The sequence below is a fragment of the Chenopodium album genome, chromosome 23 (assembly GCF_948465745.1).
Source record: "Chenopodium album chromosome 23, dcCheAlbu1.1, whole genome shotgun sequence".
In the NCBI taxonomy this organism is placed as follows: Eukaryota; Viridiplantae; Streptophyta; class Magnoliopsida; order Caryophyllales; family Amaranthaceae; genus Chenopodium; species Chenopodium album.
Window position 1 is genome coordinate 10,469,766 of NC_137856.1, and position 72,089 is coordinate 10,541,854.

The 72,089-nt window shown below is 36.3% G+C and overlaps 2 protein-coding genes, 1 long non-coding RNA gene and 1 pseudogene across 3 annotated transcripts; 1 reads left to right on the forward strand and 3 right to left on the reverse strand.

Annotated features, from left to right (window-relative positions):
- Positions 1–8,635: 8,635 nt before the first annotated feature.
- On the reverse strand, positions 8,636–11,363 carry LOC145609222 (membrane protein PM19L-like). The gene is made up of 3 exons (XM_081664762.1): positions 11,232–11,363; positions 9,543–9,720; positions 8,636–8,977 (listed from the first exon to the last, which is right to left on the reverse strand). Exons 1-3 carry the CDS (start codon positions 11,356–11,358, stop codon positions 8,749–8,751), a joined length of 534 nt encoding a protein of 177 aa, XP_081520888.1. The 5' UTR covers positions 11,359–11,363; the 3' UTR covers positions 8,636–8,748.
- A 17,722-nt stretch (positions 11,364–29,085) lies between these two features.
- On the reverse strand, positions 29,086–34,404 carry LOC145609372 (uncharacterized). Its single transcript, XR_014106017.1, has 3 exons — positions 34,065–34,404; positions 30,022–30,622; positions 29,086–29,897 (listed from the first exon to the last, which is right to left on the reverse strand). It is a non-coding gene; the product is annotated as an uncharacterized LOC145609372 (long non-coding RNA).
- On the forward strand, positions 31,121–33,248 carry LOC145609480 (protein DETOXIFICATION 55 pseudogene; annotated as a pseudogene).
- Positions 34,405–35,317: 913 nt separating the features above from the next.
- On the reverse strand, positions 35,318–55,683 carry LOC145609726 (glutathione reductase, chloroplastic-like). The gene is made up of 16 exons (XM_081665191.1): positions 55,386–55,683; positions 55,072–55,136; positions 54,059–54,128; positions 53,527–53,598; positions 52,271–52,474; positions 50,477–50,550; positions 50,262–50,345; positions 47,761–47,848; positions 47,504–47,585; positions 42,982–43,055; positions 42,150–42,257; positions 41,965–42,029; positions 40,178–40,291; positions 38,465–38,564; positions 37,298–37,351; positions 35,318–35,718 (listed from the first exon to the last, which is right to left on the reverse strand). Exons 1-16 carry the CDS (start codon positions 55,530–55,532, stop codon positions 35,623–35,625), a joined length of 1,497 nt encoding a protein of 498 aa, XP_081521317.1. The 5' UTR covers positions 55,533–55,683; the 3' UTR covers positions 35,318–35,622.
- Between the last annotated feature and the right edge of the window lie 16,406 nt (positions 55,684–72,089).

The window sequence follows — 72,089 nt, forward strand, 5'->3', positions numbered from 1 at the left end:
GAAGCCGTTCTCAACTTTGGAGGCAAGTGGCCGCATGCTCAGGTGGGCCTTAGAGCTCAGAGGTTTTGACCTTGTATTTGAGCCAAGGAAGGCAATCAAGGGGCAAGCCTTTGTAGATTTTTTGGCTGAAATGACACGGCCTGATCTTCAGCCGGCCGGGGACCGAGTTTGGAAAGTGTTTGTGGATGGTAGTGCAACAGCGACCGGGTGTGGCGCTGGTATTATATGTGAATCTCCTGAGGGAGACAAGTATGAGTACGCGTTGAGGTTTCAGTTCCAAGCGTCAAACAATGAAGCTGAGTACGAAGCATTGTTGGCCGGCCTAAGGATGTGTAAAGCGGCCGGGGCAACCAAAATTGAAGTATGCTCGGACTCCCGGCTAATAGTCCATCAGGTCAATGGTGGCTTTGAGGCCAGGGAGCCGGCCATGATGAAGTACATGCAGCTAGTTAAAAATGAGGCCGAAGGCCTAGAGCTTTTTTCTCTCAAGCAAGTTCCCCGTTCAGAGAATCATCAGGCGGACGCCCTCTCCAAATTGGCTTCCTCGGCGTCATGTGATACTCCAAGATCAGTGTTTTGGGAAGTAAAGGAAAAAAGGAGCATTGATGCCGAGCCCGTTCAGGTAATAGATAGAAGTTCAACCTGGATGGACGGAATTACTTCCTACTTAAGGGATGGAATACTTCCGGACGATCCGAAAGAGAGTTGGCTATTGAAGAGGAAGGCGGCCTGGTTTGAGATGAAAGACGGAGAGCTATTCAAAAGAGCCTTTGTGAAGCCTTACCTTAAATGTATAACTCCTGAAAGAGGGCATGATGTGTTGGATGACCTTCATCAGGGGCATTGTGGTTCGCATATTGGAGGCCGAGCCTTAGCTGAAAAAGCGACACAGTTGGGATATTACTGGTCGAGCCTAAAATCGGACGCCATGAAAATGGTGAAAAAATGTGACAAGTGCCAGAGATTTTCAACCCTTATTCATCGTCCAGCAAATAGTCTATCAGCCATCAGTAGTCCACTTCCCTTTGCCAAATGGGGCATGGACATTTTGGGGCCGTATACTCCTGCATCCGGCCAGAGACGGTATGTATTGGTGGCAGTAGACTACTTCACCAAATGGGTTGAAGCTGAGGCCGTCCGGGGCATTAAATGGACGGATGTGTCAGCCTTCATTTGGAAAAGCATAATCACTCGGTATGGGGTGCCTCAGTCAATGGTGTTCGACAATGGACCCCAGTTTGAGACGCGTCAACTCAAAGAGTGGTTGGGAGACCAAGACATTACCCATTGCTTCGCCTCGGTCGGCCGACCACAAGCCAATGGTCAAGTTGAGGCCTATAACAAGTTGATTGCAAATGGGATCAAGCGCAAGCTTGAAAAGGCAGGCGGCCTATGGTCAGACGAGCTGGTCAATGTGCTATGTTCCATACGGACAACAGCAAAGAGTTCTACAGGGGAGACTCCATTCTTTTTGGTCTATGGAGCTGAGGCCGTACTCCCAATTGAAATGTACGAGCCCACTTTGCGGGTAATGCTTTATGATGAATCGGCCAATTGGGAGGCCATGAAGACCGCCCTAGATTTCCTTCCGGAAGCTAGGGGCAATGCGGCGCTTAGGCATGAAATTTATCGCTTAAGGATGACAAGGGCATATAACCGCCGAGTGACTAAGCGGCCGCTCAAGATGGGGGATCTAGTGTTGAGAAAAATGGAAGCTGTTGGCCGTGCCAATGAGGACGGCAAGTTGACTCCAAACTGGGAGGGACCGTACAGAATCAGGGAAGAAGTCCGAGACGGCACATATCGCCTTGAGGCAATTGATGGCCGTCAGATCCCACGGACATGGAACACTGATAACCTGAAGAAGTATCATGTTTGAGCTTAGTTTCTTTAAGTACTTAGCCAAAAAGCTGTTTATACAGCTAGGTCTACTGACCGAGCCTTGTAATTAAAGCCGTACGGCCACAACAATGTACTTTTGACAAAAATTAATGAAGTCAGGCATTGTTGAATTGTTTGTTGTTTTTATGATTAAAGGCCGAGTTAATAAGGAAGCAAGGTTGCTTCCAATATAGTAACACGGCCTACCATTCTTTTTAAAGGCCGAGTTAATAAGGAAGCAAGGTTGCTTCCAATATAGTAACACGGCCCACCATTCTTTTTGAATGGCCGAGTTAAAAAGGAAGCAAGGTTGCTCCCAATATAGCAACTCGGCCACACAAAAAAAAAAAAAAAAAAACGGATTTAATTCAGAGATCAATGCGTCCGCCCAAATCTAGGCGGACGATTGAGGCAAGGTATCCCGAACTTGTACAGAGAACAAGTGTCCTTTACAAATAGGGCAAGGGCATACCTAGGCATTTGGCCCGGCCAATCAAGGAATCGCTGAGTTGAGATAATACTTAGGATTTCTAGGGTACGTCCGAGCGATAGATTCAACGGAATACTCGTACAATGATAGCCGAACGACCAATTAAATTAATTCGGTGCTTCACCTAGCCCAAGGGCAATCATTACTATGATTTGATTAACTTGCTAGCCGTCATGCCCTTTTAAGGCATAAAAACTACCAAGTTAATCAAACCACTTAAAGAATGGACTAGGCGAACACCGAATAAAGGGGCATACCCCTAGGAACGTACGAAAAGGCATAATACTGAGACGTACGGAAAACTTGCAAAAAGCATAAAATTTGCAAAAAACCGCTAAGTATGAAACAGAAGTAAAAGCCGCCAAAAAGGCGGACAAAATTTCCATTAATAAGACCGCACAAAGGCGGCCGAAATGCTTACATAACCGCTCGAACAGGCGGCCTCAGAAGAAGAACAAAAAAAAAAAAAAAAAAGAAGTACAAAATAAACTAAGTACATAGCAAGCTGAAAAGAAAAGGAAAGCTGAGCAGACGGCTGATGGAGGACCTGAGCTCTACTTAGCCGTATTATCTGTGGCAGGCTCCTCCGCTGTCTTCGCGTCCTTGGCCGGGGCATCCTTGGCCGGGGCATCCTTTTCGTCCGCCTCCTCCTCCTCATCCACTTCCCCTCCAGACTCAGGGGAAGTAACTACTAGTTCTGGAGGAGGCATGCCGGCCTTCCTTGCCTCTTCTTTAAGGCAGACGTACTGAAGCCGCTTTTTGAAGCGTTCCTCGTAATAGGCGGCTTCACCCTCGTCCACCATCAAGTTGAAGGCATCAAAGAAGTATGCCTTAAGCCTGTCTTCAGCATTTTGCTCGATGCGGATGACTTCTTCAACGCTGATCGGCCGAGGAGTTTTGAGTTGCTCCGCATAATCCGCAAGGGACTTCTTTAGGGTTTCCACCTCGTCCTTCAGCGCGTCCGCCTCATCTAGTGCAGACTTAAGGTTGGCTTGTGCCATCTTCAGCTCACTCTTTAGGGCCTCGGACGCCTCGAAGCCCAACCGCCATTTTTCCTTTTCCAGGACGGCCTCGTCCCTTTCAACCCTCATGGCCTCCCTGGCCAAGGACTCCTGTTCGAGTGCCTTGCCAAGTTTGACCAGGTCCTCTGTTTGTCGCGCCGCTTTGTCGGACAGCGCGGTTATTTGGGTCTCAAAGTGTACCCTTTGGACGGCGGCCGTCCCAGTTACAGCATCCTCGGCTTTCCTGACTTCAACCCAGGCGTTCTTCAACCGTTCGTTCTCCTTGTCCTTCCAATCTAGGAAGGCGTTCAAACGGAGAAAGAGCTGCGGACGGAAGGAAGAAATTTAGTCAAAAATGTGGAAAAATTGGCTAAGTGTTGGAAAGCAAAAACATAAGGAGATAGAAGTATACCTCGGCGCTGCAGTTTAGCATGGGGCCGAGGAAGCCTTCGTTGATCCCCCACAGCTTATCACGCTGCGCTTGGGGGACCGCGCGAACCATGGCCTCGCGCATGGCCTTCCTGTCCGCGCCAGTCAGTGACTGGCCGGGTACCTTCAACTGCATCTCCTCTGATATATCTGCGGACGACCGTGTAAGAAAAGTTAGCTGAATTTTACAACAAAGACTTATAAAAAGTGAGAAAAGGATGGCTAACCAGTGGAGAAGGTTGGAGGAGAAAGATTGGCGGGAGGAGGCGGTAAAGGAGCTTCCTCCTCCTCCGGACGGCTCCCTTCAGCGTCGCTGGACGGCGGGTTGACCAGCACCGTCCCGATCCAGCGACCGGTCATTTGTTCTGGGGTTAACCTATCCCCACCGTCCGAAGGGACGGACTCCTCACGGACCTGACCAGCAACAGGTTCCATGGGCTTGGAGGCCCCGCTTTGTGTCAGCCGGGGTTGTTCTCCTTTAGACTGCGTTGTAGCAGTCTGCGACTTTGCCATTGCCGCTGCTTGAGAAGACGTCTTGGAAGCAACCGTCTTTCTCCTCTTGGATGCGTTCGCATCAGGAGTGGACGTGGCCGGCTGCTTCCGCCTGGCATTCGGGGTGGAAGAGGAGGTCTGCAAAAACACCAAGTTAGAAAAATTTGATGGCGTCCGTGCGATTTGGGAAAGGAGCTCCCTTCCAGCATGCGTGAACGGACATAAAGCGTCCGTGCCAACTCAGGAAGTAGGTTCCTTCCAATATAGCAGAACGGACGCATTAAGAAATGAGAAATTCAAAAAATAAGCTAAGTGTTTACCTCTTTGAGTTGCTCGTACATCTTGAAGCGAGCCTTGTATCTGGCCAAGTCCACCTCGGACATCTCAACCTCTGCTTTTTGGGCCGAGTCAAGCATAGCGTACGCTTCCGCTGCAAAAACAGAGAGCAAAAGTGTTAGAATATTTTTCTGAAGAATTCTATGTGCGTACAGAAAAGTTTATATATCTAGGTGTCCACCTTGGGGCATGTTCTGGTACAGGCCGTACGCAGACATGAAGATAGGGTCCCTAAGCCAATTGGCAAGTGGAACCCAATGGCTAGGGACCCGTTCAGTTTTGTTGCCCCGCCTGACTCGATTAACTTTGAAGTACTCGAGCTGGTGTTTGTGGCTTGGGTGGATGGGCGGCTTGTCAGGCTTGAGGTCTCCGCGTCCGAGTTGAATAGGCTCTGGACGGCACCTGTTCATGCGGAGGTTGAACTCCGCGTCCTGAGTCTTGATACGGTAGAAGCGGTGCTTCCAGTCCCTCCACTTACTGACACGGTCGACCACAACCATGTAATCCCTGGTTGCACTCAAGATAAGCCAACCATCCACCTCCTTTTCCAGCCGGGTGAGTGAGTGCATCTCACAAAAGACCGCAAAGTCTGGTGTAAATTTCTTAGCGATGCACGTCACTAAGTACCCAAAGATGTTCAACCAACTGTTTGGCGTCAGTTGGAAGAGGCCGATGTCGTACTCGTCCAGGACAGTCCGGACGAATGGGTGAAGAGGGAAGCGGAGCCCCACATCAAAGGCGGCCCGGTAAACGCAAAACGCTCGTTTGCGCGGCTTCTCCTCATCCCAGGTAGCCACAGCAATGGCCTTCCTGGGGACTTGAATTTCGAATCCCTCCCCCAAATGGAGGGACTCCTTATACTTCTCAAAATCCTTCTTTAAAAACTTTAGGGCTGTCTCCCCAACCGTACAGGCGTACGGGTCCCTAAAGTTATCAATGTTGGCGACGGTTTCTTCGGCCGCCTCCTCGCCCTCGGCCGTCTCACCCACGGCCTCTTTTTCAACTTCCTCCTCTTCCACTTGGTGGGAAGGGGCACTCCCAAACTCCGAAGACAGCACTCTGTCCAAATCTGCTGCCTCGGCCGAGCTTCGACCCCTTGAGCTTGGAATGCCCATTGAAGAAGGAACGTCCTCCTCGACCATTGGACGCTTGCCTTTATCCTTGGCAGCGTCCGCCCCATTTCCCGAAGGAGGGGCGTTGCGAATAGGCAGGGCGGACGGTTCGCGGATTGAGATTCCTGTTAAGGGTCTGTCCGCCCCACCCAGTTGAGGCCGAGGTTGAGAAGAAGAAGGGACGGACGAACCAGAAGCGTCCGCCCCAGGGTTGGAAGGGTTGTCCATACAGACTACCAGTTCAGCCCCATCCATGACTGAGTTGGCAAATTGAGGGAACCTAAGTTCCGGAGCAGGTGCGGACGAGGCGCCTTCAGCTCGTAGGCGTTCCTCGAAGGAAGAAGTGACCTCCACGGCCAAGTGATGAGAGCCAGTGGAGGCGGTCGTTGTCTGGGTGGTGGAGTCAGTCTCCACCATTGTACTTGGATCACTAGGGTCATAAGGGACCCTAGGATGAACCAGACTTCCGTCTGGGTTCCTGGCCGCGTGAAGCTCACGCGTACGCATGGTTCTCGCCATTGCCTGTTGGGACAGAGAAGAATAAGTGGGGGTGAGTATGTACGCATCAGACATAGACTCACTCCAAGGAGGAGACAACTCTTCTCCGTCCACTCTAGATTCCTCAGTCCCAAGCGAACGGCCGGCCTCATGAGAAGAGTCGGACGAAGCCGAGTATGGATCCGGAATTGAAGTAAAAGAAAAAGAAAACAAGTAAAAGAGAAAATGTAGACGGCCTACCTCTGTACGTTCTGAAAGTTCTGAAGGTGGTGGTGAAGTTCTTGAAGATTGACCGGAAAACTCAAAAATGCCCGGAAAACTCAAACTCACGGCGGCGCTCTTGAAGATTAAGGAAAAAATAACTTTCTCTCACTAGAACGCTCTGACTTCTCTCTAGAATTCACAATTGGGTAAAGTGTGAAAATGAGAATTCACCTCCCATATTTATAGAGTGAATTCATGAGGGCAAAATGGTAAAACCGTCTTTCCCGCCTAAACATTCAAACGGTAATTTCTTGAGAAATTACTCGAAGAAAGGGCCAGGACGACTTTAGGGTTCTGTTAACTTGTGAAAGAGACCAGACGAACAATTAACACCTTCAGCACTTAGTCTCCAAAAATTGAGAAAATCTAAGAGGAAAATCGTCCGCCCAGTCCTCAGACGCACAAAGCATGATTAGAAAGCCAGGAAGTATGTCTGAAATCATGGAAGCCCAGATTACCCCAAAGAAGATATGTGGCCGTTCTGGGTGGTTAGGAGATAAGCTCCTCCCAGAGTACCAGAACGTCCAGTCCCATTAAAGTGGCCGTTCTGGGCAGTTAGGAGATCAACTCCTCCCAGAGTACCAGAACGTCCAGTCCCATTAAAGTGGCCGTTCTGGTCAGTTAGGAGATCAACTCCTCCCAGAGTACCAGAACGTCCAGTCCCACTGAAGTGGCCGTTCTGGTCAGTTAGGAGATCAACTCCTCCTAGAGTACCAGAACGTCCAGTCCCACTGAAGTGGCCGTTCTGGTCAGTTAGGAGATAAGCTCCTCCCAGAGTACCAGAACGTCCAGTCCCATTAAAGTGGCCGTTCTGGGCAGTTAGGAGATCAACTCCTCCCAGAGTACCAGAACGTCCAGTCCCACTGAAGTGGCCGTTCTGGGCAGTTAGGAGATCAACTCCTCCCAGAGTACCAGAACGTCCAGTCCCACTGAAGTGGCCGTTCTGGTCAGTTAGGAGATAAGCTCCTCCCAGAGTACCAGAACGTCCAGTCCCATTAAAGTGGCCGTTCTGGGCAGTTAAGAGATAAGCTCCTCCCAGAGTACCGGAACGTCCAGTCCCATTAAAGTGGCCGCTCTGGTCAGTTAGGAGATCAACTCCTTCCAGAGTACGAGAACGTCCAGGGCAAAATATATGGACGTCCACGTAGCAAAAAGAGCCTTGAACCACAAGTATATGGACGTTTAGGGCAGATGGGAAGCGAACCCAACCCATGAGTACCAGGACGTCCAAAGTGCAAGATCAGAGGAGGCGGCCAGTAAGTGTACGAGCCACCCCCTCTGAGGGGCAAATGTTTAGGGTAAAAATACCCCAGGTACGTGGCCCAATCTCATAGTGACGCGTGGCCCAATAAACAGGCGACACGTGGCCCTATGAGAATGTGACACGTGTCCACTTGTCATGGTGACACATGTCAGCCATCTCTAAATGCCCCAATGCTGAAATCAGAAAGAGAAAAGGGCCCTGATGACCTCAGGCCCAAATCCCGAGAAAGCCTTGAAAGCCGTAAAACGGCGTCCCCCACGACACGTGGCGACCTCTGATTGCGCAGCCAATCATGTCACGAAATTCTAGGGCATAAACCCTAGAGGGGTACATGTTCCCACCCCTATAAATACCCCAATCATTTATGATGGGAAGGGGGATTGTGACATAACATAAATATAGAGCATTAAAGAGCTCCAACTTCTCTCTACTTTCTCTCTCTAGCCTTTTCCGTTTCCGTTCACTAACTTGAGCGTCGGAGGCGAATATTCCGTACACCGGAATATTCGTTATTTTGCAGGTGTCCGAGTCTTTGTCAGCAGAGCGTGACCAGTATCCGAGGGAATCACAAAAAACCCCGAAACAGCCTTTATAACATTAATATGAGTACAGATTAAAATCAGACATACGTGAATAAAACACACTAATAAAAATCCAACAAGCCTACAAATGACCTACATGGCTACGTACATTATTCTCATCAAATATTATAAAAACTATTTCGGATAAAACATTAAAAGGTCCTTACATGCAATATAATGCAATGAAACATCTTACAAACTACAAAGGTCTTAATAAGATACAAGATAACTTTTACACAAAACCTAGCCATATACACACATGAAAACATCATGCATGCTCCTTATCTGTTCAAAAGGGATATAAAAAAAAACCCTAGGACTATGAAAATCCAACATTCTTTTTAGCAACCATTAACTTCACATACATTATTCTACCCTACAGAATTATTAGATAATTATTTCAAACCCTAGTTGTGGTTTGTCCATGCTTTGGATCGACATTTGTCCCTGGAGCTCCCATGGCATACTCATGTTCTCGATACCCAGGGCCATATCGACTGCTAAATAGTCCGGCATGTATGGCTAGCACGTAGAACAGCTCGAAGAATGTGAGGATGATGATAAAAGCTTCCAACACTCTCAGCCTCCACCCTCTCCATCCTCCTATATTGATCTCTTTGCAAGCTAATCTGAAAAAACCGGAAGATTGATTGTTTGTTAGATAAATTGCACGATAATAAATCGGGAAAAAAAATGATTGGCAAAATTTCTTAATATATGATGACCACATTCGTCCATCTTAATTTCTAGCTAAAATTAAGCAAAATTTTCTTAAGAAAAAACATAGTCGGGTGGGTTCTTATAATAGATTCATATTATAGTAGGTCCTACATTAGTTTTTTCACGCTATTCTAATTGAATTAAAGGAAACATATCTTTCAAAATAAATAAATAAATAAAGGGTACATTTTGTAAATTGTAATTGATCAAATATTATTGATCAAATCATGATCAAAAATATTATTTCTCATGGTTTGACTTTATTTAATTTCAAGTTAACAACCAAATAGCATTACAGTCTCATGTTAGTCAAATTAATTGACATGATTCATGTTAAGTTTTTACATAGCGTTAAATTGTACATGGTACAAAAACAAAATATGGCTCAATTGCTCCAAACTAAACAGCTAGCAAATTAACATGCATATGTAGGAGAAAAGCCACATGACATATAAAACGATTAGACATTATTACCCCATGGCGAGAGCAGTGAGCGCCCACGCAACCAGCGACGACGAACCAGCAGCAGCTAGACTGTCATTTCTCCATGCCCTGATGTGGTTAGCACCGGCCAGCTTCGAAACAACTCCAACAACACCAGCCAATATCGCAACGATTAAGAAGAAAGATGTTGCCCCATTGCCTCCCAAACCTACAGTAAGCTCACCAATTATTTTCAAGAAAACAAATCACAAAAGAGAGCTACGTATACAATTCACCATGTCTTTTTTTTTTAGCATTTCTTCAGCACATTATTGTATAATTACTTCGCATATCTATTAACTATTATTAAAAAAGAAAATAATGACATCATCACTGCCCACGTGTCGTTCTCTTAATAAAAATTTTCCCGCCTAAATGCAATGATGATATCATTTTTTTTTTGATCTCCTACATTAAACTATGACTTAGATGACGTCGAACATATATTATATCATAGTTTTGATGAAAATAAAAGATTTTAAGTGACAAAATGTACGTAATTCTTAATTATATTTATGTATAATAGCGATTCATTATTATTAAAATGTACAAATTCAAAATAGTTTTATATAAACCGTGCATCGCACGGATTCTAACCTGGTTCCTATATATATATATATATATATATATATATTAAGACTATATAACTTGGTACTTATACACTTCAAGGGAAAAAAAATTAATATATATTTTTTTTTGAAAAAAAATATAATAATAATAATAATAATTTAAATTACATAAATTGTTGTTAAATGTTCTCAAGCGTATATTTGCAAAATAATTTTCTTTCAAATTTTTAATAGAACAAAATTAAAGATGACAATCTACATATGTTAAAATTATGCCTATATTTTAAGATTTATCATTTACCAGGGTTTACTTAGGAACGATTCCAAAATCAAGTCAGCAAGCTGGCCTGGCTTTAATATGTTTTTGCAAGCACACATAGTCTAGGGTGTTGACTTGTCTAGATTAACAGCCAAAAAGCACCAAAATTTTTCTAAAATTAAAAAATAAGTCACAAAAGAATCTTTTTAAATAAAAGGGTTATATCTAACTGTATATTTCATACTAAGCTTTTACTAACACAACCACCGAAAATCCTTGCATAAATTATACTTCCTCCGTTTTCTTTTACTTACAACACTTCCCGAAAAAGGAAATGTCACAATACTTGCAGCACACTATAAAAGAAAAGTTACTTTAAGAAAAAACTATACTATATCCCTTATTTAAAGCACATGGCCCACTAAATTACACTCCTAACAGCCACAGCCACTCATCCTATGTGAACCCCACCTTTCTTAATTACCGCGCTAAAGAGTGTGTTGCATCTAAAAGATTACGGAGGAAGTAACTTTTATTTACAAGGGGTAATGACAATACAAAACTAATTACACACCAAGAAATACGATCAACTCGAATTAGTAATACGTCATAACTTTTCTCTACAAGAGTTTGATCATGACAACATAAAAACTAATAACACACCAGAAAATGCGATCAACTCGACCTAGTATATGTCTTTAACTTTTATCTACAAGAGGTCGATCATGATAATACAAACTAATTCCACAGCAGGAGATAGATAAGATCAACTCTATCAAATATATTCACACATACAATTCAAAAAGTCATTGATACAATGATAAAATCAAACATAAAAGAGAGGAAACTAACCAGGGTGATGAGTAGAGAAGTTGATGTACTTGTTGAGAGACCAACTAGCAAAACCAAGAACAATAACATACATTATCAAGTTTATAAACAACAATGGACCAGCTATATTTCTTCCCACTGTTCCCATCTTCAATGATTATATTCAACAATCTAAAACAACACTTCTTTGAATTTGTAGGGTAGTACGTAATACTTGTAGTATACTTGTATTAACTTTGCTTAGAATTTTTTGATCTTTTTGTTTTCTGTCTTTCACTAAATTGAGTAATGTCACACATTATAAAAGCAGTACCAAATATAGAGTATAAACAATAAAGCAGCGTATCTAAGTAGCTTAACGATCTGTCCTTCGTAGGAAGATTGCAAAAATCGAGGTAATGTCGAGTTGACACGATGCCATGTTATTACACGTGTCCTTTCTGTTTCTCTTTTGCTACGACACTTATATTTTTAGGCATTTAGCTTTCTTCTCTTTTACACTTTCTTTTTTGTGTTTTTTTTAACGTTGATGGATATTATCTTAATCATTGATTTATGACCTTAGATTAATTATTGATTTAGGGCATGTTCACATTTACTGAATTGAGCTGAATTGAACTGAACTGAACTGATTGGAGCTGAACTGAAGTGAACTGAACTGATTGGAGCTGAACTGAACTGAATTAAGCTGAAATGAACATTTTATGAGAGAGGGAAATTAAAAGCTGAACTGAACCGAACTGATTGGAGCTGAACTGAACTGTACTGAACTAAACTGAACTGAATGGAGCTGAACTGAACTGAACTGAAATTAAGTAAATATGAACAGGCCCTTATTTGATCAATCGTTTCTTTTTATTGCATGGTAATAACAAAAGTGTCATGATTTATACGGTTCTTAAGCCATTATATGATTAGTTTTAAAGCAATTTTATTTGGTGATACATGCATTTTAAAACAATAATTTTTATATGTAGCTACTTTATGTTATAAAGGTTATTCGATTTGTGGTGTATGGGTTAGTTCGTAAGTAATATAGGGGTTACTTTGTCAATGATGTACTTTTGTAGAGGTTACTTTGTTTTTTTTTTTTTTTTTTTTTTTTTTTGAAATCAGGTTACTTTGTTATTTAGGGGTTACTCGACAAGTATAATAAGGGGTTGCAAGTTACTCTATTTTTTTATAAGCAATCACACGATATGACCAGCTGTACAGAAATGCAATTACTTTTAAAATCATTACTAATGTAGAGTTTAAATTATTGTAAATGTGTATTTGCATTGCAACCTAAATTAAGAGCAACATATACCTGTCAAAAATAAATAAAAAAATAAAATAAAAGTTACATCAATCGTTACCCAACCAAAAATAATACATTTTCTAAACTTGTATACATGAAACTTACCAAAATAATTTTACATAACATAATTCCGGACAAAATTTTATGAACCAACCATAGCAATAGAAGAGCTTACATTTTTCACTTCAATATCTGTGCATTTGTATACATGAAACTTCTTCTTTTTTTTTTTTTTTTTTTTTAGGGAAATGAAACTTACCAAAGAAGAATATGAATATTACAATATGTGAAAATGGTACTGTACAACTTTTTCTTTTTCTTTTTTTTTTTTTTTTTTTTTTGAGGGGAACTGTACAACTTTTTCTAAACAAAGGTAATATATATTATACTTCGTAAAATGAATTACATGCACTCCAATCTTCTTTTTCTTTTTTTCTTGAAGATGCACTCCAATCTTGTTTTGTCAATTTGATAGATGTTTAATGTATATCAAATATAAACTATTAGGGTTGGGTTTTGGTCAAGGTCCATCTCCTTACTGTAAAAAAAATAAATAAATAAACTATATACGAGAATACAATTTTAAATTTGATATCAAGTTTTCTAAACGATCAATTTTCGATCTAGCTCAACCGACTTGATGAATGTTTAATGCATATCCAATTATCCAAAGTTTTCTGGCAATTCTGCCGGTGTTCAGATATGACCAAAAGCACATTTTTATGTACGTGTTGAAGGATTCACTTACCTATTTTAGCTGGACTCCAACCTTTTTTTGTCATTATTATTTTCTTTACTTTTTTGGATTATCCCTTTTTTTTATGTTGAAACTTGAAACAGAATTCAATGTTTATATTTTATTTACTGTAATTTATATTATTGTTACGTCAGAAGTGCAACGGTTATGTGTAGAAGGTCGTTGCCATACTTCAATACTTAAATTCTCAGTTCATGTTTTTAATTTGGAAAAATTGTTAATTACTAATTTACTATTGCATATTGATGTTATTTTGAAAATTTCTACCACAAATTAAAACTTTTGTGAATTGTTACATTAATAAAATTTTAAAAGTTGATTTTACTATCTGACTTCACTTTATACCATTTATAATGTCACGTTTTCCCCCTAACCCACGTTTAACCCTTGGTTAACCATTTAAACGACCAAAACAAAAAAATATACCCCGCAAACCATGGTTACCCTAACTAAACTAAAACCCATTTTCTTTCTTTTCTCTCATAACTTTACTTTGACCATATCACCTTCAACCTTCATTAAAGAACACTTTACAAATGAATCTGCTCCTTTGAAACGAATACTTTACTTTAAAAAATTGACCATAAAATTTGAGAAAAAGGGAGGGATCACTGAAGAAGGAGGATTGAAAAAAGGAACCATTTTTAATTCCATGTTAGAATTTATTGATAGCTTAATTCAAAGAAAAATCACATAATATGATTAGTTGATAGCTTAATTTAAAGAGAAATACATAAGCCCTATGTTAATCAACCAAAATCATAATCCATTAACCCTAAAATTCGAAAATCCTAAAAGACGAATTTATTAGAAGTGATTACATTGCATGTTCACCTAGAGCAATTGAAGGATAGATGGGAAGAATTAGTGTGAATTTGGAGGAAGAAACTTGGAGGATTTGTAGCGATGGTGAAGGAGGAAGAATAGTTAGCTATAAGGTAACCATGGGTTATGAAAGATATTATGTTTTCGGCTTTTTTGGTCGTTTAAATGGCTAAACTTGGGTTAAGGGGAATACAAACATCGCAAATGGTCTAAACTGGAGTCTGGTAGTACAATAAATTTTAAAAAAAAAATTACGGTAGTAATTCACAAGTTTTTTAAGTGATGATAGTAATTTTTAAATGTCATTGATACACGGTAGTAATTGGCCAACTTTCCTTTTAATTTTTATATTATTAATTAAAGTATGTATGTAATTAGGTTATTATATTATGTTATTTGACCATCATGGTTTAGTATTAACTCGATCCTTGTAACAATTCACAAATATCACAATGTAAGAAACATGATCACAAGAAAGTCATTTTAGTGCCTTTTAGAGTTAATAATAATATAAAACAAAAATAAAATGAGAGAGTTTATACGAAAGCTGCTCATATTAAACTGTCGATTTTACTCAAGGTGTTGAGTGATGATTACCTTACTTTTGTGCTAGAAAGTAAGGGCAATTACACAAATTAGACAATTTGTTTGTGTGTGTTCCAAGTTTTTGCTATTGCACTTTTTTTTTTTTTTTTTTTTTGAAGGGAAAGATAAAATATCATTAATTGAAAGTGTAGTATGTGATATCGTAAAATATATGTTTGATATAATTTCCACATATATCTTATCAATTCCTTTTGCATGCCCCCGGTACGGTTTGCAATAAATTTATTGTAAATCGGGGGCGACGCACGTGCGACTTATTACAGTTTTTTTTTCATAACAAAACACGCGAACTTTGATACCTGGCTTCAAAGTTAGAAATCGCAGAACAACAATGGAGGAGAGAGAAAGTGAGAAAACGCAGAGAGGATACCTTGAGGATTCGATCATCAATGGAGAATTCATTATCAAACTTCGATACCACAAATTGCAACAATCTCATCCACGAATTGCTACAAATATAGAGGCAAAATGAAACTCCATTGTTACGTGATTTTGAGAACTCGAATTCTTATGTTGAAATCGATTTAAATCGATTGATTATAGAAGAAGAAGAAACTAAGAGTTTTGGAGATGAATATATACCAATTTTTTACAATAACAACAATCCAGACAATGGAGGTATTCAAAATTTTGGAGGTAATCATGCAGAAGAAGCAATTGACAATGCAGAAAATCAGGTGGTTCCTCGTAAATCAACTTATTCAAAGTCAAAACAAACAACCAAATCAAATGCAACTAGAGGTAATTTCTATAAACTTTTGAAGAAATTTTGGAATTGTTATTTTTGATATGAACTATATGAATGGAACATTGATATGAATGTGTATTGTATTAGTCTAGAGAAAATTCAGATTGTATGTAGAAAACTCAAATTGTATGCAAAACGTAACTCTTTGAATGCATAAATGTTACCCTATTCATGCATAAAAGTGACCCTATTTATGCACAAATGTTACCCTCAGATTGTATGCTGAAAATTCCGAATGTATGCAAAAAGTAACCCTTTGAATGCATAAATGTTACCTTATTCATGCATAAAAGTGATCCTGTTTATGCTCAAATGTTACCCTCATATTGTATGCAAAACATTCAGATTGTATGCAAAAAGTAACCCTTTGAATGCATAAATGTTACCCTTTTCATGCATTAAAGTGACCCTATTTATGCACAAATAAAACATAGTATTACTCCCCTCCAATTTGAATGATATGCTGCCTCTGGTTATTATCTGATATGTTTGTATTATCACAGATACAAATCCAATTGATGCTTCTAGTTTAGATCTTAGAGGATCATTTGTTGGTGTGGTCAGAGAAACTTTTGCAGAAATTTTGGAATTGTATGAAAAACATGCTGCTATACTGGGGTTTTCAATAAGAAAGCATAAAACTAGATAGATCACACACACACACAAAAATAGTAAGTGAGAAAAATTTTGTGTGTTGTGCTGAAGGAAAGAGAAATTCAGGTGACAAGAAAACAAAGTTAGTTGAAATCGTTGATGAAGAGGATGTAAATGTAAAAACAAGAAAGCCAAGACAAGTAGCTATTACAAGATCGAATTGCAAGGCATGCATAAGAGCAAAAGTGAATAAAAAAGGACAGTTTGAGGTGGTGGCTAATGTTAAATTATTCAGCATAACCACGAGCTAACAAGGTAACACTGGCATTATTTGCATCATTCTGAAAGAAAAATGACAGAGGAAAAAGCTGAAGCAATCAAAACAATGAAATCATTAGGTTTAACTACAATGGACACTTACAATTACATGGCTACAGAGGTTGGAGGCCGGAGAACATAATGTAGGTCATAGTGTAGATCACCTGAAATTCTGCTCAAGCTTTAGAATGGAACAAATTGAGGCTGAAGATGCTCAAACTTTAGTGAACATTTTAAATCAGGAACAATCAGAGGATCCAAACTTCTTTTTTAGAGTGAAGTTTGACAATGAAGGAAAAATTTACAATATCTTTTGGAGAGATTCAATGATGCTAGAAGACTACAGGATATATGGAGATGTGCTTGTTTTTGATACATCATACAGAACCAACAGATATAATCTTATATGTGCTCCATTTGTTGGCATAAATAATCACTGACATAATTGTATGTTTGCATGTGCTTTTATTGGGGATGAAAAAACAGAATCATTTGTGTGACTACTAAAAACCTTCTTGAAAGCTATGAAGAATAGAACACCAACTTCATTCAATATTCACTTACCAGAACCAAGTAATGGCAAATGCAATTGAGCAAGTAAAACATTTATATTGACATCTTACAGATTTTAAGCTCTAACAATAATGTTATCCTTTTTCCCATAAAGTTGCCCTTTTAACTACATAAAGTGACCTTTTTTAGTGCCTGAAGTGACCCTTTTAACCGCATAATAAAGTGACCTTTTATTTTCAATGTAGGTGCTTCCTAATACAAGGCATAGACTTTGTATCTGGCATTTGGAACAAAATGCCATAACCAAATTTGGGGCTAGCTCTTAAAAAAGACAAAGAATTCAAGTATGCATTCAACCGGTGCTTAAAGATGTGTGTGACAAGAATTTGAAGCAAAGTGGCAGGCAATGATGCAGAAATATAACTTGACAGCATACTCTTGGTACTAAAGAGTATATGAGTTGAAAGAGAAATGGTGTCCTACCCTTAGTAGAGATTTCTTTTCAGAATGAATCTTATCGTCACAAAGGAGTGAAAGCACTAATCATGTTATAGGATTCAAAGCACGTAAAGCAACTACCTTGACAGAATTTTACACCATGCATATTTAAGAAGACAACCAATCGTTGGAAAAGCACAGAGAAATATGATGAGTTTATTTGTAGCAAGTCAATAGCATTCACTTCATTGCCACTGTCTGAAATGCTAAAGCATGCTGCACATGTAAAAAGCTAACTGAAAAGTACATAAATTACACATAATATATAGCAGTTTAAATGTTGCTTCATGATTTTGGTGAATAGATTTTCACTTTGTCACTCTTTAGAGATTTTGAAGAGGAGTTTGGATACTCTATGGCAACAACTGTTCAAATGATAGGGAGAAATGAAGAATGCCTACTTTATGAAGTAATCCTAGAAGATAAGCCATGGTTTGCACATCAAGTAAACTATGTACATGAGAGCCAGAGTGTATAGTGTACTTGCAAAACTTTTAAAGCATCTGGAGGGTTATGTTATTATTGCATCAGAATTCTACATTTGCATTCAGTAACAAGAATACCAGACAAGTATGTTTCAGAAAGATGTACTAAGTTTGCAAAAACAGAGGCATAGGATAGGTTGAAGAATCAAGATCCCACACAGCCATATATTCCATGGAGACAAACAATGATGAGGAAGTACTATAATCTAATCTTAAAAAGTCAAGAAAATGAAGAGACAAGAGCATTTATGAAAGAAAGCTTCAGAAACAGTCGTAAAATGGTGGAAGACTTACTTGGTAGTGCTGCTTAGAGAGAAAGTGCAGAAGCTTCTTCTAACAGTTCTAATGTGGCAGACATCACTCAAAGCAATAATTATGTTTCTTCGACATCGAGTACAAGCATAAGTGTACCAACAATACTTGATCCTAAAAGGGCTGTAACAAAAGGAAGAAGTAAAAGAGCAAAAGGAGGTCTTGAAAAAAGCAAGAGAAAAAGAAAACCAGCACTGCCACCTCCATATTCAGAATTTGGATCAAAGACACCTAACTTATGACTCTTGTAGGAACTTTTTTAGAACATTTTGTTATCAAAATTTATATACTTTGTATTGTTACACTATTTTTTTCTTTTTTTACTCTATGACTAGTTTGATTAAAATTTGATTGATACTATTATTATAAGCACATGTTTAATTAGTGGAAACATGAACTTATGTTACTCTTTTTATCCATAAAAGTTACCCTTTTTATGGCCTGGACAAAAGTTGTCATTTCTACCCACTAAATCTACCCTTTTCCTGCGTAAAAGTTACACTTTCTATCAATAAAAGTTACCCTTTTCATGCATAAAAGTTACCCTATCACCCACAAAAGTATCCCTTTTCATGTATAAACTCATTCTTTCTACCCACAAAATAACCCCTTTTATGCTACAAAGTTCACCAATTTATGCACAAAAGTGACCCCATAAAAAACATACTAAAGAACCTTTCAAATTACTTAAGGTATGCACATACATCAGTTTTCCAAAAAAAAACCAACCAAAAAGTATACAATAAGTTTAATTACATCATTGAACTTGGTGCATATGCACATACATTAAGTTTTTTCATTGTTCAAAAAATACTCCTAGACCTAATCACCTAACAACTAACACAGTCATTTCACTCTTTAGAAGGAGTGTACTTTTTTGTCTGTTTTTTTACCCTTTTTCTTTGGGCTTTTCATCTTGTGCCTCTGCCTTTGCTGCTGCTTCTGCTACCTTTCTTCTTTCTTCATCTCCTTCCATCTTCTTATCAGCAATTGCAACATTTCTTCTTAATTTAATTCCTTGGACATAAGAAGGATCTTTCTTCTTCTCGTTGAACTTGGCTAATTCTGACAACACATCATTCCTAGATTCATTCAAATCACACAGTACCAGTGTGGTACAGATCTCTCCTCGCAGAAATTTTCTTCCAACAACCTCACAACAGAGAAAAAAAAACTTATCAATATGTAATTAATAAAAACATTAGAAAGGGAAAAACTACAGACAAAATAGATGAATAATTACTGAGCTCATTTTTTTTAAACGATTCGCCAACAAAATGGAGCATGTGATACATGATAAACACCCCACAGTCTAAGTTGTCAACTTTATCCTTTCTCCATTCCAACTCAACAATTTGAAACTCATGAGAAGGTAGCTGAGAACTCTTTGGATGATTTCTTTTGCCAAGAAAAGCACCCAATTGACCACACTGACATAAATTATAAAAGTTTAGAATACATTAAAAACAAAAAAAAGTTTAAATTTAAAAAATAAATTAACAGAAACATAACAATAAATCAACATAAACATGCCAATTGTGAAGATAAATCTTTAAAATATTCAAGACTAGTATCACGCCAGATAATGTTGTCAAGATAATATGCCAACTCTTTTGTATGATCAACAACAAAAAAAACATAGTGATTCTCAATAGAATAGGAATATAGATCTGAAACAACAACATTAAAAGTGATTCAGACAGAGCATATCATAAACATAACTCATTTAAAGGTATGATATTAGTTTAGCATGAAATATACCAGTTCAGCATCCATTATATCACATTCAGGATTCTCATAGCTCACCCAACCTATTAAAGTACTAGAAGTGTCACCTTTGTCAGTGTTTTCACAAACATACAAGAATGCAAACTATTAAAGTATAAAAAATAAAATTACTCACACTTTTGCCTCACACCAAAAAAGAATCTTCGAGGACCAAAAGACTCAAAACATGCTTTCTCATTCAAATACAGAGAATAGCAATTAATAATGCACCATCGAATCCTAAGTGGAGCAGCAAGGGACACCATATCTTCTCTTGAAATTAAAAAACTCATTCCAAAAGTAACAAGGTTATCACTGCAACAATTAAAAATTGTAAGGAGGGTGTTCCCATCGTAGGAGATCCTTCTCCTTAGATGCCCATGGCCCTTTAGAAGCCTAGGACTTTACACTTGTTAAGGTGCAGTAGGATTTGAATTCCTAACTGTTTGGGGGACCTTGAATTAGAATTATTCTATCATTATGCTTTTTTGTAAGAAATAAGTAGGGAGTCGCCAATGAGTTTTAGGAAAACTCATAAGCCTCGTTCATGCCTTTCTTCCATGTGGAGTTCATGGAATAATTAGCACGAATCGTAACCCAAATTGATCTATAAACCAGAAATGAGTTCGGGAGCGAGGGTACTAAAATAACGTTCCCTTTAGAGGGGAATCGCTATCCTAGCCCTAATGCGGCCTCTACTAACTCTTCCTTTTTTACAAATCTCCACCCCTTTTTACTGAACGGATATCCAACAAAAACACTTTCGACTAGCAAACTTATCATATTTAGTTTTCTGATTACGAGCAAAACATAAGCATCGAAAGGTTCGAAAAGCATCAAACGAGGGGGGGTCCAATGAAGAGTATTTCATCGAGAGGTGTTTCATTATGTAAGAGAGGAGGGGTACGATTGATCAAGTGAGCGTCCATAACGACACACTCCCCCAAAAATAAACTCAATCGGCAATTTTGCGTAGAAACGCAACGCCCAACCAACATTCAAAATATGTTTATGTTTTCTCTCAACTCACCCATTTTGTTGTGGAGTTCCTATACAATGCAAGATGTTTGATACAAAATTCCATTTTGAATTAAAATAGTCAAAATAAGGTAAACTAATTATTAATTATTTTGTACTTTAATATCATATTCCAAATGTTCTTTTTTTTATTTTTTTTATTTTATGTGATTGATTCCATATGAGACTAACATTATAAAAACGAAGGGATCATCGAACAAATGCAAAAGGACAATTATGTAAGTTATGACAATAAGATGAAACGCGCAAATCAAATAATTTTTTCTTGATATTATGTGCAATATTTATTAAAGATGGTTGCTATCTCTCTATCTCTCTCTTCATCTCATCTTATTCAATATTATGTAAGTTATGAAAATAATTTTTTTTTTTTTTAAGTTGTTAGTTTGTCATCAATCAATAACTTAATACTAAAACAGACACTAGGAGAGACACGTGTCACATTCTGTTGTTGTTTTTTCCCTTCAAAACTCCCCTTCCCTTTTTAACCTTTTTTTTTTTTTTTTGAATATTCACTATAATAATATCATTCAAAATCTTTTATATTATCTTTATGACAAAAGCATTCCTTTTTATTTGGTATTTATAATTCTTCTATACATATTTACCTAAAATGTTATTCCAACTCCTTTTTAATTATCTATAAACAGAGTAATGTTAGATTTTACCAAAAAAGTAATACGATGTAATAAAACTGATATTAAAGAATTTACTTTAGAACATCACTTTTATTTGTTAGATACTCTTTTTTTTAACACAAAAATTAGAGTTACCGTGCATGGACGGGGCCTAAGCTAGTTTTTCTCTATATCTCTCCTCATCTCATGCATTTCTCTCACTTCATTTTACTCAAACAAATTTTATGTAGGAGTCCGAGTCATAACCTTTGTTACACATTGTAATTATAAAATGGAGGTAGTATACATACAAATATACCTAACAATAACACAAAACCATGTATCCCACAGATTTGAAACTAGTACTCGTGAATTAAGGGACTTTAGTGATTGATCGAGCTGTTCTAAACCCTATTCGAGTAAACATCCAAAAGCATTTATGCAAGTGTGATTTTTTTTTTTTATTTTTTTTTTAGTCCGACCACCATGTGAGGATCAACTATTTTTGTATTCTGTATAAAGCATAATAATAGTAATACAAGTAGCATGTGACCGTTATATTGACATCAACCTAACTGTACTTGAAATCTCCTTAATTAGGTCATAATATTAAAAATACTATGAAAATAAAAAAGCCATTGCAATTGCAACATATTTTTCACAAGAATGAAGCACGACCAAAACCTATGGTTTTAGTCAAGATTTAAAGTTTTCTATACCACAGCAAACATTTTAAATTCTAGTAAAGGGACTTCTCCATAATAAATCATTTTCTAGAATCATTTATTGCATAGATCAAAACATTTTTAAGGGTTAAAAATTACATTTATCTTTCATGATTGAGTGGGTTTTGAATGATCCAAAATAAATAATTTGTTTTTTTAACAAAAATTGAGTCATATATGAATAAATTTTACTCCTCCGTCCTTGAATAGTTAACACGTTTGACTTTTTTCACTATTCATATACTAAATTTGACCATAGATTTTTGGTAAATTATTAAAAGAAAATTATCATGAAATATGGTTTTAGATGATATTAATATAAAGTTAAGTGATATTTTTTTTTTAAATTTTCTTACAAATATTGAAGCTATATACAAGTCTAATTAAGGTCAAACTAGTGCATATGGTGTTAAAATAATGTGACAGAGGGTGTACTCTTATTTAATTTAGCACCCATTTAATGATTAGTTACAATTCATTCTTGTTTTTATAAGTATATATACCCATTTATAATTTGGTTATAAATATGATTTGAAAGTACACATATATATACACACATATATTTATATATATATATATATATATATATATTTATATATATATATATATATATATATATATATATATATATGTATATATATATATATATATATATATATATATATGTATATACTAGGTTAAACCCCGTGTAAATGCACAGTTATTGAATAATTATAATAATAATATAATTATATAAAAAATATTAAATCGATTCATCAGGTATTAAGGTGCATGAAACATATTAAAACACTTAAAACACGTGAGAGAAAATATATATAGTTATAATGTGCAAGTTGATATTTTAGGAAGTTTATTTTAGATTTTATATAAAATAAAAGTCATAATCTAAATGTAATCTTTATTTTTTATATAATAATGATTTTTTTTTAGAAAGTAATTTTGGCGGGAATTTTTTTAATAATATGTTGCCAAGTATTCCTTCATATTTTCTTTTAGTAGCATGTAATTGATGTGCAAGTTGATATTTCGGAAGTTTACTTTACATAAAATAAAAGTCATAAACTAAATGTAACCTTATTTTTATATAGCAATGTTTTTTTTAGAAGTGAATTTTGGCGGGAATTTTTTTAATAATATATTGCCAAGTGTCACTTAAGATTCGTTTTTAGTAGTATTTAATTGATAAGTATATATACCCATTTATAATTTGGTTATAAATATGATTTGAAAGTACATATATATATACACATATATATTTATACATATATATATATATGTATATACTAGGTTAAACCCCATGTAAATGCACAGTTATTGAATAATTATAATAATAATATAATTATTTAAAAAATATTGAATCGATTCATCAGGTATTAAGGTGCATGAAACATAATAAAACACTTAAAACACGTGGGAGAAAATATCTATAGTTATAATGTGCAAGTTGATATTTTAGGAAGTTTATTTTAGATTTTATATAAAATAAAAGTCATAATCTAAATGTAATCTTTATTTATTATATAATAAAGATTTTTTTTAGAAAGTAATTTTGGCGGGAATTTTTTTAATAATATGTTGCCAAGTATTCCTTCATATTTTCTTTTAGTAGCATGTAATTGATGTGCAAGTTGATATTTCGGAAGTTTACTTTACATAAAATAAAAGTCCTAAACTAAATGTAACCTTATTTTTATATAGCAATGTTTTTTTTAGAAGTGAATTTTGGCGGGAATTTTTTTAATAATATATTGCCAAGTGTCACTTAAGATTCGCTTTTAGTAGTATTTAATTGATATATACATATACATATACATATACATACACATATACATGAATTCAAATTAAGTAAAATATTAAAAATTCTCTCTATCTTTCTTCGATCCGTGAAAATGAAACGATATATTGTGAGAATTCCGATTGATCGGAAGGAAAGAAAACGAACTATACACAGACAAAAACGAAACATACATTTATTAGAGAATAATATCAAAAGATATTTATTTCTTTTGCTCCGTTTTAAGAACAAGATTCAACAATAAGCTTAAAACAAACAATTTACGCTTTAGTAGCTACCGTTTGGAGATAAATCAGATAATGTAAAAGATCTTCTTGGCCAAGCTAGCAAACCAGATTTTCTCTCTTGAATGTTTTTTTTTTTCCCATAAAAATGAACACATTCTCCTGTTATTTAGGAAAATTTAGTGTAAAAATATAAGATGTTATTTTTATTTACTTTCATATTAATAAATGTACAATTACTTTTGCATGCTCCCGGTTTACAATAATTTTATTGTACATCGAAAAGTTTCCGGAAAATGACCCTTTTTTCTTACAAAAGTGACCCTATTTTCTTTATAAAGTGACCCTTTTTTTTTTTTACAAAATGACCTTTTTTTTCACAAAAGTGTTTTTTCACAAAAATGAACCTTTTTTTTTACAAAAGTGACCCTTTTTTCCACAAAAGTGACCCTTTTTTTCACAAAAGTGACCCATATTTTACAAAAACACACTACTTTCCACCAACTTTTTTTAAAAAAAAAAAAAAATAGCTAGGTCACAAAATTCAGAAAAAATACCTTCAATTTTTTCGTTTGAACTAGTAGTAGGAGGAGCAATTGTCTCCTTCTTTGAAAGCTGAACATTCGCATCATATTCCAAAACTAAAATCATTACATGAACATACCTTAAAATAACCAAAAACACAAAAAAATAGATGAACATACATACCTCAAAATTGGATGTAAAAGAAGAATTAACAAAAGAAATTACAAAATTAAATTGAAAACCAAGATTAGATAGAAAAACAAGAGTGAAATTGAAGAACCAACAAAAAAAGCAAGAGGAAAGAAAACGAGAGTTGACAGCCAAGGAGATAGAAACTAGAAAGAGGGGTAAAGAAGAGGAGAGAGAAAAAGAAGAAGAGGAAAGAGAAACAGGAAACAAAAAAAGTAGGAGAGAGAAAACATGATCAGAGTGGTAACAAATTTTGAATTTCACGCGTATAATTGGTAACCACCGCCATTCTATAACTTATTGTAAACCCGTTTTTTTTAAACTTTTGTGATAAATGTAATCATAAATAACGATTTTTTTTAATTTGTGGGCCAGGCATTAGGAGTAAGATGGAGGATAAAGGAATCACTATCCTCAAACTGTTAAGCACCCTTACTTGGTAGGATCCGAGAAAACCCCAATTCTCTAGAATAAGGGATAATAAACTAATAACCTTATAAAGTGAGCTAACTTTTGTTGGTAACACAATTTTTGTAATCTATTCAGTACTACTCCCTCCATCCCTTAATACAAAGGAGGATGAAAATAAGACTAACCTTTTTGTGTGGGAAATTTTTGGAGATTCATGGGGTATTTATAAGAGAGAATTATTGTAGGGTAAAAAGAAATATTGGGCCTCATAAAAATAATGGGTCGATTAAGTAAACAAATGAGTTAGGCTTGTGTGATTGGACATAAATTGTAGAATAAAGGTGCATAAAATAATTTGTTCAAATAATTTTCGAGCCAGATTAATAATTTGAAACTTTTGAAATTAAATTATGAAAAAAATAACAAATAAATATTACAAATAAAATAAATTTTCATTTACAAAATATTTAAAAATACGGGGGATTACACGGCCAGCCGCCGCCCAGCTGGCCGGCCACCACCCACGGTGGTTCTCCCCTTCTCTCTCTCCTCTTGTTTTAATTTATTTTTAAGTAGTATATTTTGGGATTTTGATTTTAATTATTAGTATATGATTAATATGTTTTATAATTGTGTTTTAATGATTAAAGAGGTTTAATTTCATATTTTACAAGGTATTATGAGTTAGGGTTTTAAAATTATTAAAGACTTGATTTTTAGGGTTTTTATGAACAATTGATTTAGGGCTTTTATAATAATGATGTTTTGAAATTTTGGTGATTATAGCTACTAATTAGTTTAACTTAATTCAAAATTATATCAGATCACTTGACACGTGTTAAGTCCTGATTGGTCTAATAAAACAAAAAATAAACAAAAAAAATTTAAAAAAAAAAAAAAGAAAACCCCAACCAGTAGCCTCCCCTCCCCCACCGCTCCACCCTAACCTCCAACCACTACAGAAATCCCGCCGTCTCACCATCACCGGACAACCGCCGTTCGTTCCTCAGTCACCGCGTTCTTCCCTCGCTGTTTTCCCCCTTTCCCGAAATCCCCTTCAACAAGTTCAACCCCCCCTCCCCACGCAACCACCAAAGCAACCCCTTTCCCATTCTTGAAAAACCCCAATTACTCCTCCCCCACCTCAAAACCCTAGCGGCTAGGGTTTTTGACGGTGGTGAAGGGGTTTTTGGTGGTTTTTAGGAGTGGGCAAGGTGGTTTAGAGGGATATTTTGAGAGTAGAGCTGCTGGTTTTTGGGGTTTTCAGGAGTGGAGCTAGTGGGTTTTGGGGATTGGCTGGTGGCGTGAGAGTTTCGAGGAGGCGATGGTGGTTTGTCAGCGATAGGGTGGCCGCGTCAGTCAGGGTTTGGGTTTGGTTGGTGTGAGAAGGGGGGGATTTTTACGGGAGGGGGAGGGTTTCAAGGGTGGGGGAAGGGAGGGGGAGGTGTTTCGGCGGGTGGGGAGTGGTAGTCGGGGGGTGGGGGCGATTTTCCGGCTGCGTAGGGGGTGTTTTCGGGTGGGGGCTGGTGAAAGGTGTGGGGAGGGCAGGTGGTGAAGGAGTCATGTCTTCGTTGTGTGCAACTACTAGATATATAAAAGGATCAAATTATGGAGATGATTAAGTCCGGACATTTGGGTCGTCGTTTTGACATAGCTAACGACCTTTGGACTAGTAAGATAGGCCAAAACCCAATTGGACGGATCCTATAAGGTCACACAATGGGGCTAGATCGAGCATTAGAGGACGATGGGCCTCATCACTCTAGGTGGCCGGCCATATGGAGTGGATGAGAGAGTTTTGGGCTTCGTGCCTTAGTCTAATTATAATGAGATTATAAATAGATAGACTAGGTGCCTAGGTGCCTAGGTTTGCATGCAAGCAATTAACTGATCTATTGATCAAACCCTAATTAGCAAACACGAAACCCAACCCCTCTCATAATCCTCTCTCACACGGCTCTCCTTCTCCTCGACGCCGGTGGTGTCTCATGGTGGTGGTGGTGGTTTGTGCGGTGGTCGGTTGTCCGAAAAGGTGGTAATCGCATTTTCCTTAATCATTCGACCAATCTAGTATTGGTGGACGACTCGTTTGAATCTTGTGGACTAAGTAGAGGAGCAACACTTGGGGCTCTATTCTCTCCCTAATTTGCTTGTCAAATAGCTACGCGGAATTCACCCTTCAAAGGTATGATTATGTGTCTTGTGTGTTATGCATGTGATACTTGGGATTAGGTGCTTAATTGAATATGATTCATATTATTTTCCGCTGCGTAGTACCTATAAACTCCTATAGGTGGAGGGGGTGGTTTGGGTGGGGTGCTGTGGTTAAGGGGGAAGTGGGTGGGTTTATTTGTTTTGTTTTTTTTTTTTTTTAATTTTCAAAGTTTTTTTTTTTTTAATTTTGGACTAATCATGTGCTGACATGTGGCTTTTAAAAAACATGAAAAAAAATAAATAAATTACCTTCTCAATAGGTAACCGGTCATAAGGACTGAAGAAAAAGAAGACCCCCAAAGTTTGGATTATTCTAGAATAATCAAAAGTTGAGATTATTGTACCAAAATTGATAAAAGTTGGGATAATTTTTTCTAATTTTTCCAAAAACATATTCAAACTTCATCTCACCTCAACATATATTTTGGATTAGTTGCGGATGAAGCAAATGACAGGGGACAAAAAGTGGGTACTATATCTCTACAAGTCTGTTTTATTTTTCTTTTTCTAAATGTAAGTAGAAATATCTTATTAACTAAATTAGGGTTGTTAATGAGTCAAACATGCTCATGAACAATTTGATATTTGCCATGGTCAAGGCTCAGGTCAAGGCTTCAAGCAGGCTCGATTCAAGATCTTACAAGTTACAAGCCAAGCTTGAACTATTCTTGGCTTGGCTCTGCTCGAAAGCTATTAGCACACTTGAATTTTTCACATTAATTTGTTTTCATTAAATACACTATAATCTAAACTTATCTATTAACATCAAGGTCTTTAGAGATTTTTGTCATTATTGGGTTGTATTTTCAATTAAAATAATTTGATAAAAACAAGTAAATTTGAGACAAGATCAACATTTAAATGATCGAGCCTGGAGCCAAGCTCAAGTCAACCTAGCTCATGTCTAGGGATTTCAAGCTCAATCGGAGCTCAATTTCTCCGATCCAACAAGTTTCGAGCTTGGGAGGCTAGGTTTGTCATAGAGGTGATCAATGGAAGGACCGGGTCAGGCCAAGGTAAAAAAAGAATTGCCCATTTATCAGGCCGGACCAAGCTAAACTTCTTACCAGAAAATGTGTGCCCAAATTAATCAACAAAAATTGCATAAAATTGATTTCTCAAGCCCGCCCAAAATTGTTTAAAAATCGGGTAAGGCTAGGCCCGACCCAACTTTGGCCCGAAAAAAGATGTCCAAAGCCCGCCCAAATTCGGGTCGGGTTCAACTTGGTAAATAAATGCTTAACGAACAATACTTGTGTATATATCAATCGAATTTGTAGATCAAGTGGGTTATATATGACTTTATATATCTTAAATCACTTATAAAGCTGATGTATTAAGTACTATACCAAATGAAGATAAAATGGGTTAAATACAAAGACTTGCTCAAAGAAAGAAAAACTTTAATTAGATATGCTCAAATTGTAATTAGATTATATGCTGCCACAAGCAAGCAAACTGGATGCTACATACTGTACTATTTTTCATCAGCATATGTGTTGCGATTTCGCCTGCAATAACGTTATCATCTCTGACGCTTTGATATAGAATGGAACTAATACAAGTGCAGGGCATGACAAGAGAAGAAACCAACCATTGTCAGCTCTGTCGGATGTTGGGGCTTAATACTTAAACCAGCTTTGAGACCAAGACTATTTAGATAGATATGTAAACTTTATTGGTGGTTAGAACCATCTTTTCTTCATAAACCAAGCCAATAAATCTGCAAATTGAATCAATCTGCAGTACTTTGTGCTCTAGAAACAGTTGCCAGCTGTTCGTCCGACCCCCTGTTATAGGCAGCTTAACTTTTAATCAACCTATTTATAGGAAGAATAGCTAACACAAAGATCTTATCAACGACGTCAGATGAGAATCTACATCATTAGAATGATCAAATAGCAAATGAGAGTTATGATTTGTGAGCTGAGTTAACAAATAACTAGAAAAAGGATTCAACCAACTAAGCAATGATAATTACATGATGCACAATTGCACATGCATTGTTATAAGCAGATGTGACAGGCATGGGTCTCCAAGTCACCCGAAATTGTTGCTTAAAACTTCCTTTTGAAGAACCATGTATTTCATAGTTACACAACCATCCTAAAACTGTACATGGACGCTCAAGCAGAGGCTATACCGTCTAGCAGGCAGATCAACCAGACGTCTCACTGTGTTGAGAGTTACCGCCTTTGCTAGAAAATGTATTTGTCACAAATTATCCTACAAAATGTAAGTCCAAATTACAAAAGAAAAGTAAAGAAAGATAAAAACAAAATTACTAGAAAATGGAAAGCCTGTAACTCCTTACTTAAAGTAGAAAAGATAAAGCAAAAGTGAAATAAACCTTAAAAGACTTGCAATGGCAAAGTTGTAGTAAATACACTTTTCAGTGAAAGAAGAGGCCTATATTCCATCTGCAGGAGTCCAAATACAGTAGACATAGGATTGCTTGCCTGAATTTAGCAGACAAGTCATCAAAGCACAAAACATTTGCCAGTAATTATATATATCAAAGTTTTAGTCAACATTCTTCAAGATAAACTCTCCAAATTCACTCATTTATAGTCACATGTGTATTTCAAGGAACTTTTCTGATGCACCACCAAAGAGTAGTTTCCCAAAATTTTAGAAAGTTTTGTTAATCTGATATTAGTCATGTTAATTAGCTTTTCCTGGGCAATTAGCATTGGAAAAAATAAAAATTAGGTCCCTATCTATAATATCTGTCATAAATATCATAAAACGATACGTGCAAATTCACACATGTTCTAGAGTGTACTTGTGATAGAGACAATAGGAACCATTTTTGCCAACTTCCCTTTTGTAGTCCTTTGGTGGTACAGCCACAGATTATAAATCACCATTTTGGGCAATCGAAACGATCAGCAAGATGCTATTCCTTTCCAATTTGTTTTGAAAATGAGTGCACATGGTAAATTGATAGGCTGCACATGGCATTTTAACCAATTAGAAAACGTGGATAACCCAGTCAGTATAATATAACACTTCAAACCCTGCAGTACATTTTAAGGAGAAACCAACACAAACAACTTGTCAAACTGCAATAATTTTTATTTTTTTAAACTTCTGAAAGTAAATAAAATCAGGTTGAAGATCCTAGATTCAAAGACACACTGAACTTTTCTAAGAATTATGTGAAACACAGTACAGGAATATAGTACAACTTTAAGCAAGTTCAAGTGTTCAACTAAAATAAGGTTTTATGCACATGCTTTGCACTTTTCGCAGAACCCATGAGCAAGATTAGGCAATGAGGGTCCTAAGGACTAGTTATATATTGCAAAATCTATGTCTTGTTAACAGTCAGTTAGCAAACATAATAGCAAATTTAGCCATAAATAGAAGCTGAAAACTAAGGACCACCTATACAATACGACTTCAAATAGAACACCTATAGGATAGTTCAATGCATGTCTATCACAATGTTACTCCGTAAGTCCGTATTATCTAAATTAAAGTTTAATAAAAGGAAATATCTTTATTTTGAAAAAAAAAAAAAAAAAAAAAAAAAAAAAAAAAAAAAAAGGAAAGTAACAGTACTGACAGTGGCTTCAAGCCTTATAAATTGCTGCACATTGTTCTGAAATACAAAACACACACTACTTCAAACCTATCATAAAAGAAACCATTCTTACTCTTATTACTCTGCTCATCCTACTTTCCAAAGTTATAAGAGATTAGAATATGGTTGAGTCATGTATATCTACAAATCAATCAGAAACTACAGAGGTATGAGACTTAAGCCTTTTTTAATGCTGTCAAACATTTTATTTTTTTTTTTATAATAGCAAGTTCTTAACTTCTTATAATGTTTGCACTGAATTGTTTTTCCAGGTGGTAGAAGAGTTGAAGAAAATGTCAGATATAGGATTTCCAATAGTGGCCATGAGTTTGGTGGGCTATCTCAGAAATATGATTTTGGTCGTATGTATGGGAAGGCTTGGAAGTCTTGAGCTTGCAGGCGGAGCACTAGCTATTGGCATTATTAATATCAGCGGCTACTCAGTTCTGTCAGGCCTAGCCATGGGAATGGAGCCAATTTGCAGCCATGCTTTTGGTTCTCGTAATATATCAGTCTTAAACATTACGTTAAGTAGAACAATAATATTGTTGTTGACTGCCTCGCTACCCATTGGGATATTATGGTACAACCTTGAGCCTCTCATGATTATGCTTCATCAAGACATAGACATAACTCGAGTTGCAAGCCTATACTGCCGGTTTGCGATCCCTGATCTTATTGCCATTAGCTTTCTTCATCCTCTTCGTATCTATCTACGTAGTAAAGGGACAACCTGGCCATTACTATGGTGCACTCTGCTCCCTGTTATGCTAAATATTCCCATAGCCATTCTGTTAACATTCAAACTTCATCTAGGTGTTCAGGGTCTAGCTGTTGCTACCTTCATCACCGACTTTAATGTTGTATTCCTCCTCCTAGGATACATTTCCTACACCAATAAAAGCAAAGAGCCAATACGTGTGCCGTTGCTATCACAATATTTAACAGACTTAAAACCTTCATTAGGAAAGGAATGGGGAACTCTCCTTAAACTTTCCATCCCAAGTTGTCTAGGTGTCTGCCTAGAATGGTGGTGGTACGAGCTAATGACCCTTCTTGCCGGTTACCTTGAGAAACCACAAGTCACACTGGCAACCTCAGCTATAGTGATTCAAACAACTTCACTCATGTACACCTTACCTGCTGCACTTAGTGCATCGGTATCAACTCGAGTTGGGCATGAGCTAGGAGCTGGTCATCCTAAAAAGGCCTGTTTAACATCAAAGTTAGCAATATGTTTGGCTCTATTCAGCTCATTGTTTGGTCTCTTATGGACAACCCTTGGCAGAAGAGTATGGGGAAGTGTTTTTACACAAGATAACGAGGTTTTAGAGCTTACAGCAGCTGTACTCCCTATAATAGGGCTCTGTGAGCTGGCTAATTGCCCACAAACTACAGCATGTGGCGTTCTTCGTGGGAGTGCAAGACCTAGTATTGGAGCAGGAATTAACTTCTATGCATTTTACATGGTTGGCACACCAGTCGCCATAGTTTTAGGCTTTGTTCTAAAACTTGGATTCGTCGGCCTTTGTTACGGACTCTTAGCAGCTCAAGTAGCATGTGCAGTCTCTATATTAACAGTGATATACAGGACAAACTGGGAAACAGAGTCCCTGAAGGCAATGGATCTAGTGGGGTGTACACAAGCTAGCAACATTGAAGCATGCAATCCTAATGAAGAAGCTGGATATCTATGGGAGGTGGCTTGTCTCAAATAAGGAAATGTGATAGACATACAAATATCATATTCATTACAAACAATTTGATTTGTCCTATTATGTTCCATCACAAGTGTATTAGTCCATTTTTTATAGGTAGGTAAGATGAATAGCTTTATTAGACCAAAAGCTCTCACAAGTCAATCCGGTCGTTTTTGTGGGCTAGACATTTAGAGAGTAAGGGGATAAGGGAAATCCCTACCCTCAAGGTCCCCTAATAAGGATTGGACCCCCAACCTTTGGAAGGCCCAATCCTTACCACTAGGCCAAAGCTTTGCTTTACCCGTATAAATAATATGAAATCATTATCAATATAGAGTATAACCTTCCATTATATTTCTCCCCACGTCGATTTTACCACACACTAAAGTTAAAACTCCATCTGTCCCTTAATATTGCTTTATTATACTACCTCCGGTCCAATTTACTCGCAACAAAGGGGTATTATTTGTGAGACATAAAATATTCCTTTGTTGTGAGTAAATTGGACCGGAGGTAGTAATTTATTTTTTGGGTCAAACTTGAAAAATGTTGATTTCCACTCGTAAGTTTTCTTTTGGATAAACCATAGTATTTGTTATTATAAATTCTCAGAAATAAAATAATAATGTTTACTTCATTTTGATGTATTTTTTAATCTCAATATAATGATTATGCATATCAATATATTGGGAGAAAATACAGGTTTATCTTCATGATAAACAACAATTGTTTATCTAGTGACAATGTTGCAAGTGAGTGAGCAAGTTTTTTTTACTGTTCGTAAGTACGGTTTTGCAATTAAAACACTACTTGATATAGCGGTTTTAGTGCGAAACTAATAAGTGAACATGTTTCTATACTGTTCATGAGTAAGGTTTTGGAATATAATCACTACATGATATAGCAGTTTTGCACCAAAACCGCTACTTTCCTATGATATTACGATTTTACCCACACAAATGGTTTATCAAAAAATCAATGGGGCTCCCTCATATTTTGGAGACTATAAAATAGTCAAATAAAACAACCTTTAAAATAAGAATAAGCAATTAAGCATGCCTATGAGAACAAAATGGAAGTAATTCAAAAGAGCTGCATAATTACCTTAACCATCAATAACAATAACAACAACAATAACTTGAGGTGTTGACATTAACAGAAGGAAGACAAACAGAGGTGTGACCAGAAGAGGAGGCAGAGGTGAAACATCATTGGTGGTTAACGGTAGCAGAGAGACGGAGCATGGGAGCCACGAACAAACGACGAGGAAGACCAGCAGTAGCGGCCGCCATAGCAGGTGGCGCACCACTGAAAAGAGAGAGAGAAAGTGAGCAGAGAAAAAGCAAGCTGATGAATCATCAATCAGTTAAAGGGAAGAGAATGAATAGTGGAGTGTGAAATTGTGAATAGATAAAAATAGTGTGCGGACATTTACAAAGAGGGTGAGTCGATCGGTGAGTATGAGTTAGCCACAAAAATGCAATAATATATATCTGCAAGTTTGTCATTATTTACCATTTCGCCATGTTGAGAAAATGTTTCTCATGTTGGATAACTGGGGCAAATTTTGTTCCATATACAATTTTTCCTTTGTTTTAATCACAAACTCCATAATCCTTTTAAAACAAAAAAAAAAAAAAAAAAAAAAAAAAAAAAAAAAAAAAAAAAAAACTCCATAAATTATTTCCCTAGTACCAAATTCCAGAAGAACAAAAATAAAGAGGTAGAAGTACATACTAGGAGATCGAAGGAGACCGCCAAGGATAATAGGGCATAAAAGAAGCAAGATAATGTGAACAAATTACCTTGCTCACAAACTAGTCATTAAAAGTGATTTTACATCAAGCAACGATCTTATCGAAATTAACCTCAAATACCGACCACCAACCAACCGAAAACCCTCCTTCCACACATACCTTCTCCCCTCATCCTAAAGAGCAACATACCAAATCAATAGCAAAGAATACCAGATCCTTAGCAGTTGACATGCATCGCCTCCAAAACCCAAACATTATGCTTTGGATGAGGTTAGGACTTGCATTCTCAACACTTACTGCCAACAAGATAACATTTTAGAACAAAGGTATTACATACATCTTAATTCCAAGTAATAGATACAAATACCAGCAAAATTCTAACGAATAAAACACTCATGTAATTAGACTACTCCCATAAAGCCATAACACAAAGTCCAGATGTCTTCTGTTTATTTTATACCTTAATGCACAACAAAAGGAACAATAAATAAGCGAAAAGTCTTCATATTTCACAATAGATGCATATTTTTATTTTTGTGCTAGTTATCTACAAGCATGCAAACATGGTAGTTTACGGATTTAAGAAGCATAAAGACGACATAAACAGTAACTACAGAAACTTCATACAATAAAATGTTATTTCAACAAAAAATACAAAATAGTATATACAAGCCCCCTTTGTTTATTGGGCAGTTTTATCCATAGAAGTTCAATGATCTATGACTACTATGAACTCAGGTAGCAATCCTGTGCAATTGCAAATTTCCCAAGATGCCAAATTGTCCAAGCACCATCGGTAAATCCCTAGATTGGATAAAAATTAACGAGCCAAAAAGGGTTTGCAAAGCTTGACCTACAGGGCGTCTCTGTATATAATATACAGCTTGTGTATAATAATATCACCTTCAAAGATTAGTCTTGGGCTTGCCAGCACCAGGAACACGCCGTGAAGCTTCCCTCATTGTCACAAATTCTTCTGCTGCAGAAGGATGAATTCCCACCTGAAATCAAAACATTGACATAATTTAACAGGATAATTCGGGATAGGTCAGAAGGATTCATAGCCCAGAGGATTCACACCTACAACTGAAGCACATCTTTCAAAAAAAAATTAATAAAAAAATATAACATCAAAACTGAACAAAACAATAGTAAAACTACAACAAGAGGACAAGGTGTCCTCAGATTGAGTAAAACTGGCAGCCCAATTACTTTATACGTCTCCGGTAGAGTAATTTGAAAGCCCCAGCTGCCGTAGCCCATGAAGAAGAAATTAATATATATTTTTCATCCATAATTAGATTAAGTGGGACAGCAAAACCACTAAAACTACAGCCAATCCACTCCAACCAAAAACCAAAAAAATAGCCATCATTGCAAATCTGTAACCACTCCTGTATACTCAAAGGTTTGACCAAAGATCCGACTGCAGAGTCTTTTCCAAAATATAGCAAACCAAATCACTGTGAAGAAAGATAAGAGCAAGACTAGTTATTAGCCCGGCAAAGCAAGCAAATATAAAGCCGCCGCTTCTGGAGCATACCAGTTATATTAAGCCTTCTCAAAGCTTTGTCCACACAAGGCTTTTTAACTTCCAAATGAGATTCACTAACAAAAAAACAGGATATATAGGAGAGAGACTCCAAGAATATATTAAAAAAAAAACCCAAAGAATCTCCTATCCGCAATCTAAAATCCTCCACATCCTTCACCCACCTACCTGGGCTACCCCTTTCTTTGGCCCTTCATCTACTAAGTCATACCATCTTCCCTCCCTCCCCCCACCTTTCATCTACTCCACCGCCACCACCTTCTTTAAATGAATTCATCAATTTAATCCAACAACAATGCAATGGGGTTTTAATCCATAATAACAGAAGATCTACAAGGTATAAAAAATGGAAGAAAAAACCCAGAAGTCATCGGTGATTATGGGAGTGGTCGGCAGCAAGGGAGGTATGAGAAGCGGAGAGAGAGAGATCGAGAAATGGCAAGAGAATGCCGTCGATGAGGGATGGTGCTGAATGTGAGGAGAGACTAAGAGAGAAAGTTGGATATTGCATGGTGGTAGCCGTTACGGGGGGAAGATAGGAGAGGGAGGGAGGGTTAGAGAGAAGAAAAGGATCTACTATCAGGTGGAGAGGGAAGATAAAACGAGGGTAAAGTTGTAATTTACCACAAAAAATTTACCCAAAATAGGAATGTGTCAGTTAAAAAAAATTTCCCAAAAAGGAATATGTGCAGTATCAGTTTTTTGCTTTTAATTGGGATCGTTATTTTCCGATTAAATGTTTGGACCCATGGTTCCTGCCTCCACTGAAGGTAAAAATTGAAGAATCCTAGAAAACAGAGCCATAGTTTGAGATGGACTGTTGAATACCGAACAATTAGCTAAGAAAAGGAGAAGAATGAATTGCAAACAGCACTTGAGTGACTAGGACAAAGGTCATTTTCTATATTCCAGAAGTTGGCTACAGCATTCAGAAGTTAGCAGGACATCAACATGCAACTGCGCACAAAATACACAGATTACTTTCAGCAGTCAACTCTGACACTAGATAGAAGAGAATGAAGTCTTACTGTACTATCAAATTGTGCCTTTGTTGCTCCACATTTCAGTGCTATAGCAATTCCCTGTACAAAAATATGTAAACAGATCAGCAATGCATATTCATGAGAATAATATTACTTTTATGATTTGATGAGTACTGAAGTGACAATCATACCAAATAGTCACAGGAAAACACTGCATATACGTTCAGAAAAACAGAGATGATACACGGACAGAGATTCCTTCTTTTCCATTTTTTTCGAACATTACACACATTAGCAAACACACACCATCACATGACAACATAGAAGTAAAAGCCCATGACTTAAAAATTGAATCATTCCAACTTTCTAGTACAATTTATGACCATTTAAACATCAATATATAGTCACAATGTCACATTGTCACTGGCATGATTCAAAGCTTCTCCTCGTATGGCATACATCCACACATTCCATAGCTAAAGTTATAATGGAATGATTTTGTCTAAATTCCACCTCATAAGTAAGATAGCATTCTACATTATGGTGTTATTATCATTTCTTGTTCAGTAGTCATGGCATAATTGTTTCATTTAGCATTTTTATTAAATGATACAGCCTGACATTAACCTCTCCTTCACAATTAAAAAATTAAAAATGAAAAGAGTGAAAGAGAGAGAGAGAGAGAGAGAGGGGAAAAAAAAAAAAAAAAAACAATTAAAACAGTCAAAGTAACCCTCATCAAGAAATTATACTCAGGCTGTCTGTCACAGATTGACCTAAAGGTAACAGGTTTCTGAGTTTCTGCTCCAAAGCATTGTTACATAACACTGAGATATAAATATTCTCCTCTCTTACTTTAAAAACATAAAACAAAAAAATAATCATACTTCAGTAATCCTTACTAGTTGAATGATAATGTTTCTTTTATTACGGGTTTTTTTTTTTTTTTTTGTCAGGATAGTCCCTCCCAAAGTCCCAAGTACAAATAATGGAGAAGACCCGTATATGGGAAGGATAAAATGCAAAAATTGCAGCACAAAAACAGGCATAAACACACCAAATAAGTTAAGAGAATTTAGTGGAGGCTTTTATGATGGGCTAATTAATGTACTACGTATATTACACCAAATAAAATGGAAAACTTATGCAAAAGGGATTTGGTGAACAAAACTGCACACAAGTTTGAGTAAACAGCATACAGAATATATGTACCTGCATTATTTCAGGTGCATCTGGGCCACACATTGATGCTCCAAGCACTTTATCTGTCTCAGCATCAACAACAAGTTTCATGATAGTCTTTTCTTGTCGCCTGTAATCATGGAACATAGAAAGATTAGACAATTTATATTAACACATACTTCCTCCATTTTTTAAAAATCCGCACAAGATTTTAAGAAAAAGTGTAAACAGTAGGGGAATGCCAAAATTGCCCATGTGATACAAACTAATGAGAGAGTGAAAAGGTGGGGCTAAAAATGGATGTTAACAAATATTTGTAAGGGTAGTTACGGAATTTGGTGTGTGAACAAAAGTAAAAAGTGAATAAAGCATACCAAATAAAGAAATGATGCAATTAATTGGTGAATTAAAAAAAAAGAACGGAGTATAGCACAAAACTGTAACAGTCACATAGGTACTCCTTCCTTTTCTTTTAGCTCTTCCTGGTAGCTATTTTACAAATTTAAATTTTTAATATTAAATATGCATTCACAAGCTTATAAAAAATTAGTATCTTGAAATAAATAATACATTGAAGTATTTAACTGATTTAATATCACAAAAACATTATATTATTCATCATACATTGCCAGCATTGGTAAAAATTTATGCCATTTATGGCCAAGCTATGGCCAAGTGCTTCAGAACAATATTCAAGAACAAACAGGAATGGAGCGAATACATTTATTGCAACATAAATGAAAGAACATCAACTTATATATAATGTTATAATGCCATCCATGAAACAGAGTGCATGCAACAAAATAGAATAACTAATCAACCTGTCGATTTTGTAAAACTTATTTCAAAAGCTATTGCCAACTTGCAAATTCACCTTTTGTTGGGTTATATACATTCACATGAATATCATGGCAACAAAAGGTTGTCCAGTTAAAAAAGAAAAAAATACCCTCATTAATCAGTGTTTATGCTTAAACTAGTAGTAGAGGAAATGCGTAAAAATGGAAAGTGTTTAAACGGATCCCTTATCCTTTCAATGCTTGATTATACTCAAGATCTTAGGACTTCTTTGCTTCTACACATACATTGATATTTTCTTACACTAGAGTGTACCCGTGCTCATGCACGGGAATACGGGATATATGTAGTATATATATTTAAGAGAAAAAAATGGTAAAATTGATAGTTATTAAAGGGTGGTTATTGGTTTTTTTTTTTTTTTTAAAGTGATATGGGTAGCTATGAGTTAAAATGGTGGTTATTGTTTTTTTTTTTAAAGTTATATGGGTAGTTATGAGTTAAAATGGTGGTTATTGGTTATTTTTTTTCAAAAAAAAAAAATTAAAAAAAAAAAAATAGAAGGGCTAGAATTGTAAGGATGAGAATTTGGGGTGCTGTGAATGAAAGTTGGAAAAAAAAAACTCTACAATTATATTATAGATTTAAGCACGTGTTTATCAGATTCTTACATACCAGGCTGAAGAAGTAATAGTACAAGTTAGAAAATTATCAGGCTAAACAAACAGATGCAAAACAACATTTCATCTTTTCCATTTTCAACTGGTGTAAGAAAGAAAAACACTCACTGTATAACAAGACATGGATGCCACCTAAATTATAATTTCAAACAATTGAATACCATTGTACGAAAGCATGAGAAGAGCAGGGGTCAAACAACTTTAGATATAATGGTTCGACATTAAATTAAGAGCCTTAGGCCAGTGAGAGAATGAAAAGACGTACTGAGAAATAGTGTTTTTCATTGGGTTGAATGATGATGTGAAGACCAAAATGTCACCATTGGCTTGCTCTATAGCTTGTTCTTCACTAAGACCCACCACAGCTAGAGGAGGTATGCTGCATAACAATCCCAATGAGTAATCAGACTATGCACTTATCAAAGGAAAATAAAGGACGCATACTCAACCACAATCATGAACAGTATAAGAACGAGCATGTAGAAAATCATGGAAGTATTTTCTTCCCAACTACAATCATCTCATTCATGAGTCTCTTCCTTCCCTTCTGTAAAGAAGCAAAAGCAGATTTTCTAATTGAGTAGCTCCATAGTTGTTTTTAAAAGACTATCTAAAGAGTAACCAAAGCCAGTACATCTACCTAAAATACTTTATCAGTTCATTTAGCCACTAAACACATAGAATGCCTAAGCATGATGACCTTAAAGGAGATTCTTTCACTAATTCTACCAATTCTCACATGTATGATATATCACATGCCATAGCAGAGGCTGACCAAACCTATCCTTATACCCACATTCCAAAACAAAGGATTCCAAGCATGTGCAACCAACTAAAAGCAAGAAAATGGGGTAGCTTGTCTCAGAATTCCATAGAAAAAGGTATACAAACATGGGGCAAAATCACTTCTTTTAATAGAAGATTATCTTTAGCATAAATCTAAACTCTAGCCAAACCTAATACTCACGAAAACTTTAACCTTCTCAGCGACCTAAGGACCTTAGCTTTAAATAGATAAGGCTACTAAGAAAATATTCTATGAGAGCCCTTTTGCAAATGATTTACAATAGATGTACAAAAGATAAATACCATATATATGCACCCATATTCTAATACATAAAGAGAGCCACTGTTTAAAAATTTCTGTAAGCGAAAAATTCATTCGTTCTAAATTTAACTGTGAACACCTAACTGGAGGGTCATGTAAAGTGGAAAAAAAATATTACTGTTTGTACGATTTTTCATGTGTGCATATCTTGAATGATTCGATGCCTCTGGGTGAAAAGACATACAAAAAATTATGCCTTCATCAAAAGCTCCTCACTAAATGTGATTCTAACACCATTATAAGTTTGAAAGCTATACTAGACTAATCAGAGCATCCACAAATTACTAACCATACAACATTGACTGCTATTTGCTCTTACAAATTTATGCCTTTTCCTGCCCAGTTATATGAATACAAGTCTTTTTGTACCAACATAGCCCCATAGGTTAGGTCAAATGTAAATGTTAACAGATAGCCAAAGACAATGTAGTGAATTCATAAGTTGAATAAATGATTTTTTTTTTTTTTTTTTTTGCCCAGCTACTATCATGTCACAATACAAAACTCTAATCATGTCACCTTACGAGTAACATCAATATTGATACAATTGTTTTTGTGGGGGGGGGGGGGGGGGGGCATTGAGATAAAAAGATATTAGGTGTGATATTGGAAACAATGGTATATTCGTCATTTGTACCAAGAAATAAAAAAAGCTCACTATGGAAGTTTTGTTTTGAAATATTAATTGCTCTTCTATGAGCTTTACAATGAAGTAAAATATGCAATAGAAGAATTCCACATGTTCTATACAAAAAGTCAGATTATAAAAGTTGCTTAATGAATAGGCATGGAAAGGTTGCTGCAGAAATAAAAGGAACATATACCTTGGAGTATTATATGAAAAATTTGACAGCATAGTTAGCATGCAAGTATTATTGAAGACACAAGTTGCCCCACTGAAGTACAAAAAATTCTACAGCACACAGAATTGAAAAATATGATACCTGAACACAGCGCATGCTATATAATTGTAGTCTGGTTTGATATTTTGGCCCCCAAAAACCGTTTTCTGAAACCAGGAAACAGCTAATCAATACTTAAATTTGGAGAATACAATTTTCAATTACTCAGGGAGAATTACAGCCAACTGAAAGCATATACTACTGATAAATAAAATGAAGAACCATACAGCGAAACAAGTTCCTTCCATCAAAGCCACAGGAGTAAGGTTCATCCGATTGGTAACATCGCCAATTGCCCATATTGTCGGTACACTTGTTCTTGAATACTCGTCAACCTAAAAAATGAGAAACATTATCAATAATATGAATGTCATAGAAAATTCATGGACAAATATTTCACCCTTGCCACCAACACAATCATTTAAATAAATCAATTGGAACATCCGAATAAATGTTATTGGTTTTGCCTGCTATCATCATGGTTGAGGCCACATACACAGCTTAGGGTATTACCTTCCCCTAGTAAAAGTTTCACATTCAAATTTTTTTTATGAGACTTGTGTAATAGCCTAAATTAAATGTTAGCATCCAAGTGATACTTGATGTTTCTTAATTTGCATATAGATTGCTTCATGACAGCTTGAGGGCATGATATATTGCCATTAGACATTTCATACACGGGCGACACCCATTTGGAGTCTTTCTAATATAATACTAAAAATAATTTAGGTACAAATTATTCCCCGCATGAGGCATACTCTCCTTGATGTGACAAAGGTCTTAATAGAAGTAGCACTACAAGTTTTTAGCAGCAGGAGCACCAGCAACATATATATTATCAGAAGACAAGACCCACACTGTAATTCTTGTTGATATTATTAGAAGACAAGATCCACGCTGTGATTTTAGCTGAATTGTACAAAAGTGGAACAGCAAGACATTTTTTGTTAAGGCCACAAGTTCAAATCACCCTTGTTATTTCATAACACGATCAGTAAACAATAAGTTAGCATATATAGAGCTTATTAAGGTCAGAGGCAAGTATAAGCAAAGAAATACCTTAACAGCTCCTGTTTGGTCAAGCTCTACACCTACAGCTTCCAGATTCAGCCTTTTTGTGTTTGGAGAACGGCCTGTGCAACAAAACACGATACAATTAATGTATGTCATCATTTACTGGTCAGAATGGTGACACGGAACCTATCTAGCAGCATTGATATGATCAAAAGATATAGGTCTTTACAGAAGTATCATGCAATTGTGTGAAAACAAAATAGAGTCCTCAACCTTTAAAAAAAAAAACTGAAGCATACCGTGAATTTCATGACTGTTATCTAATAACAACCAACAAAAAGACCGGTTTCCTTTCATTTTACTTCTGTTCAACATAACTTAAATATTACTGATGAGAAAATGCCATTTAAACTTTGTTCAAAGTGAAAAAAAACAGATAGTACAACACATTTAAATTCCTGCAGAACCTCCTCAATCCACACCTTTCAACCCCATTATTGATGCATCCCATAGCTGATGCATGTTTCTGACCCTCGCAAACGAGAAACTACATGAAACAGGTTAAGGCTAGATTTAGGATGACCACACTGGCAGTACCAAAACTAAACTCTCACATTTTCTAGCTCAAACTCTCTAACAATCTTTTACAATATTACTATATTGTCACAACCTACAACCCAACTTCCCTTGCTTTGTAAACGGCATGTCTGACGGCTAAGGCCTCAGAAGCATCAAGATTGCTGTAAGAGCATTTGACCACAACATCTCCTTTGCCCTTCAAAAGCCCACAAAACAGACTTGTACAAATTCAAAACAGTATGTTGGGTAGCCCAATACAACCTATGCACAGCAAAAACCAAGCCATCTCACAATGAAGGAAGACATTGAGCACATCTCACTATGGTAGCAAATTAATTTTTCTAAAATAATCCTTGAGTTTAAAGATACTAAGCTGGATTTTGACAAATTTAATTTCACTAATCGTAACTCGTTTAGTCGTTTATGCTAAACTCGACTTATTGTTTCTTAACTTGATCCCTTTTATGAAAGTTGAGAGAATATACCAAAGAGAAAAATCCCAATCCAGATTTCATGCATGTTATACTGGTTATTAATTCCAAGAGCATTAGACATTGTCATCTACTACTTAGACTTCACTCCAAATTGCTTCACTTTTTTCTAGTTCCATAACAACCACCCCTCACCAACCTCAACCTACCACTAACTTGGACTCAAGATTTTACCTTTAAAACCTACAACCACTTCACTCCTTCTGCCACACTTACAACCAACACATCACTCATCATGATCATCACCAAAAAGTGATAGCAAAGGGAAAGTCTCTAGCACCAATAACATGAAGATGCTCGCATTCTTGAAGTATTAATCTATGAGACAGATACAGTAATTTAACAAAAGTAATTTAGGGTTTGGTTCAATATTAAAACTATTGGTTCACAGAATATTAGATGAAGTTTTAAGTAATCTAGACATGGGCAGTAAATAAAGCACTATATTGCAAGAGAACATGAAATAATGATACCGCGTCAAATTTAGCTCCTAGCAATATACTTCCTCCGTTACTTAAACATTGCAACATGAAGGGTGACTAAACATCCCATTATCCCAAAGCTCAATCTAAACTTTTAATATATTTAACTATATAACAGTAAATTCTTTGCGATAATATATATCGAGATGAAACTTACAAGAACCACTTGACTATATTTTTCCTAATGTATAATCATAATAAGGCTAAAGAAAAATGTGTGGAAACTGACAAAATGTAATAGACTAACCTATGGGGGGTAGTATGGGTATTTTAGTAATATTAATTTGCTAGGCTAATAGTCCTTAGTATAAATAGGTAGAGAGGGTAGAAGCAAGGCAGGCAGAATTTTGGAGTAGTGTCTTAGGAGAGTTGTGACCTAAAGTCACTATTGGAGCTTTGTAGACTAAACCTACTACTATCGTTGTAAAACCATTAATTTGTTTAATCAAATTTCTGAGTTCTATCCTTCGTTGTACTGTTATTACATCGAGTAATATCAGTCCATTACAATTGGTATCAGAGCGGTGTTCCCGGCTGTCCGGTGCCGGAAACCACCACTACGTATTTTTCAAAAAAAAAAAATGGCACACTTTGAAGAGTCAATTAAAAGGGAGGTGGAGGCAGCAATCGCCAAGCAATGGAGGATTTCAGGAAGAGGGTTGAAGAGGCCTTCAAGCCCTTCAAAGGCTTGCGTACGCGGCGAGACAGGGAAGGCATATCGGGATCCTTAGAGGAGTCTACCATCGGCGTAGTTTCCACAGTGTCAGAGAACGCAGCAACTTAAGGGGTTGCAGCAGCCCAGAAGTCACTTTTTGAGAATTGCTCCGTCGCGCTAGAGGCTGAGAAGAAGAGTGAGGAAGACGCCGAGGACGGCCCCACTCATCTTATCGGCCCAGAAGAGAGCAGATCCGTGACAGCCGGAAAACAAGATGGCCCAAAAGACTTGCCGGCGAGTTAGACGGCGGAGATGAAGAGGTCGTAAGAAATTTGAAATCTGGTGGAAGGCTTGAAGATTATGGAGCGGGATTTACTGGTGGAGGTCGAGGTGGCTTCGCCAGCGAATCTGGTGGACGTGCTGGGTTGAAGGGTGGATTAATCGGTGTTAGTGGTCTTGGTGGTAGGGTTAGCGTTTTCGAAGGTGGCTCAGGTGGCGATTTTGGTGGTAGAACTCGTGAAATTGGGGGTGCTCTCGATATTGTAAGAGGGAACAGGGTGGGAATTTTTTGTGGTGATTGTTTAGGAGATATTTTCGAGAAGGGCGGTGCTGGTTGCTAGTGGTCCAGGAGTTTTAACCGGGAAAGTTGAGAGGGGTGGTAAGACCGCCGCTAGTGGTAGCCTGAACGGAAAGGGCGGTGGCTTTGCGAAGGGTGGATCAGGAGCAAGTGGGTCTGGCGGTGGACCAGGGGTATGTACCGGTTCACCCATCTGTGCCGGTGAAAAGTCTTGTGGTGGTCTGGGTTGCTGCTGCGGTGGTGAAGAAGGGTGGAAGTGGCAGTTGCAGATTTCAGAAATGGAGTGTCTGGGAAACTTCGTGGAAACTGAGTTTGGCTTGGAGGATAAGGAATTTCTAGAAGGTGTAGGGGTAAATAATAGTAAGGGTATTATGGTCAAAGGGGTAAGACATGACCTGGATGGCAATCCAGTTATGCCTAATGTAGTAGCTGCACAACGTTTTGGGCTAACTCATTCTAAAATCAGTGGGCTTACTCACTTTAGGCCCAACCTATCACAACCCAAACAACCCATTACAATTTCAAAGGACCGGTTTTACTGCCCTCCACCCCACAACCATGATATGTCTGCTAGCCAAATCAAAGTTTTCAAACAAAACGGTTCTTTTTTCTCCTACTTGCACCCCTCTAATCTCAACGCAGACACCACACACACCACCCAAAAGCTAATTGTCCCCAATGACAAGTTGCTAAGCTATTCTGCCATGTCAATGCTAATGAAGAGAGCACTAATACTCGCCAATGTGCAGCCTTTCTCACTGCAATTCGCTCTCAGTTTTAGCCTATTCAAGAGCTGGAATAGTGATCATTGTTGCCAAGGCCGGATTTCGAGCGCAGACTATTATCCACCTTGAGGACAAGGTGGAAGTTTAGGGGGCCAGTATTGTAATAGACTAACCTATGGGGGGTAGTATGGGTATTTTAGTAATATTAGTTTGCTAGGTTAATAGTCCTTAGTATAAATAGGTAGAGAGGGTAGAAGGAAGGCAGGCATAATTTTGGAGTAGTTTCTTAGGAGAGTTGTGACCTAAAGTCACTATTGGAGCTTTGTAGGCTAAACCTACTACTATCGTTGTAAAACCATTAATTTGTTTAATCAAATTTCTGAGTTTAATCCTTCGTTGTACTGTTATTACATCGAGTAATATCAGTCCATTACACAAAAACAGTAAATGTTGCATTATTTGAATAACAAAAGAAATATTATCATAGAAAGAACCGCCTACTAACACTATACAACATTACAAACTATGCATGTGAAAATTGGAGTATAAACAAATTAAATTTCACCAACTTAACATCATTCAAAATTCAAAACATTCCTATTTCAGATACTAACTCTTACTTGTAGTTGCAACATACAGTTTTTGATAGTATTTACATAATCGACTTTAAATATCTTATGTAATTGATAATAAAGGAATAACAAAGCCATGTGGAATCTTGTTTAGATTTATCTCAATGGTATTTTATCAATATCGATTTTTTTTTTTTTTTGTAGTTTTTTGCTTATTGATAATCAAATCTATTAATTATTAGAGATACAAATTGCAAGCGAGGCTAAAGAAACATGGCAACTAATTTATAAAAAAAAATTTAAAAAATAAAAAAATAAAAAAAATAAAAAAAATAGTAACATAATTACTAAGGTCTAATTACGGTAGTTGGCCTAGACATTTACTACAATCACATCAAGAATTTCATAGATATTCAGGCAATTCAGCTTAAGCTTTGGATTTAAATATGTTTCGATCACATCTGTAAAAGGGTACAAAAAACTTACCAGTAGCAAAGAGCACAACATCAGCTTCAATTTCTTCACCATGATCAGTACGAGCCATTACACCTCTATCAGTTTTCACCAGCTGCACAGCCCAAAATATTAAATTAATAAGATTAAGAAAATATTGGAGCTTCTTTGTCAGAGGCTAGACATATTTATCATGTACCACATAATTAGTTGAGAAGATGTGTTGTGACAAGTTACATTTTGAAAGAAAAATGAACATAGAACTATAAACTACTTAAAAGCATAACCACCTCTGTCAGAGTTGTCCTTGGATGCACTTGAACTCCCCTACCTTCCAGATTTCTAGCAACAGCAGCCCTCATTTCATCATCAAAGCCTCTGCAATTCCATTAAAACAGAAAACTACCATATTTAAGAAAGTTTATATTGTAAAATAAGTCTAAAAGAAACAGAAAAATAAGAGTTTTTAAGCTTTTGACATAACCCCAATCCTCAGATGCCTTGAAAGGACCACTTTTTATGAGTAGTTACTAAATATTAGAGTAAAATAAGACTGTTCAGTATTATAGTTAATTTAATATGAACATTCTTGCTATTAAAAGTGACCCCGCCATTTATGTACTTTGGATCCGCCACTGTTACAGTTAATTTTGTCCCCTTACTTCCCTCTTTCCCCATGAATCATTTTCCCTCTTTATGACTTTCCCTAGTTCCCTACAAAATCAATTTCAGACAAGAATCCCTAACATCTCTCTTTTTGTACCAAAAGTTGATCTCCTTTCCCCTTTTTTTTTAAAAGCAAGCATCAGCAACAGTCCACAGACACCAAAGCGCTAAGGGCAAAAGGAGAGAGATTTCCAGCAACAGTGTGACATTCCCTGGGAAAATCTTTGCTCTAGTGACATCAATCACATCATTTGTTTTGTTTAAAAAAAAATAAAAAAAAAAAAAAAATTCATAAGATTGGAATGTAAATATATACTTTAATTTGGTAATGGGTGTTTCTAGCAAATCTTGTTTGTCCTTCCCATTATTTCTAACTTTCTAAGCATTCAATTTCCGACAAGCAACCCTCCATTGTGCGCTAACATGGACTCAGAAAACTGCTGAGCATAGCTGTGTCGACAGGACAAGACCTTGTCACGGGTATGGAATCCAGGTGACCTGACCAATTACCCTTGGACACAGCTACTTCAAATCTTTTATTATTGAAACCCTAGATCTACAAATTGGCATATCTATACTACTATTTTAAAACCGGAAGTTTAAAGGACACTTGTCCTCTTCTGGCTTTTCTAATTATTTATTAATTTATTTTTTTGTTTCAACTAAAGTGTAAATATTAGAAATTAAAATTAAAAATTAAAAAGAAAATAAAATAAAATAAAATAAATCTCTTCTTTACTCCAAACGTTTCCAATCACTTCAAAAATACAACGATCAATTTTCATTTGGGTCACCTGGTTCCTCTAAATTTCATCATACTTCATATTATTTTTCAATTACACAAAAGTTCAATAGTTTATCTTCCCTTTCTCTCATTTTGTTACTCTTTCTCTATCTTCCCTCCCACTGCTATTCCTCTCTTTCACCCTAAATCTATAATTTATCTATATAAACTTCAAGAACAATAGTGACATTGAATTAAAGGGAGCAATCAAAGATAAATTTTCTCAATCTTGTTTACAGTTCATTTCTTTTTTCAAATTTCATTCCAAAGTTCATTTTTGACTTTTTTCGCTTTTTTATAACGATATATTTCAATACATTTATGTAGTATTTTATATTACTAATAAAATGCAATTTATATTTAGTATATATTAATTTTACAAAAATCTAAGAACAATCCAAATACACAATAGTACAATTCTTAAATTAAGAAAATAAAAAATAAAAAATAATCCGTGGCCTAAATACTAGTAAATTAATGAAAAAAAACGTAATATATTGAGGATTTTGTAAGCCCTTGTGAAGCAACTGCAGGAAGGTGTTTGATTCACAGCCGATGGTCAAAAAGTGATTGAAGAGAATATCAATGGCTGAAAAAAAAATTAAAAATAAAAATAAAAAAAAATAAACAATTGAGTGGGTGGTCGAAGGGAGAGGTAAAGCATTTGGTAGTGTTTTTTTTTTTTTGGTGTTTCCAAATGGTTCACCCTTTTGGCTAATCTAGATTCGATGCTCGAGTGGTTAGGTTTCAGTCCCTTCTCAATTGTTGTTGCCAGGGATCAAACACACAATCCTCTCTACCAAGTGCCACCACAATCTACCAAAAGCCTATTCGTAGCATGCGGTAGTGAGTAAAAGTAAAAAATTGAGAAGATCAAAAAACATTGTCTCCTTCTGAATATTATCACGTGGATCAGCAGGTGTGCAAATTTCTTTACCCATCTTATTACTTTTACTAAAAATTCAACACCTAATCTGTTTTTTTTTAAACTAAAAAAAAGAACATAGTTATTTTTCATTAAAAAAACAATTCTAAGGACTAATTATTTATTTTCTGGTTTTTTAGCAAAATAATATTAAAAAACAGAAAAATAAATATATTATTTCTCTTGGACAAAGTCCCCGTTTCCCAATAAATTGAGTTTCGATGTACCAAGTATCCGATCTTTCTATCCGAGTACATGTAACATATAGGCTTTCATACAAAATTGTCTCCTTCTACATTGGTAAGACTCAGTAATATCTATTCAAAGAGGGAATTGTTTAGTGTTACCACCAGACATGTCATCCTCAAGTATAAAACCTGAAATGAAGTAATCTTTTCAATTTAAATTTTAAGTACCTCAAGGGAAGTTCCTTTCTGAAGCAAAGATCTACATTGGCACCCATCCCACGCCATATAGATGCAAATTCAACAGATATGTACCTATAGCAAATATTCAGAACATAAAACTATATTACAACAGTGTGATACACATACAAGAAAATAAACCATCAAGAAACAAGAGGAGATCACAGCACCTTCTATCAACTAGATTATTAAGCAAATTTACTTACCCTCCTCCGAGTATAACAACGCGCTTGGGGAATTCCTCCAAACTTAAAGCCTCGTCAGAAGTTATTGCCAATTCCTAGGCGATACAGTAGATTACATAGCTTTTCAAAATTAGCAGATTAACAAAAAAAAAAAAAAAAAAAAAAAAAAAAAAAAAAAAACAAAACAAAACAAAACAAAAACAAAAACAAAATTTATTCAAGTTAAGACTACCATGATAATTTTCATTCAAGTTTGGACTACCATGATTCATGATACCTGTTATCCTTGCTTAAACTACTCCTGTTGTCTTTGGATGTACCGATTTGCAATTTCACATATTCAATGCACTTCTTTAATCATCAATATCATTAGTTCCGTACTATCAAAAAGTTAACAAAGTTACCTTTTGGAAACTATATTTCAAGACGGTTTAAAAAGGAAAATGTCACCATTGTAGAATTCCAAAACTAGTACTATATAATTTAATATTTTGAGCACCAATCCAAAGGCAGATTTGTAGCACTAAAGGGAGGGACATTATAAGTTATTCCAGACAAAAGAAAAAAGATAAACCCAAAAAATAAATGAGTTGGATAATACTTTTACTGTACATTATCATAAGTAAAAATTTTACAAGTAGTTTTCATATGGTAAAATTGATAAACATATGAAAAGTTAATCACATACTTAAAAAATGTCTTGGCCAAAAAAATTGAATGGAATTTGCCAAAAATGTTAGTAATAAATCATTTCCTTTCAATCTATTCATTTCCTTTTAGGCTTTTACTCTTCAATTTTTCAGTCCCTCTGCGTAATTTTACATTTTTACTTTCTATTAGTCGATCGATTTCTTTTTCATTTTCTTTTAATTTACTCATGTAGTTATGAAAGATGTAATTTCTATTATTCCTTCACCTCATAATAATCAACCACACCTCAAGATAAAAATTTATGACAAGGATCAAATGGAGCAAAGAACCAGCCTTTAAGGTCACAGTTCCTTACCAATTTGAGAGGCTGAACTCTTGAAGTCTAAAATCAAGTTTTATGGGCCATGGAAATAATAAGCTAGCTTAAAGTGAAGCTAGCAGCCCTTCCATCTAGGTGCATGGGCTCCCAGTGGAAGTTAATAGTTACCATAGCTACATAATTTTTGCACCCTAGTGAAAGTCATAAAATTACCAACTGTTGATGAAATGAAGTTGGGTTGCTCATACTTGGTTTGAATCTTTTAGAGCAAAAAACCCACAATATATAACTAGGATTTGCTTTGTGACACAAAAACCTTGCTAAATCTTACATAGCTTTTATTTAACATTAAAGAGGACCAAAGAGCACTTGAATATCGTACTCACTAAGAATCATATCAGTTATATGTTTCTTAACTCCAAATTATGATAGATAAGAAAGTATCTTCAGCACAAATTAATCAAAATGAAAAGATTTGTTACTCCCATTATCCCCATTTTACCACCATCCTTAATCTTCCTCCTCTGTAAATAGCAGTACAGAATGAATGCATACAGGTCATACAATGAAAAGAACAGAACTTGCCACTTAGGCCATATTTAGCTAAAATTAGTTAGCCTTCTTAGCACTAACAAAGTAACAAGTTAATCAACAATGAATAATCAGTATATTTTGTGTTCATGCAACTAATATAGTTAGTTCATCCCCAACTACTGAACATTCAACAACAGAAAAGATAGAGAAAAATTTGATTAAAAAATTAAGATAAAAATACATCATAAGCAAATCAATGGTAGATCCTAACAAAGATACAAATTTTAAAACAACAAAAGAAAGTGGAGAACCTGCCCGGGAATATAAGGACGTTGGGCCCGGCTGCCAGTTGCAATCAATATATGTTTTGCAGAGTATGACAACTTTGTGCCATCTATTTGTGTCACTTGGACTTCATTAGGACCAACTATCCTGCCCTCACCTTCGTATAGTTTCACCCCAGCATTAGATAGCAGTCGTTTGTAAATGTTATTGAGCCTGATAATCTCATCTGTCTACATTATACAAAAGAGTGCAACTTTAAAAAAAATAAAAATAAAATAAAAAAATAAAATTATATGTATGCAAATGCATCATATGCATGTAAGATTCTAAGGCATCGGAGAGGATTAACAACCAAACAGAAACCTAAGGCCTAGACAAATCATGGCCAATTTTTTCAAAATAAAAAACGTCGAAGAAAATCAAACCAATTATGCCTCAGCCCTTAATAAAAGAGTCGTGTTTTTAATTTACCAAAAAAAGAAAAAAGGATAGTGTTTTCATATTGAACACAACCTATTCTATGTAAACTGCAGCCATACATTATGAAGTCCATGCAAATTCCATTAATATCGAATGAAGAATGCTTCTAATATGGGCATACCCCAAAAAAAAAAAAAAAAAAGTATGCCTGTTTATTAGTCTCGCCGCCAGATCTCAATATATTAAGGGTCATTTAGAACTAGGATAGAATGAGAATAAAGCGAACGGCTATTATTTCAAAACGAAAATTCCATCCTTACAAGTTACAACCTTACCATATCTTCTATATTGTCTTAATATATTCTAATTTCAAAATTTTTATTACAATAGCCATTCAATAACTACTTCAAGGTTAAAAGAAAGGTAGACTATAAAAAAAAGGTCTAATGAAAAACCCTTCTATGGAAACAGACTTTCTCGAGACAGCAACAACTAACATGGACAGACAATTTAAAGTTAAAAGATATGAGCATTACATTGGCAAAGACAAAAAAAAAAAGAGAGATATTCTAGATGGTGACCCCCTGATGGTGGAATTTCTTTTTTTTTTTTTATTTTCCACGACGACCCTATGTATCTAACGCAATTTGTGACCTTATACAGCATGATTTGCTAAGATTTAATTAAATAATTAATATTTTTAAGGAGATTCTAGATTGCAATCTCTGGTTTTGCAAAATTTATGATGGCGGAATTTTTATTTTATTTAGTAAAAACATCTCATCATCGATAGCAAGAATTGAATGTGGAAAATAGTGTTGCCAACAAAGTTCAGTCAACAAAGACTTCAAAACCTACTCACCTTCTTCTGCAACAATTTTTTCCAGTTGAAGTCGATCTTCTCATTCAACTCCCAACCAAAGCTTTTTGCATCCTACGAAACCAAAATTACAACAATGAATACATCATTATATGTATACAAAAGCTTGCAAGGCTATACAATTCAAATTTCCATAGTAAGGCGTCATTGGCCACAAGATACTATGGACACTAACAAAAAGAATCTGCAAGATGTTAAATCATTTAAATCCAGAAAAAAATTAAGGGGTGAAAAAACCTTGAGGTGGAGAATATGCCACTAAATCTATGCACTAAAGAATATCACAATATTCAAGGGGGCATATGTAGCCTTATATGTACCATCTCTTGCAAGTTGCAACCACAAAATAATTGATGGTGAATCTGATACATAAATATTTTAAATGCACAAAAAACCTAAATAAACATCTAGACATATTTTTAAAACCCCTTACAAAAACCACCATGTACTGTACATGTATCAGCAATTTCCAAAATTACAAACTAGTCAGCGATACTGGTTAAGACAAATTCACCTCAAGTTCACCTCCAAAAGCACCTCCATACACCAATATTTTTTTGGGAACACAACCACGAATTACACATCTGAAGACAACAAAAGATACAAGAAACCCCTAATTAGATTCAGAAAGAAAACAATTGCAATAACAGCAATGTTAACAGTGGCAACAAGCCAACTTCAGCAATAATCAAATGATCTAGTATCCATCAGATGGATTCCATCTCAGTAATCTAGTTAACTCTAACATGTGTATAAGGCCTATCAAAATAAATACTGTATGATATATCCCCAAACAGGCAAGGGTACAAGTAGCAATTAAATAAAATAATAATAATAATAGTATTTAAGGGGTTGAAAACTCTAAATCATAATAGAAATAAGGCCTACTAAGATAATACGTCTCCTAATGAATATGCATAAGGTAAGAGACAAAAATACACAGCAAGGCAAGTTGAGACACAAATTTGCAATACAAATGCAACTATGGAATTTTGGACAAAATTATACCAAGTTCGTGACATATCATTCTTGTCGATAACAAGCTAGAACAAGAGAAAGTTGAAAAGGCTTTCATTGGAAAGAGTCTTACGGGCCTAGGGGCAACTCACTAAAGTTACCATCCTAATATTCATAGCCTTGCACTCAAAATCTCAAACTACGCCAAATTATACACCAAAGAGAACGGAGATTATCCAAGCAACGATCCATCAGTCCTTCCATTACAAGAAAACAATTAATATTATTTTAATTCGTAATGTGTAAACATATTTTCAATACTCAAGTAACCAGCTTCTATCAAATCCATCCTTTCACTAGTACTTACAAATATCACAATATAAACAAAAATGATAGTAATCAAACAAGCACTTCCAAATCGAAAAACCAAAAGTATTACAACTTCAACAAACAAGATCACAGTTGCACCAAATCAAAAGCTAAACAAAAGCAACAATAATCTAAATCATATCAGATATCACATATTTGTAAATGAAATTACATTAAAAAAAAGGTTAAATAAAAACTTACGTTCCACCAACTCCTCCAATAACCTCCGAACTAATTGGATGAAATGGAAGCTCGCAAATTCCAACCTTAAAACATCAATCATTAAATAAATCAATAAATCAACAAATACTCAATCATAATAACAATAACAAAAAAAAAAAAAAAAAAAAAAAATCAAAATCTAATAATAATTCAATCCTTTACGAAAATCCATCTGAAATAAAATTAACATGAGCAGTAATTTATAACCTTCACACCAAAATTACCAGAAAATTAGTCACAAAAAAAATGAAAATCCAATAATAATTAAATCTGAAATGAAATTAATATGTAACCTTAGCACCGAAATTTGCAGAAAATCGAGCAGCACGAACACCTCCGCTTCCGGCACCGATAACGAACAAATCGAAATCGTAGTGAGAATCGTCTTCGACATTAGTCTGGTTTTGTTCTCCGTCAATAAGCATTTTTCTGCCCGCCATTGTTGATTTCTTGACGAGTATGGAAAATGAAGATGAAATTGAAGATTTTTTAGGAGGAGAGAGAAAGAGAAAGTGAGGAGGCTGCTATTAATAGCGAGTGCAACTCTTGAATAGAGCAATTATTTAAGTTCCATTCAGAATCAGATGCGGTGTTTCATTTTGGTTCTTGAAAACGTTAAGTATATTGGAAATAACTACAGAGCATCTTTTGTAGTAATATAATAAATAGGAAATTTTGTTTTTTACCACCTCACAAAAACACGAAAATCTCTTTTACCACCTCCCAAAAAAAGTATTTTACTTTACCACCTCATAAAAAACACGAATATAGGTTTTACCACCACTTAACGGTTTCCATCCAAAAATTCCGTTAAGTGTGGCCCACAGTAACACGTGTCAGCATTTTATTTGTTAAAAAAAAAAGAGAAATTAAAAAAAAAAACAAAAAAAAACCTAAAACTACTCCGGCCACCACCGCGGCACCACCCCCGCGCCACCGCCGCCTTCCCCCCCAACTCACCACAGCACTCCCCGAAACCACCACCTGCGTCGCACCACCAGCCCCAACCCACCTAAACCCTCCCCCTCCCTTTCCCGCAACCGTAACACCCCCAAAAACCACCAAACCCAAAACCCTCCTTCCCTAATACGGTCACGATTTCGGCCACAAATGGCCGAAATCGGCCGGTTTTAAGGCTGAGTGGCCTTAACCGGCCGATTTCGGCCATTTGTGGCCGAAATCGTGGCTATTTTGGGGGGATTCGTGGTCATTGAGGGTTGTGGGTTGGTGGTTTTTGGGTCGATTGCGGTTGCGGGAGATGGAAGGGGGCGTTCAGGTGGGTTGGAAGAGGGAGGGGGTGGAGTTGCGCCGCCAGTGGTAGGTTCGGGGGGTAGTTGTGGGTTAGGTGGTGGCGTGGTGGTGGCGCTGTGGCGGTGGCTGGGTAGCTTTAGAGTTTTTTAATTTTTTTTTCTTTTTTTTTTATTTTTTTCTTTTTTTGGCCAATAATAGCACGACACGTGGCTTTATGGGCCCACTTAACGAATTCTTAAACGGAATCAGTTAAGTGGTGGTAAAACCTATATTCGTGTTTTTTATGAGGTGGTAAAGTAAAATACTTTTTTTGGGAGGTGGTAAAAGAGATTTTCGTGTTTTTGTGAGGTGGTAAAAAACAAAATAGCCTAATAAATAATCACGAGACACAACAGTTGAAAATTATTTAGGCAAATTTTTTTAAAAAAAACCTTTTAAATGTACTATTTTGCAAAAAAAAAAAAAAAAAAAAAAAAAAAAAAAAAAACCTTTTAAAAGCTTTTTTATAAAACAAAATCCGAAGTTAATTTTTTTTGTTTAAAACAACCCAATCCCACTAAGGCCCTGTTTGATTCACCTTAATTTTGTTGAACTGAAATTATTTTTACTGAACTGAACTTATTTTTACTGAACGGAACTTAATTTTACTGAACTGAAATTATTTTTATTGATTTTCTATTATAATTCTTCTTTAAGAAAACTGAATTTTACTGAACAGAACTTATTTTTACTGAACAGAAATTATTTTTACTGAACTGAAATTAATTTTACTGAACTAAACTTATTTTTACTGAACTGAAATTATTTTTACTTAATATTATTTTTTTAAGGTGAAAAGAACAGGGCCTAATTCACAAAATTAACCACTGATTTCATCTAAATACACTATAACTTCCACTTAACTATTATAATTAAAATAATTAATAAATTAAAAAAAAAAAAACCCCACCACCCCCACCACCAGTCAACCACCCCTCTCCCTTCCCCTTTCACCTGGCAGGCGGCAGCAGCCCCTCCCCCGTCTGAGCCACCAACTTGAACCACTTACCGTCGGCGACCCATCTCCACCGCCAGCCACTCCCTCACTTTCCCTCTATCACCAAATCAGAGGCACTAGCATCGATCATCAGCTTCGAGAGAACATCACAAGGCTCGAATGCATCATCAACATCGACATTGTTCCCCATTTTCGACATGTTTTTCTCATTTTCCCTCAACCACCCTTCCAATTGCAATTGCATTAGTCAACACCAATTGCAATTGTTGTTCCAGCCATTCCCTCTCTTCCAAAGAGATGAAAACCCTCATACTCGCCATTGAAGGATGCCCAATAGACCCAGAACTCATCGAACATGAATACCCAGAATTCGGCAAAACCCCATAATCCCCGGCCCATGACTATGACTATGATTCTGATTTCTGATTAGCACTCGGTAAACGGAGGAGGTCGGACGAAAGTGGAGGTGTGTTGCCGACGGTGGCTGGGGGTTTAAGGCAGCAGCTCAGTTGTGTGAAGGGGCTGCTGCCAAGGAAGGGGGAAAGGGAGAGGGGGTGGCTGGCTGGTGGTGAGGTTGGTGGTTTGTTTTTTCAAAAAAAATTTATTAGTTAATTTAATTATTAAATAGTTAAATGAGAGTTATAGAGTAATTAGAAGAAATTAGTAGTTAAATTAGTGAGACTAGGTTGTTTTAAACAAAAAATTTTAACTTCGGGTTTTCTTTTACAAAAAAGCTTTTAAAAGGTTTTTTTTCGCAAAATGGTGCATGTAAAAGGTTTTTTTTTAACAAATTTGCCAATTATTTATTATTTGGGTAATGATGTAGGGTTGTTCTTTATATAGTAGCTTAATTTCAATTCAGTTCAGTTCAGTTCAGATCCAATCAGTTTAGTTCAGTTCTTTATTTCCTTCTTTTCTGGAATATTCATTTCAACTCTATTCAATTCAGCTCAGTTCAGTAAATCATAACAAGCCTGTAGTATGTAGCCCTTAACGCATTACATACTTCTTGAATTAAGTTGGGAATTTATGAGAAAATCACACGCAGATTACTATATATACTGTTAATTTATTCTTAATATTTCTTTTTTTTTAGCTTCATATACATAGCTCTTAGGGCTGTGTTTACGGTTTAGGGTAATGTTATTTGTAGAATAAGCATTTAAGACCTTTTTAAATTTGGTATTAATTTAAAAAAGCATGACAAATTCACACACAATCAGTCTAAATAATGTTACATCTTTGTTTGTTTTTTTTCCATTTTTAGCTCTCATGAGTCATCATGATCCCACCCAAACTTACTACTACTTTTTTCACTCTGCATTATTTCATTCCTCTCATAGTCTCACCGTCTCACTTTCAATAATTTCAATAAACTATTAACTCAATATAACACTTAAATAACATGGAGGGAGTATTTGATATACACTCGTATTTAATTTCTAGTACAAGAGAGACATAATAATTAAGTAGTGTAAGTGAGAGAAAAACACTTTCAGTCTAGTAAAAATTATTAAACATAAAGAAGAAATATAATAAAAAAAATCATTAAAAATAATCAGTTCAATAAAAATAATTTTAGTTCAGTAAAATTAATTTCAGTTCAGTAAGAATAATTTAATTCAGCAAAAATAATTTATGTTCAGTTAAAATAATTTATGTTCAGTAAAATAATTTGAATTCAGCAAAAATAAGGTGATGTGAACAGGGCCTAATAAAGAATTAGTAAAAACAATTTTAATTCACCAAAAATAATTTCGATTCCGTAAAATTAATTTCATTTTAGTAAAAATAATTTAAGTTTAGCAAAAATAATTTTAGTTCAGTAAAAATAATTTCAGTTCAACAAAAATAAGGTGAAGTGAACAGGGCCTAAGTCATGTTTTTATTTTAAGAAATGATTTTTGTTAAAGTAAATTTACATTTTTAATTAAGATTATTATATGCTGACTAATTTAAGCCCAAGTACCAAACTAAGTTTGGTGAAGTGACGGGAGAACACTTTCCAACCATGAGGTTGGAGGTTCAATCCCCACTAGTGACAATTTGGGGGGTGGGATTCCCTTACCTTCCCCCACTATCCCAAATTATCTAATCCGGTAACCCGAGTCGGGTTGACCCGTGAGGAGTTCCGGCCCGATAAGGCCTACATCTTACCTTAAAAAATAAATAAATAATTAAATAAATTTAAGCCCAAGTATTATACACCCCAAAATTATCCTTGGCTTGGAAATTAAATTTTTGCCTTAAGTCAACTAAGAAAAAAAAATACCAAAGTCCATCTTTTCTCCCTCCATACGTATGAATAGGAACTAAGTCATAGAGTATTTGCTCCTTTCACTCCACAGCGACCTCATCCATGATGTCAATAAGTCACACCACTCTCCGCTTTTTTTAGGGGGTGTTTGGCTCATGGATTATAGGTATGAGGTATGGGTTTAGAATGATCAAAACCCATACCATATGTTTGGTTGTCAAAACTATGATTTTTAAACTCATACCTCAAACCATGAGGTATGGGGTTTGGAAACCTTGGGGGGGGGGGGAGGTGGGTTTGGCTCATTCTATTCACTTAGTTATCAAATACATTAAATTAAGGGATGATATTCCATTCCAGAATTAAACCAAACACATGGTATTAAGTATCAAGTTCCAACCCGATACCACCTTAACCCTATTCTTGATTCCAAACCTATACCGCTTTGGGAACCAAACGCCCCCTTAATGTGTTACAATTTGATAAGCACATATTTGACCTCATCCATGATGTCAATAAGCTACACCACTCTCCATTTTTTTTTAATGTGTAACAATTTGATAAGCATATATTTTTAGATGAATTAACTGACATTATACAAAAAGATGTACCAGATATAGCTAATTTTGGTACAAAAAGATGTACCAAAAATAACTAGTTTTGGTACTACAAATTATAAGAAAAAAATAGTGGGGTTACTTTTCCTAGAAAAAAAAAATTAGTGGTGTTGTGAAATAGGAAGAAACATGAGAGATTGAGGGAGGATTAACGCGTATTCTCCTTGTATTTTTATCTCATGGAGGTATACATCCATATATACATATATACATATATATATAATAATAATAATAATAATAATAATAATAATAATTAATTTTAATAATAATAATAATAATAAAAATTGAGGACAATGGGAGGAAAGGTAATAAAATGGGGAGTTTTTGACATAAAAGAAAGTCTAACACTTAAAAAAAAAAAGCGGTCGCATTTTATAAGTGTAATACTTGAAGAAAAATGAGTACATACACCTAGGGTTGTCCAACCCACCTGTCAAAAAACAAACCAGACTAAACAGGCCAGAGACCGAAAAAATAAAATTTAAGAAGCGTAGATCATACTGGTATTCCTTGGACCAAACTGATAAACTTAGTCCATGACCTTGACCAAACAAGCTTGGACCAATTTTAGAATTTTTCCTACTTTGTCCATTTTTTTAAAGTGTTATACTTTCCAATTGCGAACGTTTTTCTTATATGTATATACCTAAATTTTACACTCTCTTTTATGGTAAAAAAAACAGCATTTTAATATTAGATAAACTATTGGGTGAGACTTGCCTAACCAATAGCTTCGTGAGACAAGTCCAAGATAAGAAAAGTCCAGCTTTTTAAAAATGGTAAATAAACATATGACATATCATCCATATAGTTACTTACTCATATCATCTAACCAATTAACCATGTCATTCAGCAAATTAATCATATCATCCAGCCTAGACATCCAAAGATATCATGCAAGTAGTTACAGGTAGCATCCAAATAATTAACCATGTCATCGAGCTGGCCAATCATGTCATTTAACCTAAACACTTAAAGATATCATCCAAGTAGTAACGGTTATTATTTAGATAATTAATTATATCATCCAAACAATTGAGAATTAATTTATTCATGGAAGCATTCTGGACAACATTGGAGTATCACACAAATATCTAAATTTCTACTTTAATGGTGGCAATAGTATTTCACATATTATTCCTCTTTTTTACAATCTTTCTCAACTTTGAAAGGTTTATTTTGCATGTGATCAACTCCAAGGAATATTAGAGTTTGTCTTCCTGCATTTTTTAGACGTATAATTAATTAATATTTTCTAAAAAGAGTACTTTAGTAATTGTAGGGAATATTTCAAGCATTATAACCCCAAACTTGAACCCCACTGTGATCATACACTTAAGTATGGTGGCGTTCAAAGGGAAAGAAAAGAGAGCAAAAAAATCGCCAACAAGTTTTAGGAACTTGTAAACCAATCAAGAGGTGAAGGTTACACCCCTTAACGATCAAGGTGATCGTCAACTCTATAAGTTCTTGAACCAAATAGGGTTCGGGGATGAGGGTACGAATCCAATCTACAAAAGAAAGGACCCGCCCTATAAAATAGGCCTCTACTTTATTCTACTCGTATTCATGTGCGCTTTTTGACTAACATGCAAACATTAGGTTTACCCTAAACCTGTTTAATCTAAGTTGGTTGAATATTAATGCACAAATAAAACTATTATTGGCGATCACTTGAATTAAAATCACATTAGCCTATAAACCAAATTATTAATTATCTTATTAAGCGTGATTTCAAGTACAAATTCTCTTTAAACAAGCATAAAAGACGTGATCAAGCAATAACAATAAAGTAATATCAAGCAACATAATAATCATAATCATAATAATATAATCATAATCATGATAAGGCATAATAAAGCTTAATAACAATAGCAAGATCTTAGGCATGATAGTAACAAGATTAATAACAACCCTAGCATGTCACTAAACAATAAAAATCAAAGCTTTAAACCTAACATGATACTAACATGATATTCGAAATAATAAGAGGCATCCTAAACATGATACTAGAAAGCAATAAATAACATCCTAACATGCTACAAGGAATTAAACAATATAAGCATGCTTTCTACATCGCAAATAACAAATAGGGATTAGGCTAATCACTTACTTTGAAGCCTCGTACCTCTTTCTAATAACAACATACAAGCGTTAGTAAACTTCTATGAAAATAATGAAGAATTAAAGAATTAAATTAAATAAAGTCAATAAAGTTTAAACTAGACTTGGGACAAAACCCTAAGAAATTATCAACCTTGCACGTCTAGGGCGAAGGCAACTTCGAACTTGGCTAAATGTTTCTAAGTGTTGCGAATGCGGTATTGTGTTTAAAAGGGTTGATTTAGAAAGAGAGAGAGAAAATCAAGTAATTCTTGATGAGAGTTGATGAATAAAAACGGAGGTCAAGGACCCTATTTATAAGAAAAATAGTCGGAAATTGACAAAATTTGATAGGAATAAAACTACACGTTGTCGCCAGAAATACGCTCTGTCGCGAGGTGACAGACTTGTCGTTTGGCGACAACCTGGCTTTCACGCGCTTTCCATGCGGAATCCGATCTTTAACCAAATTTGATTTACGGAATCCGTACAGAAGCTAAAAACGTATAATTAAAAATAATAACATAATAATAAAATAATAATATTTTATTCCAAATAAAAATCCATCTTGAAATAATTATTAATCCTAACTCTATTAGAATTTAAAAGAACCTTCTAGAAAATTATAATTAATCCTAATAATTTTAGGAATAATAATTAACATTGGGCCCTCCTCTAGATCATTGGGCCGTATGCAAATAACAAACCGGGCCCAGTTTAGTATTTTGGCCATAACTTCCTCAATATTCATCGGAATTGGGCTTATAATATATCGTTGGAAAAGTCTTTTCGAGCCCTATCCAATTACACTATTATTGGTTCCTTATCATGGATCAAACTAAACTGGATTGGCTATTTTTAATAAAATAAGGTTATTTTCAAAAACATAGAGAAGAGAATTTTAATAAAAACTAAACCGCAACACTTAACTTTCCACATTTTCACCTTACTCGATTATGGTTTGACGCAAAAGGCATTCATTAGATCACTGGGTTTGGTTTTTGGGGAGACACAAATGGGTGTCTACAGAAGCCCCCACTTTGACTGAGTTTGGAGAAACTTAGGTTTCGAAAACAAAAGTCAAAGTAGCGATAGGGACGGAGAATGATTTAGAACGCTCTGCGATCCCAAATCATTCTTGTAACGCCGATACCTGCAAACTAATGTTAGTTAAATAGATAAAGAGAGTTAAGAAACGCGTATTTTGCACCGTCGAGCACACGTCTCTAGAGTAACCATTTTGTCGTTGTATTTTGTTGTTTGTGATAACCTCCACAGTATCTCGTGAACGCCATCATTGAAGGTAACATTACGTCGCTATCTTCAATATTTTTGGTGACAAACCTCCACAGTATCTCAGGAACATCGTCGAGAATGACCGTACATCGTCATTCTCTGGGATGTGGTAGTACGTCGCCACGGCAGTACGTCGCCGCTATAGACAATCTCTTCTTTATCTCGAGAGATCGTCGAAGGTGACCATATCTTGTCATCTTCAGAATTGGTGACATTATCTCACCACGGCAGTATCTCGCCATTTATAGACAATTTCCTCTCTACGTTGGGACATCGTCGAAGATCACTTTACGTATTGATCTTTAATATTGCTTTTGTGCCAATATGTCGGTGCTTCCACTGTTTTGATGAACCATTATTTCGGTGCTTCTATTGCTTATGAACCATTATTTCGGTGCCTTTCCATGAGCCAATATTTAGGCGCTTTAAGCTAAGTGAGACGATCTTATATCAGGTCGATCACTTAATGTGATTGTAATTGAGCCGATTACTAAATCGTGTCAAATTACTTAGAAGGGCTAACTGGCGTACTAAGGAACCCAAACTACTGCACAAGGTCCACACAACCATAATATGGAGCCCCATATCTTGTCGCCGCTCCAACGCTAGCCGGAACAGCTTTTCGCCACATTTTGCGCCTGTCGCCGCGCGACAAATCTATCGTTTGGCGACAGAATCAGGTTTTAAACTGACCCGTCTTCTTTCTTCCTCATTTCTTCGCTACTGCTCTGCTTCGCGTTCTTGCTTCTCAAAAAAATTCGAAACACTTGTTCTTGCTCAAATCTTGGCCGAATTCGCTCAAACTTGTTGCAAATCGAAGCTTATCTCATCTATTTTCCCGATCTATGTAATTTTTGCACAAACTCAACTCAGTTTTTGCTGAATTGGATGTTCTTGCTCGCGACTTTTCAAAAAATTCGAATATGTTCATGCTTAATTTGCTTTGCTTGTTGAATTTTATGCCTTGAATTTACTTGATTATGCTCGTATATTGTCTTGGGAGTATTTTGAGACTTGTTTGACTCAATTTGGTGAAGAAATGAGCGATTCACCATTGTTGGACCTCTCGAGGTCGTGAAGAACAATGTGACCCGCTCTTTGCGTTTTTGCTGTCTTTTCTTGTACAATTTGTCACAATATTTGCTACATTATTGCAAGAAATTGTTTGTTTGCTTGAAAATGCTAATTATGCTTAGATTGAACTTTTGCTATGTTTTAGTACTACGTACTCTGTTTTTTGCGAATATAGTATCATGCGGCTAGGCGAACCTTAGATAGTATAGAGCCTTAAATTTAATTATTTTTGCATAATTTAGCATGGCTAGACGATGTGGTTCTGGTTCTCGATAGAAGGATCCGCGCCGGGAGGTCGACCCGGTTAGCTAGAGCGAGGATGCCCGTCTACATCCAGACTTGGACCGTTTCCAGAGTGGGACGAGCGCGCTCTGTTCTTTGCCCCTGTGCACCACTTGTCGGAGCGAGTCCGACGCGGTCTTGAGAGCGGGAGGACCCGTAGTCACGGCTCGGGCAAATCCACCATCGGCACGCTCTACGACACTTTTATCAATAGAGATGAGGGGTTACGGCAGCTTTGGGAGTCATGTGGGTTGACTCCTCTTCTTCTGGCCACCCGGGCCATGTTTTCTTACGATGGGGGTAACCTCGTCGTCCGGGATTTGGTGGAGTTCTTTTGGACACCTTCCATTTTCCCTGGGGCGAGATGACAGTCACTCCAGCCGACTTTAGTCTCATTACGGGACTAGAGTTTCAGTCTGCTACTCTACCGTTCGACAGCGACATCACAGTCCATTCACCGATCGTATTGGAGTTGTTGGGTCCGATTGCTGTTCGGGCTCGAGCTGAGGCTCAGTCGGTACAGCTCAGCTCCCGGTGCATTCGCCGCGGCACACTAGTAGCGGCTTTCGAGGATGATGCGACCACTCGCAAGCAGCGGGTGCGCCTCTTTGTGCTTATTTTGCTGTCAGGGACCTTTTCCCCTGACAAGGGTAGTAGAGTGCTTCTTTACTACCTGGCAGCTGTTCGCGACCTTCTCTTGGTCGGGACATGCGACTGGGCCAGCCTGGCCTATGCTGACTTCTTGCTGGGCCTGCGACGTTCCTGCCGTCACAGGCCTTGTCTGGAGAGATCGCCCTTTCCAACTTCTTGAGGGTCGTAGAGGTATATTTCTTTCCTTTTTTCGAAATTTAGCTCTAGACTTAATGCAAGCTTTTACTGATTTTTGTCACCTATGTAGATCTGGTTCTACGAGTACGTCCTTCACTCGCGCTGGCGAGGCCTTCTCTTCGCGAGCTCCCCATTGCTGTCGGTTGGGGAGGTCGCCGCGGTCCAGCCGAGGCTGTACGTCTTCGAGAGCTGATCCTCTCGGTATTCTCGTGAACATTTGCTTCTTAATTATCATCTCTTTGTTAGCACTTATCTCACATAGTTACTTTGTAGGAGCCTGGTCCGGTCTACCGGCCTTGGGCCAACTTTGCTGTACCTGTGCTAGCCGCACAGTACACTGCTGAGCGTCGTTACTTTCTGGGGACGTACGACGCTATGGTCTACTTGGAAGAGAGGGTGGCCATCCAGCACTCCTCAGTGGTCTTCATCGTTCCTGCCCCTTCGCCTCGGCACATGTTCCACGAGGCTCTACTGCGTGATCGAGCGAGTGGATCATCTCGGGGTACTCCCTGGAGGTCTTACGTTCTCATAGAGCAGAGCTGCGAGGAGGACTTGCTGCCATTGCTAGCGCTGGCTGCTGTCCTTTCTGAGGAGGCAGCGTTAAGCTTTTGTTTTACTTCATTTACTGTTCACTAGTACCCCCCCGAGTGATTTCTAATCATTTGGTTTTATTTTTATCAGACTGGACCTAGGGAGTTTATTCCCTTGAGGATGTCCTTACGCTATCAGGACATGTATGGGCCGATTGATGAGCTGATTCCGCCAGCTCTTGAGGAGGAGCGGTTTGTGGAGCGCTCCATTCCCCGTCACCAGACTCGGGTGAGCACATTCACATATTTTTGCTTTTGTATTTATTTTCATACCATTACTAACTTTGTTCTTTTGACAGTTTTCTCGCGAGGTGGTGACATCTATGGTGAGGTGCATAGACGCCTTTCGCAGCCAGCTCGTGAGGTTGCGGAACCGTGCTACCTGTCGTAGCAACGACGTTGAGGAGGTATTATTCTCATACTACTTTAGTTTTACTTTTCGTTATGCCTTTTACCTAACTTTTAACCCGATTAACTTTTGCAGGGACATCCTATTCCTTCTCCGCGCACTCGGTCAAGGCCCGAGCCTAGAAGAGAGCCGCCTAGGTCCGACTCGAGGCGTCGCCGCACTTCTTCAGGCGGTCGGGGTGGTCGATCTGAGGCCGCTCCTACAGAGGATTCAGCTTCTTCACCTGAGGAGGCTTTCGCCGGGCCGACTGGCCGAGGAGGGATGACAGCGGCTCCTTCTATGGGTGGTGGGGCGTACAAGGTTGGCTCGTCGTCGCAGCAGCCCTTGCAGCCTCAGCCGTTGTTTATCGGGTATCAGGGCGAGTCGGGTTGGACTGGCCCTGAGTTGCGGTTTCCGGCGGCTAGCGGATCGGGAGATGGCGAGGGACATACTCCCCGTACTACGGCATTTTTCGATGCGATGGGTGTACCTCATCATTTGCGGCCTCCCGCACCGGTAGTTGTACCTGTATTTATTTATTTTGACTTTGTAGGACTTTGTCTAATTGTATTATATAACTCATGTATTAGACACTTGTAAATTTTATTATTAAACTCATTTTATTTCCTACATTTTATTTTTTATTTTATGTGCACGTGAGTGTGTGTGAAAAATTGTGACTTAATTTTTGCGCAAAATATTTCCGTCATTTTTATTATTAATGGAGGGTACCGACTTTCTCCCCCAAAAGGAAAAAATGAAAAATAAAATGAAGAAAAAATACTTCAAGTAAAAATAAGCCTAAAATTAAATAAGCTTAATTTAATCAAGAGAGAAAAGCAAAAATGAAACATAGTGGGTTTTGATAGGCAAAATCAAAGTCAAATTGGAGTCTAGAAAAAACGCGGTTTATGTAGCGCGTGACTGTCGTTGGATAAAACAAGCTGTCGCCACGCGTTTACTTCTGTCGCCACGCGACAGGCTTGTCGCCTGGCGACAGAGTCAATTTTCCGAATTCTTTCAGGAATTGAATTCTTGCGAAAAATAACTTATAAATAGCCCCCAGATCTGACGTTTTCTGTATAATTCGAACAGATTAATAATCAATTAAATTAACAATTAATCATGTCTTTAATTAAGAAAAACTTTTGTGATTTCACACGTGAGTGGTGTCGTTCTTTAACCGCTAAAGAGAGAAAATAACTTGATTTTTTTTCACATGGGGGGTATTTATGGTATAAAGGGGGTAGATCTTGACATAGATTTTATTCATACCGCCTTAGAATATTGGGATTCTAATACTCATTGCTTTAGATTATTTTATTATGAAATATGCCCTTTCCCGGAAGAATTTGGTACCATTCTAGGCTTCCCTCCCTTAAATCTTGCGGTAATGCCTAAGGTAAGTGAGTATTATTATAGAGATTATGAGCGCTTTCTTGATCTTAGGGGTACATATCTTAAAAACATTGTGCGTGGTAATAATGTTGATTTAAAAGAATTTGCACGTTTTTATTTTGATAGACCACGCTCCGAATCTTTGCATGTTTATAGAAGAAGAGCCTTCCTCTTTTGCATGCTTAGCCAATATCTCCTTACTAGTGGTAAAAATAATGAGGGCCAAGCAATAATCATATCTGTTTTAGAACAAATTGAATCAGGGAGAAATCCAATGCCATTGATTATTGGAGAGACCATGTTGAGTCTTGATGAATTGAAAAGGAATCCAAAAGCACCCCTTCGAGGTTCTCCAATTTTATTACAGGTAGAAAAATAATATTCTTAATTACAGAAATTAAAAATTTATTTTTGTATAGCAATACTAATTGTGTGCATTGAATTTTTACAAATATGGCTTATGGAGAGACTAGGATTAATTAGTCCTCCTGTGATATTGACAAATATACTCCCAACTGTTTTGTTCGGCGAAAGAAGTGTTTCTCTTTAAAGATGGGTCGCCGTGAGTGGAGCAAGGTGTTTGCTGCTGGTGACTTTTCCATAAACTGGGTCGTCCCTTGGTGGAAGATTGAGAAGATGATTGGTTGTAGCAATCAACCCTTTTGTCGCTTTCCTAGCTTGTCGAAATTGACCTTCTATTATCCCTGTAGAGTAAAGAGACAATATGGTATTGCGCAAACTATCCCTACAGGAGATCTTCGCCGTCCTTATGAATTCCCTGTTTCACAAGAAGTTGAGCGTTTTGACGAGTATTGGTGTGCTAGGCCTTTATGGGAGGTGATTACCCATAAGGTTCCACCCTCTTTGTTCAATAGTGTGAAGCAATGGCTTGATGGGTGATCTCAAAAGGACCAAGTCAAAGCTGAGAAGACCAATGTAACACCCCAATAATTCTCTCTTTAAACCTCTGAGGACCCTGAACAATATTCAAGAGAATTTTGGCGTGCTACCGCCACGTGTTCAAACGTTAAGGCTTTATCAGAAATAGCAGCGGAAAAACTAAATCAGTTATAAATAAGTTTCAAAACCAACGAATGAAACCAAATTAAGTCATACAACTTGGAACCATTAAGGCCCTTATTCAAAACCTAATAAAAGTAGTAAGTGATTAAATTCAGACCATTAAGGCCCTTATTTCTTTTGGGTTCAAATAAATTCAAACCCAAAAGAAATAGTGTCAAATAAAATCGAATTAAAATAAATTCAAACTTGCAAAAGAAATAAAATGCAAACAACCAACTCTCTACTCAAGATCCCACAACCCTGATGAATGCTGAATGTGTAAGAACCTGTGGTAATTCTCCTCCCCAATATTACAAGTGTAAAAATTGGATCGTCACAGGGTCATTGAAAGGCGAAGGCCATGACCAAAGAAAGACACACAAAGCACGCAATCAGCAAAGCTGAGTACATACAAGCTGCAAAATAAATTAAGAAATCCATAACATGCTACTAATAATCAATCATCATGCATCATTAAATTATAGACTCAACACACGACTCAATTATTTATATTACTAAGACTCCATTAATTAATATCAGGTAAATCATTATTTTTATTCATTGGATTACGCAATAGACAAGGTTGTCCAACCCATGCTCCATTTGGAACATCAATAAAAGAAAAAACCCCATGCCTCTTTTCGGAAACATCAATAAACATCCAACGACCACGGGCGCGACTCCGTGACCGTAGTTAGTATGAGATCTCACCTAACTCCTAGTTTTGAAAAATATTTGAAATAAGAGACTCGTAGATCAGACGGCCTCGAGAAAAGTACACGGCTAATACCCCATGTACCCCAACCCCTGATTGTCATTACTCCAGAAGTGCACCAATCCAGAGTTTTATTGCTCATCCATCTTGCACTTTACGTGATTTACAGGTTTAGACATGGTGATGACTCATATGCTGTAATCCCCCACATTTTAATTTAATTATAATTTAATTATATATTATTCTTGTAATTATATTTATGGTAATTTCATTAAATAAATTATTTTATGGAAGGATTTAAAATAAAATAGTGTATTTTTATTGATTTACAAATAATCCTAGTCTATTTAGGAATACTACTCCTAATCTAATTAGGAAACTAAAGCCCAAATAAAAACCCTTATATTCCTTCTCCTCCCTCAATTCTCACGTAAAAAAAAAAAAAAAAAAAAAAGAAGCTTTCACTCTCCTTTCCTCTTCACGAAGAGAAGAAGAGAAAAAAAAAAAAAAAACACAACCTGCTGAACGCTCCTGCCCCTGCCGCCGTCCACCACCACCGCTGCCGCCAGCCGTCCACCACCACTGCTGCCGCCAGCCGAACCACCTGCTGCCATGCAGTTTGCCTCCTCCCTTTCTCCTTCCCCTTATTTCTCCTTCTCTTATTCTTGTTATTTTTAATTAAAGTTTTAATCTTTATTGAAATTTTGTTCATGAATTATTATTATTATGGTTTGATATTATACTTGGGTTATAAAAGATTATAAATTTATGAGTTTTATCATGTTTAATTTATTGAATAAAATTTCAGATTTGGTTTAATTAAAAATTAAGGGTTTAAATGTTGATTTTTCATGGTTTTAGGGTTTAAAACGTACTAATTAAGTTATCTAATTATATTATGTGTAAATTATGTTTAAGTTCAATTATTTTGATTATTAATAAATTTTCAGATTTTGTATCTTCTATTTTGAAGCCTCTAATTGCATTGAATTGATGTATTTTTGGGTTTTTAACACTCTAGATTGCTATATAGTGACTATTTCAAATAATTATGCTTATGGGATTATTTTACATGCTTAAACCAAATTTTCAGATTTAATTAATCATTTTAAAGTTGCTGTAATTTGATATAAAACACTATATTTTCATGATTTTAACACCTAAACTTGTAGTTGGGATGTTGTACTACTAGTTTTGGCTAATGGGATTGATTTAAGGGCTTTATTTTAATGGTTTGAGAGGTTTTTAAATACTTTAGTATTGCTGTAATTTTAATTGCTTTGGTATTGATTTATTCCTTATTATTTGGTTTAGGAGAGGACTTTGTAGAAGGTGATTTCTAGTCTCTAAAGTGGCCAATCGAATTGTTTACTCAAGGTACGTACAAGTTACAAAACCTTGCTTTTAGGTGCATGTTTAAGGATGGATCGAGAACTTAGTATCATGTCTAGGGATGACTGGGTTAAATTGTTTGGTTATACATTGTGAATTTCATTTGATGTGCACTATTCTGATTGCAATTATTGGTTATGTACTAATTATGCAAGGTGTGCTTAGAGGCAAAGGTATGCGATTGGTGAAACGATTTAATTATTACTCATTCATGATTTAATGAAATAGGATGAGTAAAGGAATGGTTCATGTCTTATAAGACAAGGTTAAGAGTTTGGGGTGCCTTATGCACTCAAGGTGTTTATACACCGAGGTAGTAAAGGAATAATTAATAAATATTGCTTGCCACTAATAAATCAAGAATTGAAATTGAAAAGTTGTTTTTACTTGATTGAATTGATATTGGGTTGATTGAATTGTTATGCATATGAGTCATCACCAAGTCTAAACCTGTAAATCACGTAAAGTGCAAGATGGATGAGCAATAAAACTCTGGATTGGTGCACTTCTGGAGTAATGACAATCAGGGGTTGGGGTACATGGGGTATTAGCCGTGTACTTTTCTCGAGGCCGTCTGATCTACGAGTCTCTTATTTCAAATATTTTTCAAAACTAGGAGTTAGGTGAAATCTCATACTAACTACGGTCACGGAGTCACGCCCGTGGTCGTTGGATGTTTATTTGATGTTTTCGAAAGGAGGCATGGGGTTTTTCTTTATTGATGTTCCAAATGGGACATGGGTTGGA

What these genes read in the sequence shown, in the direction of transcription:
- LOC145609222 (XM_081664762.1), bottom strand. Translation starts at nt 11,358, where the DNA reads ATGGGAACAGTGGGAAGAAATATAGCTGGTCCATTGTTGTTTATAAAC. An exon ending in CTTCTCTACTCATCACCCTG is followed by an intron (nt 9,721 to 11,231) that starts GTTAGTTTCCTC and finishes AGCTTACTGTAG; the next exon opens with GTTTGGGAGGCAATGGGGCA. An exon ending in CTCACTGCTCTCGCCATGGG is followed by an intron (nt 8,978 to 9,542) that starts GTAATAATGTCT and finishes CGGTTTTTTCAG; the next exon opens with ATTAGCTTGCAAAGAGATCA.
- LOC145609726 (XM_081665191.1), bottom strand. Translation starts at nt 55,532, where the DNA reads ATGGCGGGCAGAAAAATGCTTATTGACGGAGAACAAAACCAGACTAAT. An exon ending in GTCCTTATATTCCCGGGCAG is followed by an intron (nt 50,551 to 52,270) that starts GTTCTCCACTTT and finishes TGTATCGCCTAG; the next exon opens with GAATTGGCAATAACTTCTGA. An exon ending in AGAAAGGAACTTCCCTTGAG is followed by an intron (nt 47,849 to 50,261) that starts GTACTTAAAATT and finishes ATGGAATTGCAG; the next exon opens with AGGCTTTGATGATGAAATGA.